The sequence below is a fragment of the Bos indicus genome, chromosome 5 (assembly GCF_029378745.1).
Source record: "Bos indicus isolate NIAB-ARS_2022 breed Sahiwal x Tharparkar chromosome 5, NIAB-ARS_B.indTharparkar_mat_pri_1.0, whole genome shotgun sequence".
NCBI classification, from domain to species: Eukaryota; Metazoa; Chordata; class Mammalia; order Artiodactyla; family Bovidae; genus Bos; species Bos indicus.
This window is the reverse complement of record NC_091764.1, coordinates 32,366,999-32,435,702: the sequence shown is the minus strand read 5'-3', so window position 1 is coordinate 32,435,702 and position 68,704 is coordinate 32,366,999. Positions and strand designations below refer to the sequence as shown.

The following is a 68,704-nucleotide window of genomic DNA, read 5'->3' as shown; positions in this document are numbered from 1 at the left end:
AATGCTAATTGATATACGTACATACATGTCTCTAAATGATAGAGAGTCTCTCAGCTTGGACTTTTAAAATTCAGTCTATCTTTTGTTCATAATTAGTAGTAACACAAAAATATTGAAAGCAAAATGTAAAAAAAATTAAGTTGGCATAGCAATATTAATGTCAGCAATACTGTTATTAATTAACAGTTATTATCAAATAGACTTTTTGTTGTTGTTTAGTCGCCAAGTCACGTCCGACTCTTTCTGACCCCAGGGACTGCAGTACATCAGGCTTCCCTATCCCTCACCATCTCCTGGAGTTTGCCAAAGTTCATGTCCATTGAATTAGTGATGCCATCCAACCATCTCATTCTCTGACTTTCAAGAAACAAACAAACAAAATACAAAATAACTGAATCTGCATCCCCTTAGCAACATAGTTTTGAAATCCATGATGCAAAATTGGCAGAATTACAAGGAAAAATTAATAAAACTACAATTAGAATGGGAGATTTCCATTTACCTGTTTCAGAAACTCAAAGCTCAAGAAGTCAAAAATTGAATAAAAACATAAGTCATAAATTGTTATAATAGAACTTATTATTAAGTCTTGATCAGAAGGTTATGTATAAAATCTTGAACCCCAAACTGGAGAATACACATTCTTTTCAAGAACACATGACAAAATATTCACAACAGTAGACCATAACCCAAATCTCAAAAAAAGACCAACTATTTTTTTTTCATGTTCTCTGACCACAATGAAGCAAAACAAAACTCCTAACAAAAAGGTCCTAATGTATCACATAGGGAACGACATTCAATATCCTGTGATAAACTATAATGGAAAAGAATATTGAAAAAGAATAGAGGCGTATAACTGAATCACTTTGCTGTACAGCAGAGATTGGCACAATATCGTAAATCAATTATATCTCAATTAAAAAAAAGAAATAAAACAAAACTTCAATTTCAAAAAGATAAACAAAATCTTTATTTGGCAAACTTAAAATGCTCTCTGAAATAATTTATAGGCTGAAGAAAAATAATTTATGGTTAGGAAAATAATAGCTAATAATTAACACATGTGAAAACTTGTGGATGCAGTGAAACCTCTCTGTTGGAAAATATATAACTTAAAATATCCTGATAATAATGTAAGACTGGACATTAGTGAGATACATATTCAATTTTAAAAATCAAGAGAACAGAGAAAGTAGAAACATAAAAATAAAAGCAAAAATTAATAGCCTAGAGGCTAACAATAATGGAAAAATTCCAAAGCTGGTTTCTAAGAAGATTACTGAACCTGAGAAACTTTAAGGAAAGGAAAAGAGCAAGATTCATTGAGGAAGAAAAAGTGGGGGAAAAGGTGGCAGAAACAGCCTTAATGGCAACTAGAGACAGTGTAGACGCAACAAAAGCCTGAAAGAACAGCACGTCTTCAGGGAAGACGGCTCTCCCTCCCCTCTCCAGCCGGCTACAGGGCTCATGTCTTATTTACCTTTGTATCTTCAAAGGCCGGCAGCCTGGTACAAAACAGATATTCAGTGGGTTTGTTATATAGAATCACGTCCTCTTCCTGAGTAGGCAGTCCGTGGCCCCAGTACTGGAGCAAACAGTCCGTGGACAGAGTTCCCAACAGCTGTGCAATGTCACTATTTGTTCTTACTGTTAAATGAAGCACCACAGTTTAGAAACTCCATACTTAAAAATAACAATAATCGGAGTAAATTCAAGCTATCCTTATAATAATATTCATCTTCCTTACTTGGATGAGATTGGCCTGAATAACAGTGAGAAGGGGCAAGGATGCTAGGGGTGGTATTCATCACTCAGAACACCTGGAGGAGATCATGTCCCATAGTGACCACAAGGCTGCCCCACACGTAACAGCAAGGCTGTTAAGGGGGGAAGCGGGTTGGAAACCCATAGCTCATCGTGACATCTGTGTCCAAGCTTCTGTGTGGCCAAGAAAGCTGGACTGGCCAGGTGTTCGTATCAGTCTCTGAAATCAAAGGAATTGGTCTCAGCTTTCACAAAGACCGTGCGGGCCGGGAGCAGGAACACTGCCAGGCTGGAATGCTTGTGGCTGAAAACGGAGCCCTGCAAGGCTGACATATGCAGGACACCAAAGTTTAGGCTCTCAGAAGTTGTAGAGAGGCCTCCTAAGCCCTTCCAAAAATGCCCTTTCTGGGCACTGAGGCCTGAACTGTTCCTTTGTGGTTCTAAGCGCATCTTGGCTTTGTCCCCTAAGGAGTGTATGTGTGTGTGCTCAGTCGCCAAGTTGTGTCCGAATTTTTTGCGACCCTATGGAGTTGTAGCCCAGCAGGCTCCTCTGTCCATGGGATTTTCCAGGCAAGAATACTGGAGTGCATTGCCATTCCCTTCTCCAAGGGATCTTCTTGAGCCAGGGACCAAACTCCGTGTCTCTTGCATTGGCAGGCGGGTTCTTTATCATGGAGCCACCAGGAAGCCCCCCTAAAGAGAGGTCACACTAAGGTTATCAGCCATTGCTAACCCTGAATTCCAGAATCAGATGCTTTCCTGACATGAAGATTACTAGGGGCGGGTTGGGTGGAGTGAGCTGAAGGCAGGAGGACACGAGGGCACTGGCTGCCTGAGGGAAAAACAGGGAGTTAAAACTGCCTAGTGCCGAGTTCTGCCCGGGCCAGCCCTGAGCACGTAGGAGCTGAGGGAGAGTTCACCAGGGGAATGGGGGTGGAGGAGGAGGAATGTGTTCCGGAAGCCCCAGCACAGCTGGAAGCCATGTGGCCTCTCTGGATCCTGGGCCAGGAGAACAAGCGGACCAGCAATCATGGGGCAGAGGGAGAAACAGAGCATCTGGCTTTGCAAATAACAGCTTCCAGGGAAACGGCTTCACGTGAGCGCACTGTGGAACTGATGTGAGGATGTAGGAATGCTCCCTACTATCACCCCATCAGTCCACCCGCCATGTCAGCTCCACTCCAAAGTCTTTGAAGGTAAAGCCAGGCAACCCCGAAACAATAATAACCATTTGTAAGACACTTTACCATGTAGAGTGATCGTTCAGATACGTTATCTCCTATGAGCCTTACAACATCCTCTGGGAGGGTGTATTTAATACTGCTTTTATTTTGCAAAAGAGGAAACTGAGGCTCAGCAAAGATAAGAAACTAGGGACAGAGCTGGGACTTCTCACTCCAGACCCTGGAGGTTTAATGCCTTTTCTTCTCAAAGTGTGGTCCGTGGACCAGCAGCATCAGCCTACTCAGGAAGCTTGTTAGAAATAAGAAATTTCAAACCCAGACTTGGTGAATCAGAATCAGCATTTGAACAAGATCCTTAAGTGATTCACATTTTAATATTCACATTAAAGTTTGAGGCATACTATGTTTACCAATGAGCTTCCTAGGTGGCATTAGCAGTAAAGAACACCCCTGCTGATGCAGGAGATGTAAGAGACGTGGGTTCCATCCCTGGGTGGGGAAGAGCCCCTAGAGGAGGAAATGGCAACCCATTCCAGTATTCTTGCCTGGAGAATCCCGTGGACAGAGGAGCCTGGTGGGCTGCAGTCCATGGGGTTGGACACGACTAAAGTGACTTAGCACACATGTCCACCATTATCAGCCCATTCTTGTAAACACCAGACAACCCGCTTGAGTACTAAGGCTCCCACTCTGGGGGAGTTTCAGTATTTTAGAGCTGGAAGGGCTTCTCTAAAGCACCTATACCTACTTCGTCGTGGTACAGATGACGCTGACACATTCTGAAAGCAAGTCTCTAACAAAACTAAGGTGAAAATGCAAAAAAAATCTCTTTTGACTCAAAAGGCTTCCATTAAACCTGCCATCTTCCTATTTCTTTCTTTCTTTCTTTTCTTAATATTAATTTGGCTGGACCAAGTCTCAGTTGTAGTATGCAGGATGTCAGTATCCTGACCAGGGATTGATTCCAGGCCCCCTGCATCGGGATTGTGGAATCTTAGCCACTGGACTACTAGGGAAGCCCCCTATTTCTTTACTTTAAATTTGTTTCCTATTTGGTGCTTATTACTCAGGGTTCTGTTAAAAGAAAAGCAGGTTTTCTTCGCCAATTTATGTGCAATTTAGGCTAATAGTAAATGTCATCCCAATGACAAGAACAGAGGCAATCATGGCTTTTTCTTTGTTTGGCATGTCCAATTTTTTCAGTGTTTTCTACCTATGGTTTAGTTGCATGCTAGGCAGCTGTAGAAAATCAGCCTGCTAAGAAAGTTTGGTTTTGGATAATCTGGGACAATCACTGAGTCGGTTACAAATATAAATTAGATGTAATAACATGTGGAGAGATGTTAATAATGATGTGTGGAGAGATATCTATGTATCTACAAGGATGCAGGCCATGCTAAAAGAGTGTGTGTCCAGCACAAGTTCAGGGCTTTGGCAATTTCCTGGTTAATTTGCTAAGTCAGGAAGGCCAAACCAGATCCTTCAGGCCAGTGGTAGATTTTTGAACCTAAATATTCTGGTTTGGCTGTCTTCATTATAAAGTTAACCTGTTACTTGCCAAATCGCTGCTTTATTCATGCTCTATTAAGGGGAAAGAAATTCTCATGTGAGTGGGAGCACACACGTTTTAACATGTGATTTACATGAAGCTCGGCTTGGGTCATTTGTTCTTTGAGATATAAACTCAAACATTCATCCCATAGGAGGCAGGAAATCCAGGGTCCCTCCCAGCATGTCTAGGAGTGGACATTGGCCTTAGGTCCCCCTACCCTGACCCCAGCCACTTCGCTCACTTCTGGCTCTAAGTTTGTGCTTCTGTGGGATTTTCTCTCTCATGTCTTGCCTCCTGTGGACATTTCCACTCTGTACTTGCATGGATTAGAGTATCAGATTCACTCCATTTTGCTTGATTTCTCCAAAACATCACTCACCAAGGTCAGTGGATGTAGCTAACTTGCCCTGTGAATGGAAAAAAAACAGAAGGGCTGTTCTTTGCCGCACAACAGAATAGCTCTTAATGCTGATCACTAGCATCTGTATCCTTAAAAGTCTTCCAGTATTCTCTTTCCCTACATTCCTGCCATGGGGAATTGTCTTCTACTTGGGCTCAAGCCTCCTATCATGTTGTGGCTCCTTCTTTATCCAACTGCCCTCTAAGCTAAACAGCCCTCACCCACAAACAAACCTATCTCTCCCTGGTGTCCAATATGCTACAAAGGTCCGATGGTCAAAGCTATGGTTTTTCTAGTAGTCGTGTATGGATGTGAGACTTGGACCATAAAGAAGGCTGAGCATTGAAGAAGTGATGCTTTTGAACTGTGATGTTGTAGAAGACTCTTGAGAGTCCCTTGGACTGCAAGGAAATCAAACCAGTCAATCCTAAAGGAAATCAACCCTGAATATTCTTTGGAAGGACCAATGCTGAAGTTGAAGTGCCAATACTTTGGCCACTTGATGCAAAGAGCCAACTCATTGGAAAAGACCCTGATGCTGGGAAAGACTGAAGACAAGAGGAGACGGGGGTGACAGAGGATGAGATGGTTGGATGGCATCACTGACTCAATGGACAAGAGTTTGAGCAAACTGGGGGAGACAGTGAAGGACAGGGAAGCCTGGTGTGCTGCAAAGAGTCAGACATGGCTGAGTGACTGAACAACAGCAATAAGCCATCTCGTGCAAGGAGTGCCTTCTAAGACTCAAACAGCACATCTTGAGGTTTGTTCAACAAAGGGCCAGAGGATGAATTCTCCTGTGGATATCAGCAACAGCGGGCCCCTTCCTGACACACACACCAATGCCTTCTGTTACAGGATAGATAGATGGATGGCATCCAGGTGCTGTGTACGTGTGTCAATGTATATGCAAGCATGGCTGAGAGAATATATATATGCAAGTGTGCATACATGTGACTATGTGTGTGTTTGCGCAGGTAGAGAGCAGCCCTAGGAATCAGATCGAATGTGACGAGGGAAATGTGTAAAGCATGTGTCTAGACTCATTCTTCAGGTGCTGGATCCGACGCTGGGAAATCCCACGTGTCAGTCCCACGAGGACTCAAGGAAGGGATTCCCCATACCCAAGCTACATCTCCTTGAAAATTATCAATTAATTGGGAAGCAACAGAGAGACACGGGGCTTCCCTGGTAGCTCAGCTGGTAAAGAATCTGCCTGCAATGCGGGAGATCTTGGGTTTGATCCCTGGGTGAGGAAGATTCCCTGTTGGAGGGCATGGCAACCCACTCCAGTATTCTTGTATGGAGAATCCCCGTGGACAGGGAAGCCTGGTGGGCTACAGTCCACAGGGCTCACAAAGAGTCAGACATGACTGAGCAACTAAAGACAGCACACACAGAGAGACACAAAGGAAATAGACAGAGCCATGGGGAATTGGAAAGACAGGAAAAGAGTTAGCTAAAACAAGATCATCTTGGTTCTCAGAGACCTGGGCTCCATATACCACAAATGCCACTGGAAGAGACAAAGCCGGGAAGACGCTTCTAATTCTTAGGCATACAAGACCCTGGGGAGGGTGAGCTGCACAGATCTCTGATGCCACAGGAGCCTAAGTGGGGGAGGGCCTGGCTCTTCTGGAGGAGGAGGAGGAGGGCAAGGATACCTTCTCAGAGCCCAACCTGACTGGGGCTGAGACCTGGGGTTTCCAAGCAAAGCAATGTGAGCCTGCCTATAGCCCCAGAGTTGGAAGGATCTGAGACCCTTGGGATGGAAGGGGATCGGGGTAGGGCTCGCATTTCACCAGCCTCTTCTCCCATACTGCTCATATTCCCCAGACCTTGGAATCCTCTGAGGGACTGAGGACAATATGTTTAATGTCACTGGGAGAGGCTGGTGAGGCCAGGACACCCCTGGACATATGCTGGTGGCTGGTTCCATCCTGTGTCCCAGCAGATCCCCTAGGCTTGGGTGTAAAGAAACTGCTGGAAGTTTGTGCTCCACCGCTTGCGGCAGGCAGCATTGTCCCAGGGAGTGCCCCCTCCTCCCGTCTCCTCCAGCCCCACAGGCTAACTTGGCTTTGCCAGCTGAGACCTAGAGGGGTAGTGTGAACAGGGCAGTGTGGAAAGCCTCTCTGAGGAGATGACACTCAGGCCAACAGACAGGATGAGAGTGGGGCTGGCTGTTGGAGAGGGAGGGGCAGGCAGGGGGAGTGGAAGTTCTAGGCCCTGAGGCAGAAAAAGAACTTCAACCTTTAGGAACTGAAAGAGCCAAGTGCCTGGTCAGTAAGGAGGGCAGAATATGAAGCTGGGGACATGGGGAAGTCCAGAATTACTCAGGACCTGCCTTACAGTCTACAGTAGCATTCTGAGCGAGTGCGCGCGTGCGCGCGCGCGCGCGCGCACACACACACACACACACACACACACACAGACACTCTGAACGGTTTGCGGGGAAACGCTACTATGGTCTGAATGATGATTCTTAATGCTCATGGGGACTGAAATGGAGGAGTCCCAAGCTGAGAGCAGGCGACTGGTCACGAGGGTAGGGTCCAGGTGAGGAGAGGAGGATAATTTGAAGACGTTGGCATGGTCATGGCAATTGAGAGAAATGGTGGGATTAGCAGTACACTTTGGAGGCAGGGTTTGCTGGACCTGATGATAATACAGATGTGGAAGGTGAGGAGGAATCAAGGACCACAGTCCTTAGCAATGAGGAAGGCGGAGGTGACATAGGCAAGCCTGGGGGAGTAGGTAGCGGGTGAGAATCCCGAGTTCTTTTCAAGACAGGTTAAGCTCAAAATGACCGGGCACCTCAGGTAGAAATGTCACGTGGGACTTGCCTCTGGAAATTGGGCCTCAAAGGGGAGGAAAGGGCCAGTCAGAAATGTGGACTTGCCATCTTGGGGTGGTGTGTACAGCCATGGAAACGTATAGAGAGGAGCCCCAGACCAAGTCCAAGGGCACTGGCTTTAGAGTCGCTTTGAAGTCACCACCGGGGCAGGAAGAAAACCAGGAGAGCGCCTGTGGGGAAGCCCGGAGAGGGAAGGGTTTCAGGGTGCGGTCAGCTAAGTTAGAGCAGCAGAGAGAGAGGAAGCCTGTGAGGTGAGAGTCTGGTGGATTTATTATGAATGGTGGCAGGCAGAAGTCAGGCTGGAGGGCATGGTGAAGAGGGGATGGCTGAGGAGGAAGTAGAGGCAAGTGTCATGTCCCCTCAACTTATGGCTCTAGGGGAGGCGGTGTGGATCTGGTGGAGGGATTTTTAAAAGACCTGTTCTGCATTCTGGGTGGAAGCCAGAGAATGAAAGTGTGAACGAGACGGGGTTAGGCCTCCCTCAGGCGCCCCTACCTCTTCCAATAGAGTTGAGGAAATCTCTACCCCCAAACAGGGCTTCTCTCGTAGCTCAGTTGATAAAGAATCTGCCTGCAATGCAGGAGGCCCCAGTTTGAGGCCTGGGTCGGGAAGATCCCCTGGAGAAGGAAATGTCAACCCACTCCAGTATTCTTGCCTATAGAATCTCATGGACAGAGGAGCCTGGCAGGCCCCAGTCAATGGGGTCGCAAGAGTCAGACACGATTTAGTGACTATCACCACCTACTCTTGAACCTGGACCTCAGCCTCTCGGGCCCCATTTTGGGCTGCATGGAGAGGAAGTGCCAGGACCCGGGTGAACGCAGCTGGGAGGGGAGGGCGTGCCTCGCTCTGGAAATAGAAAACCAATGCTGGTAACTAAGTAACTCCTGGAGATGGGGCAAAGGCCCTGGCAGAGCCTGAAGGAGCAAAAATAATCTGTGCCGCTTGGGCGGTGAGGCACATCGGATGTGGGGCCCGGAGAGACCTGGCCTGCGGTCCCTCAGCCCCCAGCAGCCCTCCCTGGCCTGCAGGGGTGGGCTCTGCTCTTCAGTCTTGCTCCGGCCCGGCCAGAAGCAATGGGTCCTGGCAGGCAGAGCCTCCTCAGTTAACGGCCATGCACCAGTGCCCAGGCCAGCAAGCTCGGTCCCCTCTGCCTCACAGCACTGCCTGTTCTGGACCCCAGATGAGAACATCACCCAGACAGACAAGCAGGCAGAGCCCCGCTGAGGCCCAGCCAGGCAGCTGTGGCCTGGGCAGCCCCAGTTGCCTGTGGTCAGGGAGGGGTGGCCTCCCACCCTACTTCAGGAGGCAGGCCTCGACCACCCCAGCCTCCCTCAGATCTCCTTGCCCAAGGTCCAAAAGGTTATGCACACACTGCCCCTAACACACGCTCGCACACACAGCAGATGACAAGGTCCTCAGAGGGAAGGCTGATCTAACAGCATCTATGACTTGCTGGGTGATGGGTGGGTTTTGGGTGCAGAACCTGCTGAATAAGGATCTGGTCCTTCTCCCTCTTTCAGCACCCCTGTCCTCGCTCACCTTAGGAACAAGGACGCCTCCATCTCTCTGCTTCACTTCCTATTGCCAGGCTCACTTCTAAGATCACAGAAAGCAAGAGACACAACTTCTCATCGAGCAGATGGTGCCGGAAGATGGAGTGAGGCCCCCAGGCCTGCCCCTCTTCCTTCATAGCACACCATCCCCAGGAAAGCAGGGCTTTGAGGAGTGGAAGGTGCTAGACTCCAGAGCACAAGGGTTGAGCCCCTCTCCCCAGGGAAGGAAAGGAAGGTGAGAATCACTGACCTGAGAAGTTTCCATGAACTCTGGCCATGCTGGAGAAGGGGGAGAGGCCCGCACAAGCGGGCAAGGCACAGGGGAAGGCAGTAACCTCTCCTCGTGGTTTCCTTACCATAAATTTCTAATTGGATCTGGATCCAGGGGTACAAACAGACACACAGGACCTGCCTGAGGAATGAGCAGGGCTGGGAGCCACATGCCACCAGGACTTTAGAGGAATTTGGGGTGCTGGTAGCAAGGGACTCAGGCCCTGGTCCCCTGGGGGATTGGTCTCAGCAAGGGAAGACAGTTTACCCAAGAAGGAACCCAAGGCCAGGCCCATCCCCTCTCCTTCTGCCTCCCAGCACAGCAGTGCCCTCTGGTTACAGACAAACTATGAGTGTGGGTGAGAGAGAGAAGGGGTCGTGGTTGATCCCCAGAAGCAGCAGGCTCTGTACCCCACTCTGCTGATTCAGCCACCGCCCCCACCCCCCTCACACACCTCCCTCCCAAGCTGATGGGAACAAAGAGGCTGCAAGTTTCCAGTTGTAAAAGTTGGGGAGGAGCGATCAAGAACAAAGATCAAGGCTTCGGATTTTCCATGACACTCGTGCAGGGGCGGGGGCACCAAGCTTGCTGAACTGTCTGGCTCAGTTCCCATCACCGTGCCCTCTGGGAAGCTGGAAGCTGCCACCTGGGCCTAGGGCAGTGCCAGGCTCACCACCAGCATGGCGCCCTCTGCTGGGGCCGTCTGGGTAGGAGGCACACTCACTGCTCTGCAGGGTGGGGCAGAGCCTCCTGACCTCTGGGTCCTCAATCCCAAGTCCTCCCAGCTCTCTAAGATCAGACCGCCTCAGAGCTCAGGAGCTCACCGCACCTAGCGGCCCCCTAAACCTGCGCCCCTGTGCAGAGGCCAATGACAGAGCATAGGAGGTGTGGACTTTGGGTGGGTGGCCTCATTGGTAGGAGGCTAAAGGGCAGTTGGGCTTCCCTGGTGGCTCAGCTGGTAAAGAATCTGCCCACACTGCGGGAGACCTGGGTTCAGTCCCTGGGTTGGGGAGATCCCCTGGAGGAGGGTATGGCAACCTACTCCAGTATTCTTGTCTGGAGAATCCCGTGGACAGAGGGGCCTGGCAGGCAACAGTCCATGGGGTTGCAGAGAGTCAGACACGGCTGAAGCGACTAAGCACACAGAGTGCAGTTGGAACTGGGCCGCCTCCCGTGGTGGGACCCGTCTCTGTGGCCCCCGCCTCCACTGATACCTGACTCTCAGCTTATGAGCAATCTGGGACTGGGAGAGGCCCACCCAGTTAAACACATGATGGTATGTCATGGAGCCCTCTTCAACTTTTTAAAAATGTCAGACAAACCCATGTATCCAGACAGGGAGCATCCTCCCTGTACCAAAGTACAGTAAGTGGGAAAACAATGAGTAGATTATGAAACCATTTTACAAAAAATAATTAGACTTCAAACCACTGTACTTGGATATCTGTATTTAAATAACTATAGTGACTCAGATGGTAAAGCATCTGCCTGCAATGCGGGAGACCCACTTTCAATCCCTAGGTCGGGAAGATCCCCTGGAGAAGGAAATGGCAACCCACTCAAGTACTCTTGCCTGGAAAATCCCATGGATGGAGGAGTCTGGCGGGCTATAATCCATGGGGTTGCAAAGAGTCGGACACAACTGAACGACTTCACTTTCATTTTGAATGTGCTTAGAAGGAAGCACAGAAAAATAAATGTCCAAACTTATGCCCGGGGTCATTTGGATTAGAATTAAAGGAAAGAATTTCTTATTTGAATTTTTATACTAAGCAAGTGCGTGCGTGCTTAGTTGCTCAGACGTGTCTGACACTTTCTGACCCCATGGACTGTAGCCTGAGAGCCTCCTCTGTCCTTGGGATTCTCCAGGCAAGAACACTGGAGTGGGTTGCCATGCCCTCCTCCAGGGGATCTTCCCAACCCAGGGATCAAACCCGGGTCTCCTGCATTGCAGGCAGACACTTAACCCACCCTAGCCACCAGGGAAGCACCCAAGCGTGTATAATTTTATAATTAAAAAAAAAGATGAGGGTTGGAGAGGTGGTTTAGAGCAGTCTAAGTATGTAGATAGAGTTGGGCACATGCATAGACATGCCAGGTGTGTGCACGCACTCACACACACACACTCCTGTGCGCATGCTCACACCAAGCACATCTAGCCCACCAAGGAGGGCACATCTGGTAAATCTGGCAAAAACCTGGGTGCACACCTGGCTCAGGCACATCCCCACAGACCTGGGCTCCCCTGGCTTGTGTCTGGCAGGGCCCGAAGCTCTCTCTAGGCACGGATCCCATCCTCTTGCTTCCCCAGCCTCCATTTACTCCGCCTCCCCTCCTCTCCCCTCCCCTCCCAAGCCCCCCAGGCCTCCAGCATTTCCTGCCAGGTATTCACACAGCAGGACCCTGCCCAGTCAAGGGAGTCAACAAATCCAGGAGAGGAGTGCATGGCCTGGTCATGAAGATGGCCTCCCCCTCCTCTGGGGCACTGGGGCACCCATCTCCAAAACCGGGGTTGTCCCAGGGTTTCCTTTGGATCCCGGTTTGATTAAGAAATCACCTGGGCCTCAGCCAGTCCAAATGTGATCCTGATTCTGCCGCTTACACGTTGCATGATCTTGGACTAAGGTTATTAAAACCATCTGAGCCTCAGTTTCCTCATCTGTAACATGGGATTAATAAAGTTATTGTGAAACTCAAAGATGATAATATCTATGAGACGAAATGCTTCGGAAGACAAACAAGGAAATGACAATCAGGTGTCAGGATCTGGCTCCCTCCAGGGCAGAGAATAGGGCTGTGATCAGGGCAGGACACAAGGACCTCTGAGGTCCTGGCAGGGTTCTAATTCTGGGCTATGGGAACAAGGATGTTTAATTTATAATTATTTATTAAACTGTTCATATACGTATATATTTAACAGATGTATGAGATGTTTCATAAAAAATGTTTTGAAAAGTTTCATATTCAGCATAAATGTAAAATAATATGAGCAAGTATAAGTTCCCATTCATACTCTCTGAGGTCAGGGTTAGCTGTGCAGCAAGGGTGACCTAACAAGTAGAGATTTCATTTATAAACCTAGACCAGTGTTGTTTTCTTTGCTAGGGGAGGCCTGGGAGGGCAGAGGTGCCTAAGAGGTGTGGGTTGCTGTAGGTCCACTCAAAACTAGCCTGTTCTTCCCCACAGCTCCTCCCCACCACAGAGGGCTGAGAGCTATGCGCACAGCTGCCCACCCAACTTCCGGGCTGGCATTATTCTCACCCCTGCAAAGTTCCCTGAACCCCAGACAGCCTCCTTTCTGCCCCCAGCTGCCACTCCGCATTCTTCAGCAGCATGGCCCCTTCCTTGGTCCCCAGGCCCACCACTTCCTGCTTCACTGGGGTCCTTCCTCATGCCTGGAATGTCTGCACCCCCCCCCACCGACTTCCCAGCCTTTCCTGGCCCTGCTCCTAGCTCTCCTAGACAGTGAGGCATTCTCTGCCACCCCACAGCACCCCAGGGCTCCAAGGCCCAGTCTGCACAACAGTGTCCCCCCTGTGCTGGCTCTGACTCCAGTGGAGGGCTCCCTTGGGAGAACTGGGCATGGAGGCAGGGCCCCCGCTGCCATCCCAGGCCAGAGACACCATGCTGGGCCACAGTGCCCCAATGGTCCTCAGGCCTGAGCCCACCCTGCCATCAGAGGCCACAGGAATTTCTGTGGGGCCTGGCCAGGCTTCTGCCTGGTGACCGTCAGCTCCCTACCCCCCATCTGACTTGCTCCCTGACTCTTCCTGACTCGGCTTCTGTTCGACTCTGTGATTTAGTCTGTCTCGCCTCCCTGATTTTCTGTGGGCCTCAGTCTCCTCCATCCTGCCCAGACAGCACAGGGGCAGCAGGAACCTTCTAACTGCATTGCAGGGTGGGGCAGCCCCTGGGCTTCTGACCCTTGCCCCCAGCCTGAGCCTTTGCCGGCTCCTCTGGGAGGTCTCCCCACCTCACCGCACCCCCCCAGATGAAAAGAGCCTGAGGGCCTCAGTGGTAGAGCCAAGCTGAAAGGGAAGAGGAAGCTGATGAAACTGGGGTGCAGGCAGATGGAACTTCTGTTGTTAGGGGAATGAAGAGCAACGGGGTGGGGGGCTGTCTGAAGTTTTGTGTAATAAGAGCTAAGAAGGAAGTTGAGTTCTGGAGGAAAACAGAGCCTTGAGTGACATAAGAGTGGGTTTCTGGGATAAATTCTGATACTACGTTCTTCTCGGGATCTAACCTCAAGCCTGCCTGCTGCAGAACTAGCTCTTCCCTATCTGTTCCTTTCTTGCACCGTCAGAACCTGTACAGGGAGTAAAGTGAAAGCAGGAACAAGAAGTGCTTGCGAAGTAGAGAGAGTCTTTCTCGTCAGCCTGTAAAGCCACCAGGATGTCCCCTCCCCACCCCCAATCACCTGAAGCTCCCCAGTCCTTGGCACAGTCCAGAGACCATGCTGGAGGCAGAGGCCACTCCAAGCCATGTAGACAATCTTCCTTTCATGACCCTATTTATTATTCTTTTCCCACCTCTCCACCCCTTCCCCACCAGCTGCTTAAAATATTTTTCAAACAGAAAAATCCAACCACAGCTGGAAACCAACCCTAAAGTTAGTCCAGAACGTGGGAGCTGCCAGGGAAAATTGCCGGAGCTCAGGCAGGGCTGTGGGAGGCAGGGCCTCAGCCACGGAGGCAGCCCGGCTCTCTGGGGGTCCCAGAGGGACAGGAGGCCAGGCAAGAGGGCCCTCGGGTCCCATCACCATTCCACACAAGGTCAGTGAAGACTCGTGGTGGCCAGGCCTTGGGCTGGGGCCCTGAAGGGACACAAATCAGTTAAGTAAAGAGACCTCTCCTCAAGGAGTGACAGGCTTCAGGAGAGGGTAAGGCACAGGCCCTCCAGTGACAACAAGAACATACACTTAGAGAGTGTTTCGAGGTCCAGGCCTAAGTACTTTTACAAATGTGGTTCAAAGCCCTATCAGGGCTTCCCTGGTGGTCCAGTGACTGAGAATCCACCTGCCAACGCAGGGAACATGGGTTCGATTCCTGGTCTTGGAAGATTCCACATGCCACTAGGCAGCAAAGCCGTGCGCCCCAGCTACTGAGCCTGCGAGCAGCAACTGCTGAACCCTGCCCACCCTAGTGCCCACGAGCCACAACTACTGAGCCCAAGTGCTACAACCACTGAAGGCCTGCTCCACAACGAGAGAACCCACCACAAGGAGAAGCCTGCTCACCGCAACTAGAGAAAACCCAAGTGTAGGTACCAAGACCCAACACAGCCAGATATTTAAATAAAATTTTAAAATCCTATCAGCCCTGTACAGAAAGTACTGCTGTTCTTCTCATCTTGTAGAGGAGAAAACGGAGGCACACAGAAGTTAGGAAACTTTCACCCCACCATACAACTGTAAAGGCTAGAGGCAGAATCTTGGCCCAGGGAGCCCAGAATCCATGCTCTTAGTGCTGTACTCTGCTACCTCTGTACGTGCAAAGGCAAGGCAAGAACCCCATGAGACAGTATAAGCAAGTTCACATGAAAGTTCAGAGATGGTGCCTGGCAGAGGGTCAGAATCAAGGAGGGCTTCGTGGAGGAAGCAGCACAAGCACCACTTCTGGAAGGAGAGTGGGGACTTTGGGCCTATCTCAGTGGCAGGGGCAGAAGGTATAGAGCAGAGAAAGCTGAGGCAGGGGCAGACAAAACCAGGACCCAGGGGACCCAACTCCCAGCATGTGACCCCCACCACTCAAGAGGCCACCCCCACCCCTGCCCAGTGCTCAGAGAGAAAGAATGCATAGCTGAACCCAGGCCTGGCCACAGCGACCACGGTCCAGATTCACCCTCCATCTCTCCAGCATCCCAGGCTGCTTTCTCACCTCCCTCTGACACCTCCCATCCAATCCTCTCACCCTTCCTGTTTGTACTGGTCCCCTTGCACACCTGTTCACAGGGGTGGGTTAGAGGCCAAAACTAAAAATTCTCTATAATACAAATGTTTGGTGGCATTTAACTTAGACCAAAGTCACCAAGCTGTCTTGTGCCCATGCAACCATGTGGCCTAAAGACCCCAAGAGATAGGGTGGCAGGTCCCTGGGCTGGACACTTCTCTCTGTCTTGCGTCCACTTGTCTCTGAGGCCTCTTCCAGTCACGGGGTCTGAGCCTCAGTTTTCTCTCTGGATCTGTTTGGTGTGTTCCGTTTCAGGTCTGAAGGCCTCGTGAGCACAGAGTATTCATTTTTCTTCTCCATCCCTAAGGCTTGCCATGGAAAGACCAGCTGGGTGGATGCTCAAGGCTAATTCAAAGCTGGTGGCATTGGCCAGTCTCCTGTGGGCCTTCCATGCAAGCTTCTAAGAGCTTGTTGATACTGAATCACCATCACCATAATATCTGATAATAGCTGCCGTTTATTGAATGCTTATTGCCTGATGGGCAGTATTCTAGAAATTTCTCATGAATTAGCTCATTTCATCATTTTAACAATGCTACATATGGTTGGATGGCATCACTGACTCAGTGGACATGAGTCTGAGCAAACTCCAGGGGTGGTGAAGGACAGGGAAGCCTGGCGTGCTGCAGTTAGACACGACGTAGTGACTGAACAACAATATATGAGGAAGCTGAGGCCCAGAAAGGGTTAAAGGTGGTGCCCAAGGTCACACTCAGGTGCACAGCTTCCACAGGGAGGGAGGGAGCACCCGGAGGGCAATGACTGTGTTTTGTTCGTCATTGTCTCTCTGCCCCAAGTCCCTGCAAGGCTGGCCTTTACTAGCACAGGAGAAGTGGGAAGACAAAGCTGTGAATTCGAAACAACTGCCTCCTGTCCAGGAAATCTGTGAAAACCACCTGCCCCAGGCCCATGAGGTGGAGGGCTCTGAGTTCTTTCTCAGCTCTGGGCCAGCTTGACTCCAGTTGCAAGGACCTACCTGTCCCAAGGTGGGCCTCGCCTGGGTGCATGGAGGTCCCAGGACAGGTAGCTGGCTGCTTCTGGTCCCACCAGGCAGGACAGGCCAGGTCAGTGCCAGGTCTGCTGCTGTGGTACCTCAGCTTTGGGTGGGTTCCTTTCCTGGGATCCTGGCTCCTCCTGAATCCTTCTGTGGAAGCTGCTGCTGCTGCTGCTGCTAAGTCGCTTCAGTAGTGTCCGACTCTGTGTGACCCCGTAGACGGCAGCCCACCAGGCTCCGGCGCCCCTGGGATTCTCCAGGCAAGAACGCTGGAGTGGGTTGCCATTTCCTTCTCCAATGCATGAAAGTGAAAAGTGAAAGTGAAGTCGCTCAGGCGTGTCCGACTCCTAGCGACCCCATGGACTGCAGCCTACCAGGCTCCTCCGTCCATGGGATTTTCCAGGCAAGAGTACTGGAGTGGGGTGCCATTGCCTTCTCCTTCTTCTGGAGTGGGTTGCCATTGCCTTCTTCTTCTGTGGAAGCAAACAACCCCAAACCTCTGCCGGTGTTAAGGCTGAGCCTCAAGAACTGAGGGCCAGGCTGCTGGGCCTTTTGCGCCCCCTGGTGGAAGGAACAAAGTAGTGCATATGCTGCAACTGCTTTGTGAATCCAACTTTCCCTTTTCTCTGCCCCCTCCATCCTCTCTCCTCTTCTCACCTTCATTCACTCACACTTGACTGCACGTCCACCAGGGGCTGGGCACCTGCCATGAGATGGGGATGCAGACCGTGTCCTGTGACTGTGACACTGTCCTTGTCCTGAGGTGCTCATCTTGTACTCACTTAACTCATTCCCTCATCCTACACACAGCTGTGGAGCTCCTACTCTCTGCCAGGCTATCCTCTAGGCTCCAGAGACACCATCTCTGCCCACACGGAATGGACAGTCTAACAGGACATTCAGCCTGGTTAACAGAGGATTATAATGGAGAAAGCACAGGCGCTAGAGAAGAGACAGATAGATGTGAAGACAGCAGGGCTGATGCCAGGCAGCGTGTGCGCAGGGGCGGCAGGAGAAGATTCCAGAGTGACATCTGGGCTGGGCTTGGGTGGCTGTGTAGGATCTCTCTGGGAGTAGGACAAAGGGTGTGGATTGGGTGGGGCAGGGAGGAAAGAATATCCCACACAAAAAGGGCAGAACTAGCGAGCACATAGAGTCCCAGCATGTTTAGGGAGCTACAAATAGTCTGCTGTGGTCAGAGCGTGTGGTTAGAGGGAAGAGGGCAGCAGGAGACTGGAAGGTCCTTGCAAGCTGTGGAAGGGGTTTGGGTCTTTTCCTGCAGCCTGTGAGGAGCCACCCAAGGTTTTAAGAGACAAGATGATACCACCACGTTTGCATTTTATGTATTGTAATTAATTAATTAGGCTGTGCCAGGTCTTGGTTGCGGCAAGGTAGGATCTTTGATCTTAGTTGCACCATGTGGGATTTTTAGTTGCAGCATGCAAATTCTTAGTTGCTACATGTGGAATCTAGTTCCCTGGCTAGGGATTGAACCCACGCCCCTTGCATTGGGAGTACAGTCTTAGTCACTGGACCACCAGAGAAGTCCCTGCATTTTATTTAGGAAAGGACCAGTAGACCAATGGAATGTGGGCTATAAGAGCAAGCAGCAGGGGCTCGTGGAGCCCTTGTACTCCTCTGGGTGACATGGATTCACTTCTCCAAGCTGCAGACTCCTCATCCATTAAAGGCGGTAACGATGCCTCATGGGCAGAGTTGTTGAGCAGACCAGGTAGTGCCTACCCCAGTGCCTGGCACATAATAGACACTCAGTAAATGATCATTTTTTTTGAAGTCAGAAAGCCTACTAGGCAGGCTATTACAATTGCTTAGGCAACAGATGTGGAGGACTGCATCCAACCACTGACTATAGAGGGATGAGGAGTGAGAAATGGAGCGCTTCCTGCTGTATCAGTAAACAAGGATGTCACAGCCATCAGCAGTCGCAGCCCTCCAATGTGACTGGCGAGCCCTAAGGGCACTCAGGAAAGAGGAGAATACCTGTGATCCAGCAGCCATCAGGACTGCAGACACTCCCTATGGTGAGCCCCAAGGGAGCTCAGGATGGGGGGAAAAAACTGAGGATACTGGCCCAGGATAGCTGGGATGCATATGAAATGAATTTCAGTGAGCCCAGACGCCTGCATCTTCCCATACGTAGAAAAGCACTAATTTCCTTAACTTGGGATATCTGATTTTCTTCAATTAACAATAATCTTTTGAAGTCCAAACTACCTGTCCTTAGCAAAACTTCTATATGATCTGTCTCCTCCCCTTGCCTCCTTGGAGCAGTTCTCTCAGGGTTACTTGAGATGCTGTCTCCTGGGTTTGAAGTCCTAAAAATCCCCACCAAATAAAGCATATAATAAAGTCATAACTTTTAGGCTGTGACTATTTTTTAAGTCGACAGGAGGGAAGACACCCAGAGCTTCTTCAGACAGTTGGCTTTCAGGATGGGGTTGGATGTAGATTTTGTTTTTCTAAGAACCTCTTGGAGTCCATCACTGTCTCCTGCCCTCAGGCTCTCTCTGGGGCTCCCTTACTCCTCTCACCTTCTTAGGGGGGTGGCATTGCTTAGGGGTGTCAATTCCCAGAGGGGAGGGAGGGCCGTGGAGTTTACATTACGTGTGGCCAGCTCACACATCAATGTGACTTAGAGTGTGCTCATCTCAGATCATCATCAGTGGAGGGACTTTGGCAGTTATAAGGATCAAGGCCCCCAGAGCCATTACATAGACCCTGGGGACAGTTGTTAATAGGCTTCAGGGGCAGGCATTTATCTCCTTCATCTGCAAGTCCCCCTACCAGAGAATCTAGTTTGGTGTGCCTTTTAAGATGTCAGTTTGTGTTTTGCTTTTCCCTGTATTTCTGTCCCCTGTTCCATTTAGATATCAGCCCTTTGGGGCTCTTTGATTTCTGTGGGGTAGAGGCTTTCTTAAAAGGCTGCTTTAAGGCTATTCCTTAATCAGTCTTTCATCAATGGCTCAGCTATTGAGCTGAGAGAGAGAATACTAGGTGTCCCTGAGGTGCTGTTGAAGAGAGAAAGGAAAAACAAGGGGAGGGCAGGGAGAGCTGGAGCCTGCATCAAGTGGGGAGAGTGATGGGGCAGAATGAAGAGACAAAAGAAGTAATTAGTTAACCCCACTGCCTGGCTGCGTGTGTGCTCAGTCGTCTCTGACTCTGCCACCCCATGGACTGTAGCTCACCGGGCTCCTTTATCCGTGGGATTTCCCAGGCAAGAATACTGGAGTGGGTTGCCGTTTCCTTCTCCAGGGGATTGTCCCGACTCAGGGATCAAACTCGCGCCTCCTGCGTCTCCTGCACTGGCAGGAGGATTTTTTTTTTTTTAACCACTGTGCCACCTGGGAAGTCCGTTAATCCCATTAGGGGATTGTAAGTAGAAAAATATGGGAGACACTGGTAAGTTAATGATTACTCAAAAAAGCAGGTTTGCTTAACCACAAAACCAAGCAGCTTGCTTAGCAACAAAACCATACAACAGAAGCATGGGACGTGCCCCCAAACAATAAACCAAAGGTGGCGAGAGAGCCACATCCTGCCCACTGAGCTCAATAAGTTAATGATCCCTAGGACAGGTTCTGTGCACACAAAAAGCAATCATTTATGGAAAGGTGACTTTTCAAAATAAAAAACCCTCATTGTACTGAAACCTGAAAATATTTTTCCAAAGTGCTATATGATAGTCCTGGCCTGACCATACAGGGACAAGTAAACTTCCCTGCCCAACCTGGGGGAGGAACTGATGATGGAAACGTGACATCTACTCAAGAAAGACAAGGAAGGCCCTTCTCCACCCTGCCACCCACCACCACTTTTCCTTTGATTATAAAACTGTAGCCCAGTGAGTGTTCTTGGGACACAGCATTTCTCACCTGCCTGCTTGTAAGCCTGACAAACACCCTATTCTAATAAATCACTTCTTGCCTACCACACTGCTCTAGCCGAATTCTTTCCTGCACCGAGGCATAAAGGACTACGGTACCAGAGCTCTTCAGGGCCCCCGAAGTGACAGCAATAGGTTTTGAAAGGACCACCTGCAGGCAAGCCCATTGGCAAGGCTGTGAGGCTCTGAGACCCCTGCCCTGGGTCTGCCCTGTGCACTGGGCATGCTGAACCCTGGGCATCAGCCGTGCCAGCCAGAGCAAAGATTCCCAGACCCCGAGAAAGCACTAACAGCCCCCAAATCAGAGGCCTGTGGAGTGCTGGATGAGGAGGAGAGAGCATGACATGGTGGGCCGAGTGTGAGAGGCCCTTCCTGCCCTTGCTTCCTGACTCTCAGAAGCAAGTCTGTGGGGCTCTTGAGACATCTTGGGGAAGAGAAGAAGCCTTGATGACCAAGGAGATTAAATTCCGCACCAGTCTGGGACTCTGAGTTAGATTTAGGTTGGTTCCCCCCACCCTTTTTTTAAATAGTGATCTTGGAGAAGCAGCAGCAGTGAGCAGTAGCTTGAAGTGAGATCTTAGTTCCCTACCCAGGAATTGAACCTGGGCAGCCTGGATGAAAACTAGGAATCCTAGCCACTAGTACAGCAGGGGATAGAGACTAGACGCAAAATTCCCCTGGCCCTTGCCTTCATTGAAAAGTGCATTCCTCAAGGAGGCAAAAACTGTAAAAATGATAAAGAGTGTATTATTAGAGACACAGCACAACAAATGGTAGAGTACACAGAGAAACAGCTTGTTTAGTTAAGACAGAAGCAACACAGAGATACACTCCCAGAGAGGCTGGGTGTCCCCTCTTTGAGAAGGAGCCCAGTGAAGAGGTGGTTAAGTCATTTATGTGGGGAGTCTTTGCTTATCTTTGGCCAATTACCTGGTTTCTTTTTCCTGACCTGCCCTAGGACCCTCCCCAACATGCATGCACAACTTTTTTCCAAGGTGGATTTCAGCACAGAGCCCTATAGAGGGACCTTGGCATCACTTGTTCTGAGATGATACCCCTCCTTCTCGACCACCAAGGGGCCTCTCCACACATGTGCAGTGTCTCCACTGCCCCAAGGATGAGAAATATGTGACCTCTTGATCTTCTGCTCAGGTAGGGCTTAGCTCCTCTCCATCCCTGCCATAGCTGTTTTCTTCAGGTGTCCTCAGGAGACAAAGCCTGGCTATTTGGCCTGTTTTTGGTGCTTATTTCTAAGTGCAAACAGGAGGCTGATTGTAAATATCTAGCCCTGAGCCCACTTGCTCCTTCCTCAGGAAATGTAAACAGGAAACTAGTTGTAAATGCCTACCCTGGGCCCATTTATCTCCTGCTTCAATAGGATATCTTTTGTCCACCTGAGTTCCTGGAGGAAGGCTCATACCTCCCATGCAGACAGCACTCAGAACACTATTGGCTGTCCCAGGGTGCACCCCTGAGTCAGGTGAGTGTGGGCCCCACAGTCAGCCCCCTCTGTGCCCTTGGGGATGGAGCTGAGAAGTCCCTGGCCTCACTGACCTTCAGTGGTGTGTAGTAGATTATCAGTTCCTTGAACGCACAAGCCCCTGGATCCCCACTGTCTTTCCATCAAGGTGGGAAGAGCTCTCTAGGTAGAGCTCCCTGCCTCCAGCTGCTGCGGGCTCAGCACACAGGGAAGCCCCCCCACCCAGATCCCTTTTGCATACAAGCACCCTCTGGGTCACTTCTCTTCCTGGAACAGGCCTGTAGACCTACTTCCTGTGACCATTCTTCATAGGGTATAGCATAGTAAAGTAAAAAGAGGTGGGGCTTGAGAGCAGAACACTCTTGATCCAGTTCTGACCTTACCACTATGGCTAGGGCAGTCAGCCTCCCAGACTCAGCCTAAAATGGAAATAACAGCTGCTTCCCACCTAGGGAAGTGCCAGGTAAGTGGTAAACTGCTCCACTCTAGAAGAGGTTCTTAAAGGCAAGGGACCACCTTCTACCCCTTCTCCCTCTAGACCTTCCTAGCGTTACCGAGAGGAATTTGTGTGGTGGGTCCGGCTGCTCGTCGCTCAAGAGCCAATAAACAGGCCAGGTTGGTGCAAAGGACAGTTTGCTTTATTTCAGATGCTGGCAACTGGGGGTTGGGCAAGGGGAAGGTTGTAGACGTCTGTCCAAAGGCCGACTGCCCCCCTGCCACTGCCCCCAACAAGCAGGGGGTGAGAGCTTTTATAGACAGGGTGGGGTGGGGGGCTGTGTGCAGAAAAAGCACAGTCATCTCTAAGAGTCATCTTTAAATTGGTCATCAGTGGTCTGCAGACCAGCATCATCTTGATTGTTTTAGGTACAGTTAATCTTCAGTTCCGGGGTCAGTTTGTTCCCATGTCTTTGCGGTCAGTTCTTAGAATTATGGCAGCTCATAACCTGGGTACAGTCTGGTCATCATGGAGTTACCTTCTACACCTGGGGTTTTGGTATATATAAGACAGCTCACAGGATGTGGCTCAGAATATTATCTATAGCCCTTGAGAAAGAACTAAAGGTCCTTGACTATGCTTAAGGACTACATTATTATTATTTAGGTTCCTTTGATTGTTTTCCTTTGTTTCAGCATTTCTCACTTCTCTGATTAAACTTATTTTTTGACTCAAGTTTTCCGCAGGCAAAAGGCTGGCAGAGGACATGGGGGACAGGGCAAAGACCATACAGTCCTGCTCCGTTTCACTAGAACTGGATCTGGAATCTTGGAGGGCAGGGCCTATTATTCCTCTTTATCTGAACAACACACGCACCAGTGCTCTGCACACTGAAATCTCTGAGCTAGAATAAACACAGAATCCTTAAATTAAACGGGTTGTGTGCCCCTTAAATCTGCCCGTGGCCATTGTCTGCAGCACCCTCTCTCTACACTCTAGTGAGTCCCCAAATCTCTTTGGAAAGTATATGGAACAAGGCAATGGCATATCTGGTTCCGGTCTGTATTTTTAACATCAAGCAAATTTTTTCTGGACTTTCTTAGTGGTTCAGCAGTAAAGAACCCACCTGCAATGCAGGAGATGTGTGTTCCATCCCTGGGTCCGGAAGATCCCCTGGAGAAGGAAATGGCAATCCGCTCCAGTATTCTTGCCTGGAAAATCCCATAGACAGGGAAGCCTGGTGGGCTACAGTCTATGGGGTCACAGAGTCAAACAGGACTTAGTGACTAAACAACAACAGTAAGTTGTCTCCACTGTGTGAATTAACAAAGGGCACAGGATGAAGAAAGACCATGAAGAACTCTGCCAACTTTAAGAGCTCACTTTTCTCATGTGCAAGGCTTTTCAGGACCACAGCCACTCGATGCATGACTCCTCTCAGCCTGTGGGGCCAGGGGTACGTGATGCACATGGAGAAACTGAGGAGCTGGGAGGGCAGGGATCTCTGGTTGGTCCCACTCCGCTCCCCACCCCACCCCCCTACCACCAAGAGCCCCAGTGAGCTCATGTCTGCAGTAACCTCACTGCTCGTAACCAGATACTCTGATAACCTTGGAAGCCAGGCACAGGTGAGAAGTGATGGGTGGCTCTTCAGGAATGTGCTGCCCAATTAAAACAGCCACCCGGATGGCCATGGCAGATGCTGAGACTACTCCCCCAGGCGGTGCAGGCCAGGCTCCAGGTGAGGTCATTCCGCAGGCATTTATTGAGGGCCTACCACACACTGGGCTTCGAGCTGGGTGCTGGGGAGACAAGGAGGAATAGGAGGGTACAGTCTGTCCCAGACAACTGTGGGAAAGCCTCAGGGGTTCTGCTGGTTAAACCCCCAGACCCCCTTTCTATTCCCCAGCAACCTGAGCACCTGTTTTCCTCACATGGGCCCAAGCCCTTAAGCCTGTCTCCCTTCCTTTACGAAGCATCCACAGCCCTCAGTCTTCCCCTGGCCTTCTCTTCTGCTACCTTCCTCACCCTCCCTGCTCCTGGGACAGCCTGGACTCCCTCTGCAGTGTCCGTCCATAGTGCGGACATTAGGCTCACTGCCCCTTGCCCTTGGCAGGCTTCCAGCGAAGCCACGAAGTGAGGCCCCGTGTAACTGAAGGATGGACGCATTCCCCAGATGCCCCAGGTGAATTCCCTGTGAAAAGGGGTCTTCAGATAGGAAAACTGAACTTGGAAGATGGGCTTCAGACAGGCAAGGGGGCTCCCTCTCTCTAAAGGCGTGTGACCTGAGGGCAGATGTTACAAGACGATAGAAGCCTAAGGGTGGCCTACGTGGTGTTTGGGTAAAGCAGTCAGACTGCCTTGCGAAAATCGAGGCTTTCCTCTCAACTAACTCCATGTCTGTATCTATTTAGACTGAACCCCACTATGAGAAAGACACACACACACACACACACACCACAATTTGTAGATGTGGGGGTGGTTATTTTTCTCACGTAATGAAAAGTCAGAAGGAAGGTAGTCCAAATGTCATCAGCCACCTGAGCTCTTTTAATCCCTCTACGCAGCCTTCCTTAGCACACACTTCTTCCCTCATGGGCAGAAGATGGCTGCCCCATCTCCAACATCAAGTCCTAACTCCAAACAGGAAGAATAAGGTCAAAGGACCAGTTGAATCTTCATCCCTTATAAGGCGTTTTCTGGAAGTCCCACGCATCTCATTGACTCAAACTGTGTCACATGGCAAGTAAGGTGGGGAAATGTATTTTTCACTGAACATACTGCTACCTCCAACGAAATCAGAATTGTGTAAACAAGGAATGTAAACTGGTATAGAGCTTGGAAGGAGAGAAGTGAAGAACAATTTCATGAAGGAAAGGTATGGGCCAGAAATGGAAAAAGAGCAATGGCTCCTTGTTGCTTCTGACAAATAATCTTTGCTTGACCAAACTTTAGTCAGGTTCCTGAATCTTTTCCAGGTCCATCTGTGCACTTATTATAAAATCCAGTTTTAACATGAACCCTGATAAATCAGGGCTTCCTTCATAGCTCAGTCAGTTAAGAATCTGCCTGAAATGCAGAAGACATGGGTTCAATTCCCGGGTTAGGAAGATCCTCTGAAGAAGGAAATGGCAACCCACTCCAGTACTCTTGCCTGGAGAATCCCATGGACAGAGGAGCCTAGCAGGCTACAGTCCATGGGGTTGCAAGAGTCAGACACGACTTAGCGACTAAACCACCACCATCTGATAAATCACCTTAGCAGGAATCCCAGGCCCTCAAAATCGGATCATCTTCGGATGATCATCGGAATCTGATTGGATTCCTTGTCCTCCTCCAACCCCCAGGTGATGTCTAATCACCATGGCCTGTCTTTAGCAAGAATCCTGTTTGGTCTGTTTGTCCAGGATTCCCCTTACCCATGATGCTGTCTCTTAGTAATTTTCCATCCACTGACCCTCACCTGCTTCTTGGCTCTAGGTTCCCACTTGCCCTGCTGTATTGAGACTTGAGCCCAATCTCTCTGCCCCACGGCAAGACCCCATTGGTAGCAGCAGTCCTACACCTATCACTGCATCCCCCCTTGAATAAAGTCTGCCTGTCTTCAGTGTGTCCCTCAGTTTTCTTCTTTAACATTTCTCACTCTAAGTGTTCTGTGGGCTGACTGTGACCAGCAGTTGGCAGGTGGCTAGAGAGCAGCAGGGACATCAGCCTTCCTCACAAGAGGAGGCTAGAGGGGTGGAGGTGGCACGGGGCTCACAGGTCGCTATTTTCACTCCCCATTGCAGGGCACGCCCCCAGTTCAGAAGCTCTCCTCTCCCCAGCATCATCTTTATAATTTCATGTGGTTAACGTCTGCTTCAGAGAAGGAAATGGCAACCCACTCCAGTATTCTTGCCTGGAGAATCCCAGGGACAGAGGAGCGTGGTGGGCTGCTGTCTACGGGGTCGCACAGAGTCGGACACGACTGAAGCGGCTTAGCAGCAGCAGCAGCAGTGTCTGCTTCTGTGGCAGGTGAAGCTCAATCAGGCAGTCTGTACAGAGAAACTCGCCCTTTAAAAAGTGTCCTCTAACCCCTCATGCGCATGGTGTGTGTGTGTGTGTGTGTGTGTGTGTGTGTGTGTGTGTGTGTGTGTGTGTGTGTGTGTGTGTGTGTGTGTGTGTCTGTCTGTCTGTCTGTCTGTCTGTCTGTCTTTAGGGCTGGGGACGCCCTGAAGCAGGTTGAGGGCAGGTTCTGTGATGCATCTTTCTACTCTCAGCATCTTCACAACTCCTGTACTCAAAGACTAGCTGAGAATGGTTTTGGCTGCCAGCGCTTTCCGCCTCCCTCCTCATCGGGAACCTTCACTGGAACCTTTCCCCGTGTTTCTGGGGGACCGCGGAGCCCCTCCACTGGTCCGCCAGCTTCAAGCCCCGAGAGGCGCTGCTCCCCGCCCCGCCCCCCTCTCCTCTCTCTGCTGCCCCCTATCGGCGCCGCCAGCTGGGCTGCGAAGGGCGCACGCGCGCTCACCCCGGCGTCCCCGAGCCGGCTTGCGCACCGAGTGCATGCGCACCGAGTGCGTGCAGTTCTAAACACTCGAGAGGCAGGTAAACCCGCAGTATCCGGCGGGTGGCAGGGGGTTCCGGCCCGGAGAGGAGCTGCCGGGAGTTCGTGTCCTGCAGGTCTGGGGTCTTCGGTGTTCGCTCCCGCCTGGGCGACTCTGGTGGGCTCGGAGCGCGCTTTTTGACAAGGGGCGTGAACTGAGCCCGCCTCCTGGAGCTGGGGGCGGAAGAGAGTGGGGACTGTCTGAGGCCTGTTGTTAATTTGGGGCTTGTTGTTTGTCCGGGAAGGTTTTTTTTCTAAAGAGACACAGAGTTTGCAAGTAGCAGACAGGAGGGGTGAGCCTGGACCTCGTGGGAGCTGGGGTGCCCCGATTCCCAGGACGATGAGGAGCTGGGCAGACTGGCGAATGCGGTCCCTGTTTCCTCAGGCCGTGTGTCGAGAGTCGGTGGTGGGTTAGGGAGCTGTGGTAGAAAATGAGGGGCCTGGTAGAAATTGTGCAGGTGTTCGGGATCACACTCGGGAGGGGAATTTGGTCATTTTTGTGTGCACTCACTTGCCTCTTTGCATCCTAGGACATGACACAAGGCGCACATCCTGGCCATGGGGTCCCGTCATTCCACCTATGCTCACCGGCCTTTCAGCAAGAGAAGGAAAGCAGATGACACTGAGGATTCTCTGGCCGAACGGGAGCAGCAGGAGGCTATTGCTCAGTTCCCGTATGTGGAATTCACCGGGCGAGATAGCATTACCTGTCTCACGTGTCAGGGGACAGGCTACATTCCAGGTGAGTCTTTGGTGATCATGGTAAAAGATGATTCCCCAAGGAGAATGCCAGGATACCCACAAAACTTCTCCTTTCTCCCAGACTGAACTTTTTTCCTTGCAGCAGTACCATGGTCACAGACCATGCCCTGAGCAGGAGCCAGCTCAGCTGGATTGATAAACTTGGGCAGGTTCCCCAGCTTCTCTGGGTTTCCTGATATTTGATAGCCTTACTTTTCTTCACTTTCACTCTTCTATTTGTTGTTTTCTTGGGTTGGAACACGTGATTTGCTCTACATTCTGCAGTTTGACGTACATTTCTTCATTGCTGACACTCAGGGCCTGGCATGGCTTTGTGAGGGAGGAGGAGCAGACACCATCTTGGAAGCTTCTATTCAAGGAAGCAGATAGTGAATCATTAACAACCTAAGGTCTAAAAAAAAAAAAAAAAAAAAAATCAAGTCGGGGGAGAAAAACATGCCCAGGACTGGAGCCTGGATTGGGTACAGAATTATCTATCACTAAGTTGGCTCTCAAAAAGTCTTAGCAGTTTAGATGGAGGGTCACAGAGGTTTAAAGCTGATAAAAACCTTAGAAATCATTCAATCCAAAGCCTTCATATTATAGATGAGGACACAGTGGCCTAGAGAGGTAATGACTTACCTAAGGCCAGGCAGCGGTTCGTAACCATGCCTCAGCTCAAGGCCATGCAGTAAAGCCCGAACAAGGTCTGAGATTTCTTCTTCTTCTTAGTATTTATTTGTTTGGTTGCTCTGGGTCTCAGTTGCGGCCTGCAGCATCTTTAATTGTGGCATGTGGAATCTCGTTCCCTGACCAGGGACAGAACCCGGGCCCCCTGCATTGGGAGCACCCAGTCTAAGTCACTGAGCCATCAGGGAAGTCCCCAGATCCTAGATTTCTCAGCTTCCATGTCAGAGCTCTGGCAGCACTGATAGACGTAATTTGTAGCGCTCTCTACAGATTTATTTGTTTCTTGTTCATGAGACCCAAACTGGTATCTTGGAAACAAATAATCCCGGACAAGTATATGTTGTGGCAGGCTCCTGTGTATGTGAAGGAAAGTACTGTCACACGTGGGATTTATTTTACCAAGATTGTCAATTGTTTCTTTTCTAGAGCAAGTTAATGAGTTGGTGGCTTTGATCCCTCACAGCGATCAGCGGTTGCGTCCTCAGAGAACGTGAGTCATCTGAGTCTCGCCTGTTAATGCCTACAGCCGTCCCTAGTCCTTTTTTCTGTGTATGAATGCCAGTTCACTTTTTGAAACGGTTATCTGTTCTTGTAAAATTCCCCACTTCCTTTAATACTTTTTGCTTAAGCAAGATGTGTCTGCCCTCCTCGCAATCTGGGGAAGGAAACGTGAAGCTAGAAACACTCTGAGGGCCGAGGCTCAAGCGAAGGAGCTGAATTGGGAGGAATTGCAGAAGAGGGTGTCCTGGCAGGGGAAGAGATGTTTGTGTCCACACAGCTCCTCTCATCAGCTTCTTTTCCCAGATTGCAGACAGCATTCAGAGGGCTTTGAAAGGCTTCTCCCGCTCTACACCTTCTTGCTTGGTTTGCGATTCCTGGCCCTGTGCACTTGCTTGTTTCTCCCTTCCTCATTCCTGGTTTTGCGTTTTATCTCGATTTACTGGACCTTGGTATCTGACTCCTGGGCTTGGTTGTATGCTTTGTCATTTGCAGGAAGCAGTATGTCCTCCTCTCTATCCTGCTCTGCCTCCTGGCGTCTGGTTTGGTGGTTTTCTTCCTGTTTCCACATTCAGTCCTCGTGGATGACGATGGCATCAAAGTGGTGAAAGTCACATTTGATGAGCAGAGGTCCCTTGTCATCCTCGCCATCACGGTAAGATGAGGGCCGCCCTTCCTGGGTCGTGCACCTGCAAGTCTTGTACCCAGGACACTTATCGTGTTTCCTCACTTGCACTGACGCAGGCCACCCTGAAAATTAGAAATTCCAACTTCTACTCCGTGGCAGTGACCAGCCTGTCCAGCGAGGTTCAGTACATGAACACCGTGGTTGGGTCGTACACGACGACTAACATCTCCCTCATTCCGCCTCGGAGCGAGCACTTGGTATGCCTGCCTTTAGGAGCCTGGCCCCACTGGGCTGTGAAACGCCGTGGCCTCGCTCCTTTCCTCTCCCTCTCCTCATTTCTACTGGTAGGAACTAGCCGATGAGGAAGAGCTGACAAGCTCTGTAATTATGAAATATTAGGGGAAAAAATCAGCTAAGAATTAAGTGTTACGGAAGCAAGAATTTGTAGGAGAAAACAGTTCACCAACAATCAAGAAGAGGCCTTAGGATAATCTGGGGCCCATTGACCTCTCAAAAGGGAGGAGGTGGGAAGTTTTGTTAGAGGCTCATGGTCTTAGGATTAGTGACAACATGGGGGAAATATTTTATATGTGATAGAAGAATGCTCTCAGGTTCTTGGGTTGCTAGTAATAGAACTGTTCTGTGTCAAGCTTGCCTGGCCACAGACTGACTCTGGTGTCTTGTTTTCAGGTGAATTTTACCGCGAAGGCCGAGATGGGAGGACCATATTCCTATGTGTAGTAAGGACAGTGTTCTCTATATGTGTGCATTTTATGGGATGAAAGGGGTTCAGAGTTGAGCTCAATTGAGGGGAGCTGGTCCTGCCTAAAGTTCCAGCCTTTTAGCCTGTGGGTTTGCTATCTTGAGATTTTTTGGAAGGATATGGTATTTGATATGTGACTCAAGTGCTCAGATTTCTGAAAAGAGAACATTAGGCCACTAGAAACATTTCCAAACTCGAGCATTTTGTGATGGGCATTAAACACAAAACAAAACAAAAACCAAGAAGATAGTGATGTGGGAGGATGGAAAGACACTGTGGGGACCTGGAACCAGTGAACCGGGACAGTGCTTGGGCCAGGAGGGCGGGTGTCGGGTAGGGGAAGCACCCAGATGGGGCTGAGTGCTCCTCAGTTTGACAGGGCAACTCAGCATTCCTGCTGACTCACCTGAACTGACCATCCCTCTGTTGTTTGGCAGCTTCTTCTGCACGCTACCCTATATTGGAGTGCACAACGTAGTGGTCTTCGTTCGGTATGTTGCTCATTTCCTTGTGCCCAGGGCCTAGACTGGCAGGCCACGTGAGCTGGCCAGCCTTGCTCGCGAGAGCCTGTGGGACCCACAAGGCAAAGAGGTTATGCTGGATGCACTGTAGGCACAGTCACGGCAGAGCCTTGCTGTCCTTGAGATGCGGTGTCCAAGTCCTGGTCACCAGGCACCAGACTCAAAGGAAGCAGTTAGATAAAGAATTTTCTCCATAAAACGGGGTCCAGTTGTGTGATCGCTTTGGAATCCTCATGGGACTAGTAAAGACGGGAAAAGCTTTCTCAAGGCCTAAGCCCAGGGCATCCAGCCAGACTTACTTTCTAACCACACAAATTACCACATGTCATGGACCTGTAGGGTTATTTTTAGAACCATGACAATTAAATTTGCAAGTGACAAGAGTCTGCTGCAGACATTTGAAATATGAGGGTTTAGAGCAGGGTTTTTTAGCCTTGGCACTGTTGACATTTTGGGCCAGACAGTTCTTTGTTGTGAGGGGCCTTTCTGTGCATTGTAGGATGCTTGACAGCATCCCCGGCCCTTACCTGCGAGGGGCTTATCTCCTCCCCCGCTCAGCTGTAACAACCCCAGATGTCTAGACACTGCCAGAAGTTCCCTGTGGGGTAAAAATGTCCCCAGCTGAGAACCACTTATTTAGAAGGTCATCTCAGGGCACAGTGTCTCTGGGGATATGAAAAGATCCTCTGACTTCCTGGTTGTGTAACCATGAAGACATGCGTCTGAGACCTGTGTGTTATCGCCTGAGCTTGCAAGAATTTATTTGGGCAATCTCTCTTACTTAATTTATCTCAGAAACAGAATTAATTCTCCTCAGTTTTCTTTTCCCTAGAACTTCGGTGAAGATTTCCTACATTGGCCACGTGACCCAGAGCTCCTTGGAGACACATCACTATGTGGATTGTGGAGTAAATTCCACAGCAGTTTAGAAACTGCTCTCGGTTCTTCCATGGCAGCACCTGTCAGAAGAGACACAGCTTCTCTTCCCAGGACCTGAGCCCTGTACCTGCCCCAAGTGGTAGAACCAGAGGAGAAATTGGTTCTCTCAATCCCCAGCCACTTGGGAGGAAAAGCCCTTCCCTACCACCAGTGACCTTTCTCAGAACCAGCAGGATCACTGCCTAGCACCTAGCCGACGCCAAGCAAATAGTAGGCACTCGAAGAAGGTTTGATGAGTTTGACTGAGATCTTTTCAGCTGTTTGGGGGCAGGGGTGGTGTGATACATTGAAATCCTACCAGGGTTCTAGGTTATCAGATGATACAATGTTACAGAATTAGGGCTGTCAGTGTAGCTGCAGAAGGGCCTCCTCACAGAAGCAGCAGCAGGGAGGGAGCATTTGAATACATTGAAGAAAGCACACAACATTCAACATGTGAAAGTTTTTCATGTTTCCAAATGCCTAGGAACTTTATTTAAAAAAAGAAAAACAACTCTTTTTTTTTTTTTCCTGTAGAAAGTTAAAATTGTTTTTACTAAGAGTCTATGTGGGGTGTAATTTACCCTCCATCCATTGGCTGGAACATGGATTGGGGAATTTGGTAAAAAAAAAAAAATAAACCCTGCTTTTGATTGATCTGTGTCTCCTCTGATTTCCTGGATGTCTCAAGTGGGCACCTCTAGGGGACCGTAGAACAGTTGCCTGCGCAGTGGATCAGCACAGGATGGGAAGGGAAGAGAAGCCCTGATGGGAAGGAAAAGCAGCCTCCTGCCAGGGAAGCCTCACTCTTGTCGGTCAGCCTCTGGTGATGACAGGCTGTGTTAGTGCTGTTTTAGTGCCCCCTGCAGGTTTGGAGAGGTAGCGCAGTGGCACCTGGGAAATGAGAAGCTGCTGCTCTGAGGAGGAATAGCAGTAGCAGTGTTAGTCGCTCAGTCGTGTCCCACTCTTTGCGACCCCATGGACCATCCCCCACCAGGCTCCTCTGTCCATGGGATTCTCCAGGCAAGAATACTGGAGTGGTTGCCATTTCCTTCTCCAGAGGATCTTCCAACCCAGGGATCGAACCTGGGTCTCCTGCTCTGCAGGCAGATTCTTTACCGTGTGAGGAGGAGTAGCTTGCTGATTAAGAGGTCGTGGTGTGAAGTTGCAAGTGTCTTGAACGTCTCCACGCTCTTGGCCACTGCAGAGCAGGCTCCAGCCCCAGGATGGCAGGGCATCTGGGGGAAGCTTGAGTAGTTCATTTCAGAGCTCCACTAAGATAGGCTCCGGCTCCTTCACGTGCTCTGGTGCTTCAGGAAATACCTAACAGCAGTAGGTGGTGGCTGGGGGTCTGTTTTTTTTGCCCCCATTCCCGTAGCTTGATTTTCAGTATTACTGAGTCTTCAGACTGAGGCTAAATTTCCTGGCTGGCTGGCTGATTCTGACCATGACTGTGTAACCCAAAAGCTGAGTTTCCCTGTTAACCTGAATCCTTTAACGGTCTGTATGTACATGATGGTGATGACTGTTCTCTGTGTAAATGATGAAACATGATTTGTATGGAGGCACAAGTGCACCAGTTTTGAGAACATGCCCTAAATACTTGAAGATGTTCATATTGCTTCATTTTTTCTTTTTCCATTTTCCAAACAGCCTCCAGCATATTTTTCATGTGATTCTCAAAAAGCTACTATTGGTACTTCAGTTTTGAGTAACATTTTGTGACTGTGTGCCTCAGTAGCATTTCTTGCACCTCAACATTGTCTTTAAATGCAGGTATAATATTCAAATGAGAGCAGTTACATTTTTAAACATAAAGGAATAAGTCTGATATGCAGATAACACCACCCTTATGGCAGAAAGTGAAGAGGAACTAAAAAGCCTCTTGATGAAAGTGAAAGAGGAGAGTGAAAAAGTTGGCCTAAAGCTCAGCATTCAGAAAACAAAGATCATAGCATCTGGTCCCATCACTTCATGGGAAATAGATGGGGAAACAGTGGAAACTGTCAGACTTTATCTTTTTGGGCTCCAAAATCACTGCAGATGGTGACCGCAGCCATGAAATTAAAAGACACTTACTCCTTGGAAGAAAAGGTACAGCATATTGAAAAGCAGAGACATTACTTTGCCAACAAAGGTCCGTCTAGTCAAGGCTATGGTTTTTCCAGTGGTCATGTATGGATGCTAGAGTTGGACTGTGAAGAAAGCTGAGCGCCGAAGAATTGATGCTTTTGAGCTGTGGTGTTGGAGAAGACTCTTGAGAGTCCCTTGGACTGCAAGGAGATCCAACCAGTCCATTCTAAAGGAGATCAGTCCTGGGTGTTCACTGGAAGGACTGATGCTAAAGCTGAAACTCCAGTACTTTGGCCACCTGATGCAAAGAGTTAACTCATTGGAAAAGACTCTGATGCTGGGAGGGATTGGGGGCAGGAGGAAAAGGGAACGACAGAGGATGAGATGGCTAGATGGCATCACCGACTCGATGGATATGAGTTTGGGTGAACTCTGGGAGTTGGTGATGGACAGGGAGGCCTGGCATGCTGTGATTCATGGGGTCGCAAAGAGTTGGACACGACTGAGCGACTGAACTGAACTGAACTGAATGACGCTATAAACTGTCATGTCTGTTTACATCCTCAGTATCCCATCCTGCACTGTAGGATGCTCTGAGTAGTTGGGTCATGCTCTCTGTTAATACTTAAACAAATGCATGTAGAATTTGCTCTCAGTAACGCCAAAATAGAGGAAGTGGTTGGCTCAGCTGTCATTGCCATCACCTTTATACTGGATTGAGACTTGGGAGGAATGCATTTCTTTTTAAAATTTTGTTAAAATATAGTTGATTTACTATTTGTGTTAATTTCTGCTGTGCAGCAAAGTGATTCAGTTATACATATATATATATATATATATTCTTTTTCATATTCTTTCCCATTATGTTTTACCACAGGATATTGACTTTAGTTCCCTGTGCTATGCCATAGAACCTTATTGTTTATCCATCCTGTATATAATTGTTTGCACCTAATCCAATTGTTCCTTCCCCCTCCTTCCCTCCTCCTTGTCAGCAGCAAGTCTGTTTTCTACGACTGTGAGTCTTTTCTTCTGTTTTGTAAGTATGTTCTTTTGTGTTGTACGTTAGACTCCACATATAAGTGATATATGGTATTTGTCTTTCTGACTGACTTCATTTAATTTCTGGGTCCCTCCGTGTTGCTGCAAATGGCATGATTTTGTTCTTTTTTATGGCTGAGTAATATCACCATGTATTCCGTGTGAGCTATACACACACACACACACACACACACACGTACACACGCACACTTTCTTTATCCATTGGTCTGTTGGTGCGCATGTAGGTCGTTTCCATGTCCTGGCTGCTGTGAATAATGCTGCTGTGAACACAGGGGTGCGTGTGTCTTTTGGAGTTACAGTTTCGTCTGGCCGTTTGCCCAGGAGTGGGATTGCTGGATCACATGGCTACTCTATTTCCATGTTTTTTGAAGAACTTGCATAATGTCTTCCATAGTGGCTATACCAATTTACATTCCCACCAACAGTGTAGGAGGGTTCCCTTTGCTCCACACCCTCTTCCACATTGATTATTTGTAGACTTGTTGATTAACGGTGGCCATTCTGACCACTGTGAGGTGGTACCTCTTTGTAGTTTTGATTTATATTTCTCTAATATGATGTTTAGTATCTTTTCATGTGTTTATTGGCCACACGTATGTCTTCTTTGGAGAAGTGTCTATTTAGGTCTTTTGCCTATTTTTCCAGTTGGGTTGTTTTTTGTTGTTATTTAATTGTATGAGCTGTTTGTGTATTTTGGAACTTAAGCCCTTGTCAGTTTCATCATTTGCAAGTATTTTCTCTCAGTCCATAAGTTGTCTTTTTGTTTTGTTTATGGTTTCCTTTGCTATGCAAACGCTTATAGGTTTGATTAGGTCCCAAACCACAAGAACACTATTTACAATTATATGCCAACAATACCAGGTCCCTTACAGGCTACAGTATACCTCCACTATCTGTTCTGCAACACTCGTTACCCCAAAGTAGGATCCCTGAGACCTCTAAGTCAACTGTCCTGCTAGGGTTTCTAGCCCCAGATGTGAAACAAATTGTTGAAAGAATCAGTCTGTTTGTAAAAGTTCTACATGAATCTAGGGGTCCTAAATATTTCTCTGGGCAAAAATAATCCTCATTCTTTGCCTTTTAAAGTAAGACCCTTCACCACCTCAAGTTTCATTCTGTTTCTTCTCTTCTTTAGAAGAGGAAACTATTTTAGAAGTTTGTCTGTGACGTACCCTGGCTCTTGAGTAAGTCTTCACTGGAGTCAGTCTCCTGGGTTCCACGCAGTGCCAAAAACTAAAGCCCTTTGAAGCTGGACACTTTGTTAGAGATGAGGAAGCTCCAGAAAGGGACAGTAACCTGACTGAGGACTACAGCTAGTCAGCCAGGTCTGTCCACCCAGTCCTGCTGGGGTCAAAATGTTATCAGAGGTTATTGTGCCTGGAGAGACCTGCCTTTCCTGGGGGCATCAGGGGTCATGGGAATCGGTGGCAAGCCTCTGGCCCCGTTTAAGACAAGGCAGTGGTTATACTGCATTGCAGCACTGCCACCCAGGGTGGCTTTGATCTGACCACAGATGCAGGGCTTTCTGTCCTGCTGCTTCTCTTCCCTTCTGGGCCATTCATCAGTTACCTATGCAGCAGTTGCCGTTTTATCTAGGTTTTAACTGGGTCCCCGGGAAATGGGTGGGCTGCGAGAGATCAGCTTGATATCCTGGTGCACATGGGACTCCTCTTACCAGGGTCTGAGCTGATGGTCGGATCTACTGAGCCATTGTAGAGTAAGTAGCCACTCCACCATGGCCAGTGAAGTGAGCCAAGGGGCAGGATGGGCTTTGAGTGTGGCTGACAGGTTGGAACCAAACTCAACTATCAGCTCCACCTGTGGTCTGAGGAAGTTTTTGTAAGCACCTGTGCACCTCTCCACACTGCCCCCATTAGCTCTTTTGGTATTTAGAAGTGTTATTTAAATTATGAGAGAGCTCTTCTAATTCTGTTTGTATTGTACTCTTTTAGTTTGTCATCCACCAGCCCCCTCTAGTGGAAAAGGTGTCCACTTCCTCATTTTTTGCCCCACATACACAAATCTGAAAAGCAAGAAGTAGAAGGCTGTCCATTCATAAGCCCACAGTTAAGACATCTGTGGAAGCTTCAAGTGCCAGCCCAGGAAGTGAAGAATAGGGGCCAGGAAAAAGGAATAAGGGGTGAGAGTTTAGCCCTAACACTTCTCTTTGAACTGAAGTCTTAGGGAAAGACAGATAAGTAGGTCAGCAAGATTGTCTGATTATGTGCACTTATCATGGGCCTCTGTGGATTTACTCCTCTCCCCACATCGTGCACCCCCTCCTGCATCTCTGATCTCTCCCCAGTAGCAGGATGCAGCCCGTCCCCCACAATCCCCATCTGAGCTCAGAGCGCATCTCTCCTCTTGCACTAATCCGCCCTGGAGGTGTGCCCGGGTTTATGCTCAAGAACAAGCCCCCCCACCTCTGCCTCGGGCCTCCCTTCCCAAACCTTGAGTCTCTGTTTCTTGTTCACCCCTGGGCTCCACTCGGTGCCAGGGGCTACAAAAAGGCAAGTTTGTGTGAGGTGGCTAGACCAGGCAGTGTGGCTTCAGTCAAGAGAAGGCCTGAGGACAGCCGTTTTGTCCTGCCCACAGAATCCAGGACTCGTGGAAAATAAAGAATAAAGCACAAAGCACAAGCCAGTATGTACTTTCCAATAATTTTTTTGTTTTTAATATCAATTGACGTTTTAAAAAATACAGAGGTGTTTGACACAGAATAGCACCATTGTGTAGGACACACACAGTCCCTGCGCCCGGCACCTGCAGGGGCCTCTTGCCTGGGCTGGGGGGTAGTCACTCAGGGGGCGTTTGACTCACTCCAGTTAGTTTCCTGTCTCTGCCTTGACCCAAAGGTCTTACAGGAAGACAATAAATAAATAGAACACCGAGATTTGATTTTGCAGTCTGCCCAGTTCAGGTCTCTTAGAGAGGGGAGCAAAGTCCGAACTGTGAGAGGGTGGGATGAATGGGCGTCAGGTCAGGTCAGCCATTCAGTGCAGAGTCCTAGAGTGACTGGGATTGGAAAGTACTTGGGTCCTTTGGGTTTGCAATGGATTGTGTTGGTTCTGGGTTCGGGTTTTTACAAGAAGCAGACAGGCCCTATGTCCACACCGAATTCCTGCTCGGGCCCTCCTATGTCCATGGGTGCAATGTCAATGATGGGCAGACGGGAGGTCTTCTGTGACCGGTACTCGATCATAGTCTTGCCCCACTTACCGGTGTGTTTCTAGGGGAGAGCAAGAGGAGAGTCAGTGGATGCCTTGTGATCAGGAAAGCCAAGCATCACAGAACACCAAGCGCAGAACACCCTGGGGGGCTCTAATTCTCTTTTGGATTGACCTCCACCTCGACTCCAGACTCTAGTTCTCAGCAGCAGGGCCTCCCCCGCCCCCCACCCTTCTCCTTCCCATCCCCTACATGAGCACCCCACCTGCAAGGGCAGAGGCCCCCACACTATGCATGACTGTTCCTATAAGTCACTGGACACACTGAGCCGAGGGAGGGGAGGAGACAGAACCGACAAGCTCCCCTCCCCCAGCTGTCGCTGGTGTGTCGTCCCTGCACAGCTCCTTACACGTGTGCCCCTTTAGGACCATGACCCCGCTGTGGGCCAGCCCTCAGCCTGCTCCAGCCTGAGCCCTGGGCCCCAGGAAGGTCTCTCTCTCTCTCTTTGGTGGCCCAGCCTGCCGAACTCACCGTGCAGCCATCCTTCAGAACGGTATATGTGAACCTGCTGTTGCCCTCAGCCCGGATCTCCACGTCGTTGGAGCCCTGGATGAGCAGAGCCTTCTTGAGGTTGCCAGCAGCTTCGTCCAGGTAGGCAATGCTGTTCTTGCAGTGGTAGGTGATGTTCTGAGAGCCCTCGGTGGACAGCAGGCGCAGGAAGGTCATCTGGACGTTGGCGGTGTTGGGAGCCAGGTTGTCATCTCCATAGCTGAACTGTGAGGATGCAGAGCAGCAGCATGAGGCCTGGGGATGGGGGCTGCCAGTGGACGGGGGAGGAGCAGCTGATGGTGGTTGGGGAGGGGTCACTGGGAAGACATTTTTGCTTCCAGGAAGTGGATGGAGCAGGCCTCCGAGGACCTCTTCCTCCACCTCCACCTCTAAATGAGGGGGAAAAAATCCTATCTCTCCTCCTTCCTTCCTCTTAAGCCCCCTCCCTCACCCAGAACTGGTGGGAATGTGAGCAAGGTGCTGAAAACTCCCCAGAAGAAAGCAGAGGGAGGTTCTGAGGCGCCGCCCATGGCCTAGAGCAAGCGGGGGACTCACGTGGAAGCCACCGTTGATGGTTTCTCCAAACCAGATGTGTTTCTTGTCCTTGCTCTTGCTGCTCCACCAGTTCTTCTTGGGGACGCTGGCCGGGTTGGGGTAGACGCAGGTCTCGCCAGTCTCCATGTTGCAGAAAACCTTCATGGCATCCAGGGTGCAGCCCTGGTTGGGGTCGATCCAGTAGTCTCCTGCAGCGGGGAGGCAACACCCCATCGGGGCTCAGACAGGCACAGACCCACGCCCCCGAGAGGGCCAGGCCTGCCTGGAGTGACTGACAGGCCTATAGGGACACCCAGCGGGAGAGGAGCAGGGTGTGAGGGCCACATGCAGCCAAAGGGAGGGGAGAAGGAGGGAGCGGGCGAGGGGAACATCCAGGCTAAACAGGGGTGCGAGCAGAAGAGCAGGCTTAGGGCCAGCCTGTGGATGGAACTTGACCCTGACGTCACTTCCGCCGTGTGGTCACGGCAGGACAGGGCCAAGGCTGCAGTTTCTCTGCTGTGAGATGTGGGGTGCAGGGGGACACCCATGCTAGACCCTTCCAGGTCGGACTCTGCTCCTGTGTTCTGAGCGGGGCTGGGCCCAGGGGGCTGACTGCCTGCTCTCTGTGGTGGGGGTCCTCACCGCTCTTCCACTCAGGGTGGCAGAGTTTCAGGTCTCGGCAGGTGCGAGCTGGGTTCTTGCGGGAGCCCTCGGGGCTGCGGAGGCTCTCGATCTGGTTGTTGAGGGACTTGAGTGTGGCGTCCACCTCGGCATCATGCTGTCTCAGGTTGCCGGCTGCCTCGTCGGCCCGCATGTACTGCAGAGGATCGGGGCCTTTCTCTCTCTGGCCAAGGCCAGCAAAGGCGGACATGTCGATGCCAGGGCCGGGGGGGCCAGGAGGGCCAGGGGGTCCAGGGTTTCCAGGAGGACCCTGCAGCAGGAAACAGAGAAATCAGCCAGGAATGACAGGGATGCCGCCCTTCCTGTGTCCATCCGCACCTTCTAGAATGTACCATCAATAGAATGTCTTTTTCCCAGTCCCATGAGGTTGGGAATGTGGGTGTACGTGCAATGGGACAGGACCAAGAAAACCACAGAATGCGCCTTATTCTTTCATTAGCTCCTCTCTTCGGTTTCCCGTGGACCCTCTGAACCTCTGGGGGCTCCCAGATAAAGGGTGCTGTCACATTAGCTGCAGGCGGACACCCCGAAAGAAGCCCCTAGCGTCAGAAAGCTCCAGCCTCCCGGTGCTGGAAAGGCCCCACGCAGCGGGCCGGGGTCTGCACACTCACAGCAGGGCCAGTCTCGCCGGAACGTCCACGGGGCCCAGGAGGTCCAATGGGGCCAGGGATTCCGTTAGCACCATCTTTGCCAGAGGGACCGACGGGACCAGGAGGACCCTGCAGGCCAGGAGAGAGGCAGGCGGTGAGGAAAGAGCCTCAGCAAAGGGAAGGCTGGGGAGGAGCTGGTGTTGGGGAGGGGCCCTCCTAGCACTAGCCATGCTGTTTCCGATTTTCCTCACTTCTCAGTCACGGAACCCCACGCTGGCCCGTGTGTGGCCAAGAACCAGCAGGGTGGCCTCACAGCTTTCCTACCCTTCTACAAGCCTCTCTGTAAACCCTTGTTCCCAGGGGGGCCATTTGACAGCCGAGAGCCACTCGTATATTCATCCTGGGGTCTCAGGTTCTTCTCTGGCCACATTCTCACCAAGCTGGTCCCACCTCCACTGCCCAGTGAGGCCCCCTGAGGCCAAGGCTTCCCCGGGAGCAGCCACACTCCCCTCCTCCTCAGACACCTGCCCAGAGCCCCGGCCCCACCCCTAGGGAGGGCTCACTCCCTCTCACTCACTCTGGGGCCGGAAGGACCTGCAGGACCGGAAGCACCCTGGTCTCCAGAAGGACCCTGTGCGGAAGGAAGAGGCCAAGGTCAGAGGTCAGCACAGACAGGCCCCAGGCTGGGAGGCCTTCGAGAATAGGTATATACATTGGGAGCTGGCTGGGACATGTATCTGCTCCCCGACCCCCAGCCCCATGGCCCTTCCACGTGCTCCTCCCTCCAACCTGGAGGCGGTCCAGGCCTGGACATTTCTTGGGATCATCCCAAGTCGCTTCAGCAGCCTGGGAAACTCAAGGGGTCCCTGCAGAGAGGGAGGCCCTGGGGAGCCAAGCACAGATAGCAGCACTCACAGGGGGGCCGGGCAGACCCTGCAGACCAGTGAAGCCACGGTGTCCCTTCAGTCCCCTCTCGCCAGCCTCTCCAGTTTCTCCTTTGTCACCTCGGGGGCCTTGAGGGCCCTGGGAACGAGACACACAGACACAGGTTGGGTCAGCTCAGCCCAGAGCAAGAGCCCTCTGCCGGCTTCACCTGAGCCAAGGAGCCCCAGGTCCCTGCGGACACCCCCCCCAACCCCCGAGCCTGCCCGTCAGGACCCAGCACAGGGCACTCAGATACTCACTGGCATTCCCCGGGCTCCAGCAGGTCCTGCAGGTCCCATGGGACCTTGTGCGCCCTGTGGGGTAAGTGGCGGGCAGCGTCAGAGAGCAGTCGAGGCAGGGATGGCCCACTGCTGCGTCTGCCCACGGGCTGGGCACCGAGGCAGCTGCTTCACAACCCAGACCCAGGGTTGTTCCCAGGGCCTGGGGCAGGGGAGGGCGGGAGGTGGAGAGGAGCTCCCTGCCCACCCGGCCACCCTCCTGCACCATGGCTTTTACTGAATCAAGGTACTCACAGCTTCTCCTCGGTCTCCCTGCTTGCCAATTGGGCCAGCGGGGCCAGGAGAGCCAGGGGGCCCAGGGGCTCCAGGAGCACCCACGGCACCGGTCTCTCCACGGTCACCCTGTCAGGAGAGAGGTCCCAGGCTCAGAGAGGAATTTCCAGAGGAGGCAAGGAGGGATGTGGCTCTGACCCTGACCCTGCCAGGCCGATGAAGTGTCCTTCCCACCCCACCGCACGAGACACTCACTTTGACTCCAGCTGCGCCATCTCTGCCAGGGGGGCCGTCAGCACCGGGGCTTCCCTGTGCAAAGGGGAGCAGACGCCATCAGAGCTGCCCCCACCCCTGTCCAGCCAAGGCTTTCCCAGCTAGCTTCTTCCTGCCGCCCTTCCGTGCACCCAGCTCTTAGTCTCCCTGGCCTTCTCTCTCCCATCACGACCCTCCCATCGCATCTGGGCACTTGGGCTTGGCCTGCCCTGTCACCCGCCTCCTCCAGGGCTCCCCTGTCCCCACAGTGAGACCCACTGCTCACCTCACGTCCAGGCTCACCAGCAGGACCAGTCAGGCCAGGAGGACCCACAGGGCCAGGGGGACCTCGGTCTCCAGATGCTCCAGGGGCTCCCTGCTTGCCAGGCTCACCCTGGGGGCAGCGACAAGGAGGGTGAGTGTGCGCTCCAAGGTCCCTCTCAGCCCTTCCGGGAAGACGGCTGACCGTGGGTCAGTTCCAAGGGTGCGGAGCAGGTGGCTGGGCCACCGAGGACAGCCAGTGAAGACCCTCCACCTGAGCCAGGCTGGGCCGGCTAGCCAGGAGGAAGGGGCGTCCCCACTTACCGAGGGGCCGGGGAGGCCGGGGAATCCTCGCTCACCACGCTGTCCAGGCAGACCAACGATGCCCCTCTGACCAGCCAGACCCTGAGGACCTGGAGGACCATCGGGACCCTGAGCGGGGAGAGGAAGGAGGTGAGAACTTGAGAAGTGACACGCAGCCGCCGCCCGTCTGTGCTGCGGCCAGCTGCCCACTGTGGGGGTCAGGTCAGTGCTTCTCCTGCCCTGCAGGGCACCTTCTGCAGCACCCCTGCTCCCGGCAGCCCCACAGCCCTGTTCCCCCCAACTCTAGGCTCTGGGAGCCCATGCCCTTTGCACCCCTTCCTCAGGGACCTTGGCCCTGGGGTGGGACTTACAGAAGGACCATCATCTCCAGGCTCTCCCTTCTCGCCAGGGGGTCCAGCAGGACCTTGGAGGCCAGGGTCACCAGCTCGGCCAGGGGGCCCACTGTCGCCTCGAGCACCTTTAGGACCATCTTTTCCAGAAGGACCAGGAGGACCAGGGGGTCCAGGGTTGCCCTAGGAGAAGCAAAACACAGGAAGTGAGAATTTCTCTCACCCTTCCCCGTCCCTCCAGGCTGCCACAACCCTCTGGGGGCTTCCTCCACAGTAAGGGCAGCTTGGCCCCCTTGGTCCGCCTCTTTCATCTTCGCTCCGCGTGAGCTCTGGACAGCCAGCCTGGCTTCCCCAGCCGCTGCACATTCTCCCTGTTCCGACTCTCCTGCGTCCTTCCCTGTGGCCTCTCTCCCGCCACCCATCCTCAAGGAACTGCTCCAATCTCGATCCCCCCAGCCCTAAGCCTCTGTGCCCACCGCCCTGCACTTGACAGCGTTGGTGAGCCCGCTGACTTATCGTCTCTCCTCCCTCTGCTGTGAGCTCCCCAAGGGCAAGATGCAGACCATCTCATAAAGCACAGTGTGTTCAAGAAATGCGTGTCCACGGTGAAGCAGAGCCAGAAGCCCATGGCCAGCAAAAGGGCACAGCCCCTGCTTCCAGCTGTCCACGCGGAGAACAGGTCTCCACGGTCAGTTAACTGCTCCTCCCAGGTGTGGGCCTGGGCACAAGATGTGCATGGGGTTGGGCCAGACTCTGTGACCCCTGCCTGTGCCTCCTGCTAGGGGTAAGGTAGAAACCAGCCGGGGTGGCACTCACATTGGAGCCTGGGGGTCCGACGCGGCCAGCTGCTCCGGGGAATCCGGTGGCTCCCTATGTGAGGAGAGGGGAGACTCAGCACTTTGGACCCTCAGGAGGCCCCAGAATCAAAGGTGGGGGGGTGGTCTCACAGGCTGGAGTGGAAAAGGGCAAGGGGCTGCAGAGCAGCCAGGGGCGTTAGAGAGGGAGACAGGGCCCCTGGGGTGTGGCCACTGCCTCTTGCTGCCTCTGCAGGGGAGGATTGGACTGGGGCATTCAGACTTTAGGGGCGTCCTCTCTCCCACATGGCTATGGGATGGGTGGGGGCAAAGGTGGGTGAGAAGGAAGGAGGTGGGGTGCAGCCTCTGTGAGGCCAGGATGGGTGTGAGAGAAGCTACCACGCTCCTCCTGCCTCACTCACCGGGGGCCCTTGAGCACCTCGGGCTCCTTTAGGACCGGTCACACCAGTAGGACCCTGAGGAGGAAGAGGGAGACAGTGAGGCCCAGTCGTCCTGACCACAGACTCCTGAGAGCCGGGACCACAAAGATGGAGCTTTGTCAGCATGAACATCCCAGCCTGGGAAGCTATCACAGGCGGGCCTGCTACCCCGACCAATAGAAGACTCATGTTCCAGTAGACCTTGGGAGGAGAAGCCCATTAGGCGTCCTCAGAGCCCAACCAGGGTCTCCCAGGAGGCTGGCTGCTCTGTCCTGAGCCACAAGCGGTACCTGCGTTCCCTCCCCCAGCCCCCACCACGCACCCACACCCGTGACAACAAAAGCCAGGGTAGCGTAGCTCCTTGAACCTTCATCCCTGAGTACAAACTCCTCCTTCCTGCAGCCTCCCCAGGCCGCCCCGCCGCCCTTGGCCTGCCCAGGCCCCTCCCCCTGCGCCCAGCCTCCCTGTCCTGTGGGGTCAGCTCCCAGGGGAGCTCAGTTTTACCCACCTGAGGCCCAGGAGCTCCAGAGGGGCCCTGAGGACCGGGGGCACCAGCGTCACCTTTCTGGCCGGCTTCTCCTTGTTCACCTTTGGCACCAGGCTGGCCATCAGCACCCTGGCTCGGGAAGGAGGAAGCCAGTGAGTGGGGGGAACAGCTCCTCCCAAAGGGCCGGAGACTGTGTGTGTGTGTGTCCACCCCGGGTCTGAGCGCCTGCTCTGAGGTTGGGACTGTCACACTGGTGTGGAGGGAAAGGAGACATTCCCCTCCTCTTTAAGCCCTGTCCCTCCCTCCTCTCCTCCCTCCCCCGCAAGCTGACCAGAGTAGAAGGTGTGGCAGGGAGGTGGACAGAGATACTCACAGGGGGACCGGCGAATCCAGCAGGTCCAGGGGGGCCTGTCTCTCCACGTTCACCCTGTGAGGAAAGGGGCGCGGAGGCTCAGCTGCCTGCCCGTTCAGCTCCTCCTGGGGGCCCAGAGCCCACCCTGGCCCAGCCTACTGCACAGTAACCCCCGAGAAAAGGGGTCAGGGAGCTCCATCCTAAACAAACCAAGCCAGGCCAGAAGGCCTCCTGTGGCCAGAGGGTCTGGGGACCTGAAGGCCCTCCACCATGATCACATCATGGACAGGGGTGCGTCCCTTCTCCCTTTCATTTCTCATCTCTCCTCCCATCCCCAGGCCCGAACTGCAGGGAGGGAGCCACACCCCTGCAGGGCCAGGCTCCGGGCAGATACTCACCGGGGCACCTCGAGCACCAGCAGTTCCAGCAGGACCAGGGGGTCCAACTTCTCCCTAAGGTTGGGGAGGGGGGTGGGGACAAAAGCCAGAGATGAGGGGTGTGGGTTCAGAGGGGGCCCCTCCAGAGCAAAGTGCACCCAGGAAGCAGCCCTGACGGCAGGTGGGGGCTCCGGTCTCCCCAGCGACCCAAAGCCTGTTTTCTCATTGCTTCAGCCACACCTGCATCCTCCTCAGGGCATCGAGAAAGACACCCGTGCCCCACCCCTCTGCTTCCCTCAATGGCGCGCACCGCCAGGACTCTGCTGCTAAGAAGGCCCCCACCCTCACTCCTTACAGCAGTTGGAGAGGAGGAGGGTGACAGCTGTTGATGGAGGGGAGGAGAGAGAGCAGTCTTTGGTAGGAGGTGAGAAGGAGATCTGATGGGGGCAGAGTGAAGAAAGGGGTCCATGACTCACCTTCTCACCGTTGGCTCCGGCTGGGCCAGGGGGGCCAATGGGGCCAGTCAGACCCTGGGAAGAGAAGGCCGAGTGAGGGGCCGGGAGAGGCAGCCAGGGACGCGGTGCCCAGCAGGGAGCCTGGGGCGCCCACATCCAGGGGCCCTTGGTGTATCCTTCCATGGCCCCCAGAACGCCCTCTCACCCCAGGGTCCCAGTGTTGACAGGGAAGTCCCTGCAGATGCCCAACCCACACAACTGAACATGGGGCCAGGGACCACGCTCACACACGGCCCCTCTGTCCCTGAGTGCATGGGATCCCTGCATCCGTCCCCATCCCAACCCCAGGGAGCCTGCCACCAGCATCCACTTACTCGTCCACCGTCCTTCCCGGGGGCGCCCTCGGGGCCTTTCTCACCAACATCACCCTGTGGAATACAGAAAACGGGCCACCTCAGGGAGGCACTCCAAGATCCGCTTTGCCAGCACAGTGTCCTCCCTGAATGGGCTCCAGGCGGGGCTCAGAGCCTGGCCAAGAGGGGTTTGCTGTGGTCTCAGGGTGGGTGACGAGCAGTAAGAGAAGTGAGATGGAGGGATGTGTCAGCGGATGATGTCACTAAAGGTCAAACAGAGAGCCATAGAGGAGCCTCCAAGTTCTTCAAGGGGGTGACTGGGTACTGTGGGGAGCAGGAGGGAGTTGCGGGGAGGCCTGCTCAGCCCGGTACTCACCCTGTCTCCCTTGGGTCCGGCGATACCAGCTGCTCCCCTCTCACCGGGCATGCCCTGCAGACCTGGAGGGCCCTGAGCCCCAGGGGGGCCAGCTGGGCCAGCTGCGCCCTGTTGGGGAGAGGCCTCTGTGATGGGCAGCTCCTCCTCTGGGCGCCCCAAGCCCCCTTTCCTCCCCTTCTTCCTCTGCCTAGACCCCTTTGGGTCTCACCCTCCATCCCTCCCGCCTTCCACCTTCATCCCCCAAGCCCTGTCCCCTTCCACCCAGAGGACCACACCCATCTCACTTACTTTGGGACCATCAGTGCCAGGAGTGCCGGGGAGACCGCGGGCCCCCTGGAGGCCCTGGGAACCGGGGGAGCCACGTTCTCCTGGGAAACCTCGTTCACCCTGGAGTGGAGACACCACGGAACAGTCAGGCAGAGGCCGGAAGAGGACAGAGAGCCAGGGAGAAGCAGGGAGATAGGAGCGGAGCTGGCTTGGGGGGCACGGTGGTGGGGCAGGACCTGGGGCTGCGGTTCTGCTGGGACAGGCAGGCAGAACCGCTCAGAGAAGCCACTTGGGAATGGCCAACAGGACACTCACCCTGGGACCCACGAGGCCGGGAGCTCCAGCTTCACCAGGAACACCCTGAAGATCAAAGAAGAATGTAAGAGAGCAAGGTTTTTCTGCCCTGGAGCGGAGCTCAGACTGTGGCGAGCTGGGCTGCGGGACCCAGACACTCTCTGCCTCACTGAGCTCCTTGTTCCCCCTCCCGCCCTTGCCTCCTGGGCATCAGAATAGACCTTCCCACCTAAACACGCTGCAGATTCACAGGACCCCATACTCACCTGGTCACCTGGTTTTCCACCTTCACCTGGGGGGCCGGGAGGGCCAGGAAGTCCCTAGAAGCCAAGGTGACTTAGTTAGGAAAGGAGTTAGGTTGCTGCCCTACCATCTGGGGAGGCCAGCACAGGGCAAAAGCTGGGGTGCAGGAAGACCCATCCCCTGGCCCCCACTGAGGGGGCGCTGCTGCCACCCCAGAGCCCTGGACAGAGAATAAATAGGAAGCTGGTCCAGCCGCCTACCTGGAACCCAGATGGCCCAGGAGCACCCTGCTCGCCTCGTTCACCAGCTGGTCCCTGCAGAGGAAGACAATGGTGAGCTGAGCCAGCTTCTGGAGAGCCTGGGTGCCACATCCAGGGTTAGAGGGGCCAGGGGGCACCCACGGCAGGCAACACCACCCTCACTGCCCACTGTTCTCCCACCAGTGAGTGACCCGCACCCCAGACCACCAGGCGGGGTCCACACTGCCTCTGCTCAGGCTGGGTCAGGGTGCTGGATCAGCCCAGATCCACATCTGTCAGCTCCATCACCCCCCACCCACCTCCGCCGCCCCAAGCCCCTGCCCACAGGCTACCTGGAGAGGCTGGGCGGGTACTTACAGCGGGTCCAGGGGGGCCTGCAGCACCTGTCTCACCATCTTTGCCAGGAAGACCCTAGTGGGGAGAGAGAGGGGCGCTATCATGATACACTCCTCCAGTTCTGCAGACCCCAGCACCGGGCGGGTGCACTACGTGGCCCAGAGTTTCCAGCCAATCCTCTGCCTGAACTCCATTTCTCCACCCTCCCTTCCCACCCCCCTCTTTTCCCTCAGTCCTCAGCATAAGAGCCTTCTCCACCTCCCTGGATGCTGTCAGCCACCAAAGTCTCCTGGGGTGGACTCCCACAGGGCCCAGAGCAGCACAGGCTCAGCCATGGGCATCATGCTGCAACCAGGGGTCCCAGGAGCATGCCACAGGGATGCTCCCTCCCCACAGGGAGCAACAAACACCCAGGGGTGGGCAGTGGGGAGGCACTTACTCTCAGACCAGGAGCACCAGGCAGTCCTTTCTCACCAGCTTTGCCAGGCTCACCCTGGAAGAAAGAGGGCAGGGCCATGAGGTGGAGGGCTTTGGTGGGAGTAGGGGTATGGCCGGGGGGGAGATCGGGGCGTGGGGCCACTGCCTGATGGACAGCAAAGGCTAAAGTCGAGGATCAGCGCCTCTCTTATGCTCAGAGGTGTGAGCTGATAGCGCTGACCCGGGGATCGGTGTCATGGCTGAGATGTTCTGAGGGCTCTAAAGAGCCCTGGGATTCCCCTGATCACAGGCACTCCTTGGGGTGTGGAGGTCCAAGCCACCCAGAACACCATGGATCTCGCTCATCACAGCCCTTGGGTTAACTCTGGGAACCAGCCCTTTCCCCAGGGGCAGGGAGGTAGCGGCACCATGTGGAAGGAAACGGAAGGACAGGTGATTACTTACATTGGCACCTTTGGGGCCAGGGAAACCCATGACACCAGGCTGCCCACGAGCCCCCTGAGGACCTGGGGGTCCAGGGCGACCGTCTTCACCAGGGGCTCCCTGAAAGAGAGAACACCATTCTCAGCACATGAACACGAGACCACATTTGTCCATCTACTGAGCGCAGGCTCAGGGCAGGTCACCGGCCAGACAAAGAGCATGTAGGATTGACCAAGGTCGCAACCGGCAGCCCACATCACACACGGGACTCATCAGTGACAAGGCACTGCTTAGCTTAGAAGTTTTGTTCCTGAAAGCGCACATCAGGCTTTGTCTTCCCCAAAAGAAGGCCCGAATGCACAAGAGGTGGCATTTTTAGAACTTGCAGCCACTGCATAGGCCACACCTGGCCACAGGCCTACCATCCCATCCATTCCCCTCCCCAATTCTCAAAATTCACAGGCTGCCCCCACCCTGTCTCTCTTCCTACCTGCCTCCCCAGGAGTACCCGCCAACCTCTCCCAGTGACCCCAGAAGATGGACTTACGGAAGGACCAACTTTGCCTTGAGGACCAGCATCACCAGGGCGACCAGTGAGACCCTTTGTTTAGGAGAGAGAAGGGGATGGGTGTCAGCACAGGGTTGGAGGGACCAGGTCGGGTAGGGCGTGAGGAGTCTTCTCAGAGTTGGAAGCTAAAAACAGAAGCATCCCTGCTACCTACCCGGGCTCCAGGAAGGCCAGGCTCTCCGGGACGGCCAGGGTCACCGTTGGCGCCTTTGGGACCAGCGAGGCCACTGGGTCCTCGCTCTCCAGGGGCTCCCTATACAAGAGGAGGCAGCGGGTCAGCAGAAAGCCATTTGACTGGTGATGGGTGGGCCCAGTCCCTGTTCCCCTGCTCACCTTGGGACCTGCCAGACCATCCTGACCTGGGAAACCACGGTTTCCAGGAGCGCCCTAGGAAGAAGTAGAGGGGAGAGGCAATGAGTTAAAGAGGCCCTTGACCCAATTGTGGCTGCAGAGAGCCTAGTCAGGATCCAGGTGTCCATCCCACCAACCCTCCTACCGCAGTCTCTGCAGAGCAGAAGCTATGTGCATGCATGCCTACTAAGTCACTTCAGTCGTGTCTGACTCTGCAACCCTATGGACTGTAGCCTGCCAGGCTTCTCTGTCCGTGGCGATTCTCCAGGCAAGAATACTGGAGTGGGTTGCCATGCCCTCCTGCAGGGGATCTTCCTGACCCAGGGATCGAACCCATGTCTTTACCACTCGCGCCACCTGGGAAGCTCCAGGCGCAAGATTCTGAGAGATTAACTTCTTGGGCCTGCCCCCACCTTTTGGAAAGAACTCCCACTGCTTCATGTCACCCAGGGGTGAGGGAACTAAGGAGTGTGGAGGTGGGTGGAGAAAAGGTACATGAGGTCCACAGACTTGGCAAAGACCCAGAGCCACAGGAACTCAACTTGTATCTCCAGGGCACACCCAATGAGCGTGGGGAAAGACTCCTGGCCCACTTACTCTTTCTCCAGGGGGACCGGCGGGCCCAGCACCACCAGGTTCTCCCCGGGCACCTCTTTTCCCTTCTTCACCAGCAGGACCAGGGGCTCCTTGGGGACCAGCAGGGCCCTGAGAACCAGCATAGCAGAGAAACAGGGTGAGTCTTTGCCTGCCCCTGGGGCAAGCACAGGCCTGACATGAGGAGGAGGTGGCTATGACTGCTGTTTCAGGGCTGGGGGACCTGGGGAAGTGAGGTCACAAAGGATCAGCTGGGTGAGGAGAAGTGGCAGTCAAGCTGGTCAAGCCGAAGATGACAGCTGAGACTGCATCAGCTTCTCTGTCACATCTCATCTCTGGGTACACCCTCAGAGGGCCCAGGGTAGGGGACACGCCTGCTGCGGAGGTGGGCAGTGGGCCAGGGGTGGCAGCCAGGTACTCACCGGTTCTCCCTTGGGGCCTTGTTCGCCTTTGAAGCCAGCAATACCAGGCTCACCCTTAACAAAGGAGAAAAGCAGGTTCTTACACTCCGTTCTCCCCACGGCCCTAGAAGTCCTCCGCCACCCCACCTTAAAGGCAGCCCACTAGAGGACTCTGTGGGCACAGGAGGTAGGGGTGGCAGGTTTGACTCTGGGGCTGTGGGTGGGACTCGGGGTTCACTGGATCTTACCGTTTGACCTTTTGGGCCCAGAGGACCAGTTGCACCTTGAGGGCCGGGTGGACCACGGGGTCCAGGGAAGCCGGGAGCACCAGCAATGCCAGGGGCACCCTGTCAGCATGAGCAGAGAGAAGGGCATTAGGAGGGGGGCGCGAGGAGGGACTGACCCCACCTGGAGGAGCTGAGTCCGAGGGCGGCACTCACAGCAGATCCCTTGGCTCCAGGGATTCCATCAGTTCCAGGGTTGCCCTGAAAAAGGAGACAGTGTCGTTATAAGATAAGCAGTGAAGAATACATCTCCACCCCACATCGTGCTCCTAGGCCCCTGGTCCGTTCCAGGTGGGACCCTGCGAGACACTTCAAGGGAGGATGGGTGATGGAGGGAGATGTGTCTCTAGAGACTGGTGGGGGGTGGCAGGCATTGAGCCAGAAGGAAGGTGTGATGATTGAGGCGCCAGGGGCCTCAGCAGAGAGTCAAGTGTGCCAAGGCCTCAGACCCCAGACCCTTCAGGCAAAAGACACTCACAGCAGCACCAGCTGGCCCAGGGGACCCAGGAGTACCCGGTTCACCGCGAGGACCCTGGGCGCCTTCGGGACCTCGAGCACCGGTGGGGCCAGCTTCACCCTGGAAAGAGGCAGGGAAGGATGCGGTGAGGACAGGTCAGTGGGACACAGACCCCGTGGGCAACAGTTCAGGACAAGCTGTGCACATTCCAAAAAGGGTTCCCATGCAGGCTACCTGGCTGGGCCCGCTGACCTGATGACTTTCTACCTGCCCTACTCTACTCTCCATCTCCCCTCTCCTTGGTGGCCACCACGAGCAGGCACACAGGTTCATGTTACAGGCTGGGCTTTGTGCTGGTTCCCTAAGCACTCATCAGAAAAGCCTGAGCTGGGCAGCCTGCCAGTCCAGCTTTGTGGGATGATGGACAGATGGCTGAGATGGGTAGGCACCTTTACCTCCCCTTCCCCACCTATTTTGTCTTTTATTGAGGCTCTTGAACATCTCAGCTTGGGGCGCCACTGGGCTTGTATCTGGCTAATGTGAACCAGGCTCTGAGTCAAGCCTGTTTGAAGGAAGCCAGCAAGCCAGGGCAAAAGGCAAGCTGGAGGACCAGCACCCCAACACTACTTTTCCCAAATGGCCTTTGCTTTTACTTTCATTTTTTCCTGAAAGATACAGCTGGCTGTGAGCTGGGCTCTCTGGACGGCGGAGTCCCTGGGGAGGACTGCTGACCTGGAGGGAGGGCACGGCCTCCTCAGGTTTCTTCTCAGAACATTCTTGTTTTACTTTTGTAATTATTATTTTCTAAAGGTCAGGCCCCCTCACCTTCCTCTGTCCCTCTTCACAATGGGTCTCCTTCACCCAGCTCCTGCGGCCTCAGACACTGTCTGGTTGCCATGGAAACCCCCCGAAGGGGAAAAGCAACCTGATGCCAGTGACCACATGGAGGCTCCTTATTCATCTCCTGGCCGCACCAGGAGAGAATTCCCAGGGACGCACGTGTGTTGGAATCCCTCCTGGGCCACAGGGGCCTTTGCCTGAACTGGCTGGCCTCCCACTGGCCTCTATTAATCCTTGGAAGAACTCTATTAACACGGTTTGGGAGAGACAAGCTCTGCCCCCCCAAGATGAAGCAGGGATGAGAGGGAAGGATGGAACCATCTCTGCTCTCACTTCCCTCCAACTCTCTTCCGGATCTAAGTCAGCTGAGCTTTGCCTTTTTTCTTCAGTTTCCTGATCTTCGGTCCCCTCCCAGGTCTCAGGGGTCCCCCCATCTTTTTCTGCCTTGTCCCACTCTGAAGCTGTAACTGTATCTCCAGCTTTTTATCATTCTGTCTTACTTTCCCTTCCAGCTGGTGACTCTGCAAAATGCCTGGCTATTTCCTTGCTTCCACGGAGAGCAGCAGTGGGGCAAGGGGTGGGGCAAGGGGTGGGGGACACTCCTCCAAAGGGAAGGTGGATCATCTGGTGGGGGCAGTCAGCAAGGGTTATGGGGAAAGGGGGGGTCCTGACTCGACAAGCAGGACACGCACCTTGGCACCAGGAGCACCAGGAAAGCCAGGACCGCCAGCAGGACCCACAGGACCCTGGAGGAAGCAAGCAGATGCAGAGGTGAAGGCCCAGTCTGGGCAGACTATCTCTAGCCTCCAAAGCAAGCCACCCCCTCACCTCCCCTGCCTTCCCACCTTTGTACTGATATTGCTCTATACCCACTGTGGCCAAAAGTCCCTGGATGAAAATTGTCCCCACTGCCAGTGTCCCCAAGCCTGGCTTGGGGAAACTGCATTTCTGATGCAGTATATAGTTTCTGACTATATACATGGTGAGAAGCAAGTCGTTCTTTCACCTCCCTCTCTACCCATCCCCAGAAAAACTACCAAAAGTGTAGCTGAGAAAAATGAACCACTGCTTCAAAGCTTGTTACCAACATACCCCCTTAGTAATGAAAAGTTGTTCCTCTTTTTCTGGGAGAATCCAGAACGTGGCCTGGATACTGAGTAAACACTGCCACTTCGCTGGGTGGCTGACTGGGACTCAGGTAGACCTGCTTGGGGTGAAGTGCACTTACCGGAGGCCCTGCAGGGCCTGGCTGACCGTCATTGCCTCGAGCACCCTGTGAGCGAGAAGGAAGCAGCCGTTATGGGAGCCACCCACATGTCCAGTCCCTCTCACGGTGCCCCAGGGCTGAGCAGGAGGCTGGCAGGCGTGCGCTGCAGGGGGAAGCAGCCCCAGGACCCTCCGTGGTGGCTTTGAGAACTGGGCCTGCAGTGGGCTTGCTCTCAACCTCAGAGAACTTGGGTAATTTTCCAGCTACTCCATCATTTCTTAAATTTCCACTTAGACCCCAAATATCCCCAAATTCAAGGCCATGTTATCATTGAAAGACTCAGTGAAAATGAAACAGCCAAGCATCGATTCTGACTCAGTTCTTCCTGCCTGTTGCAGCAGAAAGCTCTTTCAGGACTCGGTTAATCTCCTTGGTCAACTCTTGGATCTGTGTCCCCATCCCCAACCCACAGAACAGCCTGCTTCCATGGAACACAGAGAAGCTGCAGTGCATCTGCTACCAGCCCAGGAAGAAGCTTGGCGATGGGGACAGGGCGCCGGGCACAGCCTGAGGACCGAATTTGTCCTGAGACTTCTTTCACAGACAGCAAGGCTGCCGGCTCTTCCTCTATAGGCCATGCACTTTGAGGGTGAGCACCTCCAGGGTCTCTTTCTCGAGGCCCCTCCGGGTCCCGGGAATCATTAGGCCGGGTGGAGCTGGGCCGGGCACCGGGTCCTGGAAGACCTCAGCTGAGCCCCGCCTGCCTGCCTCTGCCTCTCCTGGGAAGCTGAAGAAGGATGCTTTAGGGGGAGCTCCTGTTTTAAATAAGACTCAAGTCTTTCTCCTGGCTGTGGTCCATTTCTCATGACTGAGACTCTCCCGGTTGGCATTAACCAGGGAAGCAGGAGAAGATTTAACAGAAGAAAATGTCACAGGGAACATAAACCCTCAGCACTGGCCAGAGCCCCTTCTGGGCTGGCTGCTTCGCAAAGCACCCTCCCTCCAAGGGTCAGCCAGAGGAGAGGCCTGGGCTGCTTGTGAGCAAGGGGAGTGTGGTGCTGCCCAAGAGGCCAAAGTTGGACAGGCATCAAGGGCTCCCCCTGCCTGCAGGAAACTGGGGAGTGGGCACCATCTGGCCCACGGTGGGAGGCACGTGACCACAGCCCAGCCCAGCCCCTGGTCAGGCCTGGACACCAGGCCTGCACCGGGAGCTGTGTGACGCTGTCACTCCTCCATGCCAAATCCTATGCACACCCTGCCGGTCTGACTACCGCAGGGACAGGAGTCAGCAAGGAGAAGTAAGAAACGGGGCCGAGGGAGGAGGAAGGAGAACAGGGGTGCAGGGCATCTGTGCCCCTCATGGAGTGTGGCCCCCATGACTCCAAGCCTGGCCAAAAAGGCACAAGCCAGGTCTGGACAATCTGTAGCAATCACGGTGCTTCTTGGCAGGCCCGGGGCTCTCTAATCCCCTCACACAAAGTGACCTGGGGACAAGCCACTTCAACTGCTTTGGCCGACAAATGGGGGTTGAGACTGCATGCTATTTCACTGATCTGCTTCTGAGGGAAATTGCTGCCAAAACAGATACATTATCTGGACAGCAGCACAACGGAGGGAAGCTGATTTACTTTGGCCGGTCCTGCAAGGACCCACGAGGAGGGGCCTCAGAGCCTGGGTGGCTGGGGTGTGAAATCAACAGAGAGCATAATCTTTCTTAAACACAGCTTTCATCGCATCACTCGCCTGAGCAGGCGTCCACAAGGGCTCTCTATTGCTAAGGGATCAGAGCTAAACACCTACACCCTCCACTGCTACAAATCCCCACGCTCTTAACTCCCCCATTAACGCGAGGCCACCAGAGTCCGAGGCTGCAGATCACGGCTTGTCTTAGGCTAGTTAGCCATTCAGTGCCTCAGTTTCTTCTCCTCTAAAAGGGGGAGGACAACAGAATCCGCCTGGCAGGATTCGAGGGAAGGCTGGATAAGACAATGCGTCTGGGTATCAAACAGAGGACGTGCCCGTGAAGCGGTGGCCACTGGTGTATCACAGTGTCACCAACAGTGCAGTAATGTAAAGTATGTGAGTTGACCCTAGACTGATACACTTTTCTAGAGCAGCATCTAAGCGAGCAGAAAGAACTAAAAGGAACACAGTACTATAGCCAACTAAAGTCTGTCCATAAATTCAAACAGGATTGACTGGGGAGTGGGTGAGACTGTCGAGGGATTACCTGAATAATCGAGACTGGTTAAAGAGACTCTTGTCCTCACACGCCAGCTCTCCCATGGCCTCCCCCCACCCCCCAGTCCTCCGACTGTGCAGACCCAGCCTGAGGATCTGTGACGGGCACACTCAGAGTGAATCCTCACAGGAGGATGATACTGTCTACACATCGTGGGGTTGCTTTGAGGGTCAGGTGAAATAACCCTGAATACAAGTGCCTCGTGAACTCCAAAGAGGTGGGCAAATGGTAGCTCTGGGTCTTGTCAGTTACTCACTGCAGCGCCGGCAGGGCCAGTCCGTCCTCTCTCACCAGGCAAGCCGCGGGGACCCTGGAACACACACCAAGAGGCACAAGCATGAGTTGGTTTAAGGACCGCTCGGCCCCATCACTTAACCTGCAGGCCCTTCATGGACACTGGAAGGGAGGGAGCCAGTAGCCCCCAGGAGGCAAAGGTGTGGACGCCCCTGGTCCCGCCTTCCTGATTCAGGACCCTCCTATCACACCAAAGGTTTCTCTGCCGTGGCAGGATACACAGGTGCTCCCATTGTTACCTATTAGGAGCCCTGTTATAGGCACATCTTGTTCCTTGCAATAGACGAACTCCCCCAAATGTTGAAAATAAACAGAATTTGTAAAAATTGAAGCACACCTTCAGTGTGTTACCAGGGTTATTTCAAAGAAATGCTGGTGAGCCCTTGCACAAACCATCCAGTTGACACACTTTACTTTTTGCTCATAATCGAATCAATCTACAAAACTGAGTATCTACTTTGCCCAAAGGGAGCGGTGGCATCTACAGTGGCGCCATCTGCTGGGCTTTAGAAGGTGTCTCAAGAGTGTCTGGAGGCCCTCCAGGGGGTGGTGCTCATACTCACCATTGGGCCTGGAGAACCGTTCTCACCTGGGGAACCACTCTCACCCTGGAAAAAAGATGCGGAGGGTCAGCGAGCAGGGCCCCCTCTGCCAGCCCGCAAGACAATTCCCATGGAGGAAGCCGGACGCTCTGGTCATCTCAGCTAGCGCCGACACCTCCAAGCTTTAGTTCCATGAGGGACAATTCCCGGAGCTCTCCAGACCTGCTGCTCATTCATTAAGTTGTAGTGCTGGGTGTTCCTAACCCAAGCTGTTCAGACGTCCTAACTCCACTGAGCTCAGCAGCATCTCCTCATCGTCCGTCCCCCATGCCCACGTGCTGCTTGGTCCTTACCTTCACACCTGGAGCACCAGCTTCTCCCTTAGCACCATCTAGACCTGGGTAACCCTACGGAACAAGAGAAGACTTTCAATCACACTTCTGGGGAAGCCGAAGAGGACGATTCATGTCCGCCCCACCAAGAGTTTTTTCTCCCTTGGTCAATCTTTTTTCTTCCAGCACTCTCCCCCTATGATACTTACTCTGTGACCTTTGACACCAGGAAGGCCTGGGGTTCCTGGGAAACCACGAGCACCCTGCAATCCAAAGCAGAGATGTTCAGAGCACTGAGCAGAACCAGGTAAAGGCGGCCTTGGGCTGATGGGAGAGGCCTTGGAGCCAGGTCCCTGGGTGGCCAGGAAGCAGGGGAAGCCCGGCACCAGGAACATCTTTCTGTCACTCCCAGAATCCCCCTCTCTGTGCCTCACCCCGGCTTAGGCAAAGTGGGTGTGAACATTTGCCAGCCCCCTCGGATGCCCCTAGCCTGTGCTAGGATCAGAGACATGGTCGTCAGCATGAAAGCGTGATGTATGTGGGGACCGCTGGAACTTCAGGAGCGAGCTATCAGAGCTGGATGAGCTGGGTGGGAGGCCACTGCGTTTGTTTCAAGGACAGAGACGCTGGGAACGAGACTAGCGACTGGGAAAGGTGGGTTTTACCTGAGGGCCAGGAGGGCCTCTCTCGCCAGATTTTCCAGGCTTTCCAGCTTCACCCTGAAGGGAGAGAGATGTACCTCAGCTTCCTCAGAAGACACGTTAGCATCACTGGGGCACTCCAGCATGTCATCACTCCTCCCAGCCTGCTGTGCCTTTGCCCACTGGCTTCCTCATCTCCCCCCACCCCTGTAGGTCCCAGACTTCCCTGAATGTCTTCCCTGCCTGTGCCCTGGGCAAGCTCCTCTGCCCCCCACAGCCTCCAGCCTCCCCTGGTGGGCTCACTGTCTCCTCTCACAGGCGCTGCTGACCAGCCTGTGTTCCCTAACCTCAGAGATGTTCACTGCCTAATGGGATTCTCACGAGCAGCTTCAGCGCCAGTTCTCCTCTCTCCCCTTCGTTTACATCCCTTGCAGACATCCTGACTCAGCCTGAGCTTTCCCCAACTCATTTACAATTAAGATAATCTTGGGCTGTTGAGTGTTTCTCTTTTGTTTTCCCTTCTCTGCATCTTTCCCCTTGTGTTTTCCCTCTCCCTTCTCTCACTTCTCAATTTCCCTTCCTGGAGCTAATGATGTTTTAATTATTTCCCTTCCCAGTGGGTCCAAAGTTGTCCCCAAAGGCACTTGCAAGCTAAGTTGCCAGTGGAAATGTAGACAGTGCAGTGTCTGAGTCTCTGCCTGACGAGCCCCGCCCCCTGGGCCCAGCCGAGGGTGCATCCGCCCATCACCGCCCAGCACCCCCTCTCTCCAGGCCCTTTCAAGTGAGGCAGCCACTTGATTGACTCAGGTGTACTCACATCATCACCAGGTTTCCCAGGGGGGCCAGGAGGACCACGGGGGCCCATGGGACCCTACAAACAAAATAAGCGAGCTTAAGAGATGGTTGGAGGGAGGAAGACACCAAATCAGTGGGCGAAACCCAGGGATTATAGCTTTTGGAAGCTAGTTCATCTAAAAGGAAAAAAAGATGGAGGAACCCAGTTTGTGCCGAGACAGAGCATAAGCGTAGAGCAGATCATAGCGGGAGGCAGTGGACAGCACAGGCCAGCAGGGGTGACCCAGGAAAAGGACTGACATGACAGAATCCTGGGTGGTTCCTGCCTCATCTGGCTCCCTGTCAGTTCCCCCAGAGCTAAGACGGGACATCTGAGCTTCCTTTGAGCCCTCCACTGTAGAAAGCACTGGGCAGAGCCCGGAAGGCGACAGGACTAGGGTGTGAATGGCACATCGCGGGAAGGTCCCCCCAAGAGGGCAGGGCCAGCACCAGCACTCACAGAAACACCGGGTTCACCAGGTTCACCAGGGTTGCCTTGAAATCCTTGAGGTCCCTAAAAAGTAAAGCGAGGACACCAGGTTGGCCCCCCAGAACGGACATCAGAGAGCTTGAAAGCATCTGTGTCCCCACTTTCCAAAAGGAAAAACCCAATACTTACGGGAGCACCAGCAGGGCCTGGGGGTCCCCGAGGTCCCATGGGGCCCTGCATTGGAACAGAAAATGAGGAGCTTTACTGGAAAGGCTTCACCCTCGGCCTCCACGGTGCTGCCGCCTCCCAGCCAACAGTCCAGACAAAGGACAAGGAGTTACTCTGTGAGCAGGGGGCCGGCAGGGGCTGCTCCCTCTCATTTCCCTCTCCCCTTGCAACATTCTATTTTTATTTATAGGTACCATTTGGACAGAGAAGCTGGCCTTGCTTTCCCCTGGACAGCAGCCATGTTTACTAAAGTCTGAGTTTCATTTAGCATGTGCCAAGTGGGAGCTGCGGGGCTGAGATTTCCTGCTGGAAGTCTTGTGGATGCTGGAGAACAGTGGCTGCTGTCTGCATTCTTCAGTTCTCATTCCAAGAGCAATAGCAACTGGCCTTCTGACAGATCAGCCTATATGCCTCTCTCCATCCTCATTCTTCTTAGTCACTCCAGCGCATCATTAAAACTGGCATCCATCGCCATTAAAAACCAAATGCTCTGGGCTAGCTAAATGGGAGGTTATATAACTGATGGGGAAGGGCCGCTCCAAGTAATTATCTCTAAAGTGAGGTTGTCAGAGTCCCTGGCTCTGCTGAGGGCCACCTCTTGCCATTTTGGCTGCAAAGAACTGGTGCCTTTTCTTACCATTGGTCCCTGCATTACTCCCATCTGGGCGCCACCAGCCTTCTCATCAAATCCACCAGCCATCTGGGCAGCAAAGTTCTGCAAATAAACCCAACAACATTAAAAGCTTGAGAGGCTACATGCTTTTCCTACATGGCTAGGTAAGCTATATCTGGATAGAAAAAAACTCTGTTGAAGACTAATCTAGCATTGATCAGAAACACTAATGATTCCTAAAAAAAAGTTTTGGAAATGGCTTATTAGATGACAGTGGCATAACCATTTCCCTGGGAGATGAAGTGTTACTTGGAAGAGTATCCATTACTTGCAGTTCATTTTGTAAGTTTTAATTCTAAAATATCAAATATGTTATTTCACATAAATTGAAAACTATAACTAAAATATCACTTTTAAAGGTTCTTTTTTTTTTTCTTTTCTAAGACCTTAATGCCCAGAAAAACACTAAAATCAACAGTCTTGAAATATTTTAGCAGAAAATATAGTAGGCATCTATGAGCCATTCAAGTTTAAAAATTTAAATCATAGCAAACATCAAAATGGCAAACTTGCAAAAACCGGGCAATAATATAATTTGTTGACTGGTCTGATTCCAAAAACAACTTTAGCCACACACCTTTACTCAGTGGGGCTCTTTCATGAGAATAAATAGTTGCTTGGAATGTACTTGGCAAAGACGAAGCTTCAATGTCTTCCAAGGACAGTGGTCACTCTTCTTCCAGGGAACCGCAAGTGCCCAGTCATCCTCTCCTCCAACCCCTACACCCACTCCCAAGGACCAGCCACACAGTAGAGATGCCAGGAAGCCAGGTAACTGAAGACTTTCTTTACAGAAAGCCAGTGAGTGAACAAAGTCAGTCCTTAGCGCCACAGTCTCATGCCCACTGTGTGATTCCACTAAATTACAGGCCTGAGGGAGAAGTCCATGTTCAAGACAGGCTGTGGACACACTTCTGGCAGCCCTGGGAGCCAGCCAGGTGAGCGTGACTAGCAATTTATAAGCCACATTTCTGGAGGGACAGCCTGGAGGAAGGGGACATAAGGATACTTACTCCACCAAGGCCAGGGGGGCCGGGGGGGCCGGGAGGACCAGGGGGGCCAGGGTTTCCAGGGGTCCCAGGCTCTCCATCTCTGCCACGAGGTCCAGGAGCACCCTTGGCAGAAAGAGAAAGAGGCCCCAGTGTGAAGCAGCATGTATACAAGACCCATCTGTCTATGCGGTGCCCTTGAGGCATTTGGGGGGTCCTTAGAGAACCTGGGGAGTCCACAAGGGTCACACAGCATTGTTTCTCTACTCACTTTTTCACCTTTGTCACCACGATCACCTCTGGGTCCTTGTTCACCTGCGGGTCCCTGAAAATGAAGAAAATATTGAGACAACAGCAAGACCGGGAGAGTCTGCTGATCAATAACTCAAGAAAAGCACGGAAAACGGGGTTTCTCTCTTTCTTACCTGAGGTCCAGGAGGTCCCTTGGGTCCTACGATCTGTGAGAGAGACACCCACAAAACGGCAAGTTAGAAGAGACCTCAAGGAAATGACCCAGTTAGAAAAGTCGATGCAACATGGGAGTAGAAAGTGTACTCACGTCCTTGATATCTCCAGGTTCTCCTTTCTGTCCCTGAAACATGAAACATTGTCAGGATTGAGTCAAGCAAGCTCACCAAGCCTCCAGTACAAAACAGTAGCCCCTGCATCAAGGTGCCCACTGAAACAGATCTTTTGTTGATGCCTAAAAACCATATGCTGAATGAGCACAGCATTGCTTTTAATGAAGAAAATATAAAGTGGGAAAAAAAAAAAGGCAAACAACAACAACAAAAATCCTCACCTTTGGTCCTGGTTGCCCTGCAAATGGAAGAAATAGAGAAGGAAAATGTAAGAGTCATGAAATGGATAAGTACAACTTCTTGTCATTCAAACTTTCGTGAAGGGATCATAGAAAGGGACACAACCAGGCAAGGAGGTAGCTTCCTGTTACTCCACTGAAGCCTTCTGTTGGGGTGTTAGGTTTCACTGGGGTCTGGAGTTGCTGAGGTCCCAAGAGGAACAGAGATGACCCAGAATTTGTTATTGAAAGCCAATCAGCGTGCAGGGGCCAAAAAGAATACAAAGAACTCAAGGTCTATCAGCCACCGGGAGAGAAAGCACCCAAAACTGAGAAACGGAGAAGTTCAGTTTCTTTTCTTCCCCAGAGGGTAAGGAGACCCTCCCATAGCCCAAGCACCCCGCAACACATCCCCCACCCCAGAGGAAGAGTTAGGTATTTAGAAAGGTCTTACATTCAAGCTGGGTCTCCATGAAGCAAGCATAAAAAAACAGCAGAGCACAGAAGTTACAGAGGGCATTGGAGCCAGTGCCCCCCGAATCAATAACCCCTCCCCCATTTGTAGCAGCGAAATAGTAAAGGTGATCAACGCTTCACTCACATAGGCCCCCTCAGAAATGATCTGGGGCAGTGGGCTATCAAAGCGGCTTCCCCAAGCAGCTTTCCATGGTGGGTGAAGTGTTAAGGAAAGGCAACTGCTCGCTTCCTTTTCAACTGTCTTCTCTGCTTGATCAGGAAGAAAATGCTGAGGGCCACCCAAAAGGCCTAGATGTGTGTCCCCATCCCCCTTCAGGGGGATAGGGCATGGGTTCCAGAGCTGGGGAGGGGTCACCTGCACACCCACACATTCACCAGCCCCAGCTCCAGAGTGTAGGCACCTGGGGCTCTGTCCCGGGCCCAGCTCCGCTCTTCACCACTAGAACTCCCAGACCCCAGCTCTTCCTTCTGCTAGGAACTTGCTTCTTAATTGGCAGTCAATACCAACAGAGGCAAAACCAAAAGGAAACTGCCACCAATGCTCCGTATTTTTCAAAAGTGGTCCTGCCCTTTCTGTCGCCCCATTGGCCAGCAGAGCTTGCTCCACATTGAAGACCATATGTTTGGAGGCCTTCTACAAAGAAGCCAAGGTGTGGGCAATAGAGGGAGAATGAATCCATGTTTTGGCCAGAAGGAGCACTGGATCTCCACTGTGGCTCAAGGACTTTGCAGAGGTGCTCACAGTGAGGACGCTTGTGTGGAGTCCCCTCTGTCCTCCAGGTCTTAGGAGCATATTTTCTGGAGGTTTCAGGTGAGGAAGGACCCCTCTGGTGTGTCAGGCTCACTCAGTGCCATCCTGCAAGCGAGAAGTCGCCTTTCCCTTCAGCTGCTGGGGTGCCATGGATAACCAGTCCCTCTGCTTCACAGAGATGACTGGCATCCATGGCAGGGCATTTGCTGCCCCTGCAAGTAATTTATTTATGTGGAACAGGAAATAAATAAATTACGACCACTGGCAGTGGGGAGGTCAGCTGAGCAGATGGGGCAGCACTCTCCGAAGGGGGTCTCGGGGCTGAGGCAGTCTTTCATGTCTTCACAGATTATGTCGTCGCAGAGGACAGTCCCAGTGTCACAGACACAGATCCGGCAGGGCTCGGGCTTCCACACATCCTTATCATTATACCTCTGCCCGTCCTGCACACAGCTGCCAGCCTTCTCTGCACCGAGGGTGGGGTGGGGGAAGCAGAGAGCCAAGGGAAGGAGGGGATGAGGAGCCAGAAGAGAAAAAGAGAGAGGTTGCAGGTCAACTTGACATCATTCGAATGCTGAAGCGTGTGGACTCCTGCCACCCAACATAGAGAACTTGTTACTTTTTCTAAGACATCATTCATTCTTCCAAGTAGTTAACAAATATTATTGTCCACTTTGCACTCTGCTCTCTATTCACCAATGAAAATCCTGACCCAGCAGGGAAGGTGGGGGGGCACTGAGGATGAAGTACTGTCTTCATGCATCTCATATTGGGGAGACATGATGATGTGGGGGTCATGGGCAAGTCAGAGTAGGAGCAGGAGGATGAGCCTCTGAACTGGGGTACTCAGGACTGTAAAGACAGAGGGGAGGGGAAAATGCAGAGACGCCCACACCCCACCCCACCCCCAACACAGGGACAGAGGCCTTCTTTCTTCTGCCTGCCTCTAGGAATTATGGGATCTGCTGAATACAACTGACAGCTAAAATCCAGAAGGCGTGGAGAAAATTCTACCCACAAAAATTAGACTGTATCAGCAGCCAGGCTCCAGAAGTGGATATATGGGGGTGGAGGTGTGTGAAAGGAGGAGCTATTAGAGGTAGCATCTTGTCCCATTCTTTAAATAGTATTAGTCTTAGGACCAATTTGGGGAGGGGGTTTGGACCAGTCAAACAATACACCTGGATAGAACGCACGAGGGCTGATAAAATGCCCTGGGAGGCAAGCAGGGCCAAAGACCCCTCTGCGGGTGCTGACCTCCAGCTGGAGCCCCCTCTGGAGAGACCCTGCTTCCATCTGAAGACAACGGCTCAACGTGACGGAGGGGATATGGAAGGAGGCTTTGAATGCCTGGTCCCGGCCAAGAGTAGCCAGTCTAGGCCCGGCCCCCTCCAAGAATGCAGACAAAGAAAGGCACGGAGTAGTCCCCCTCCATAAGCGCCCTGCCGTCTGGAATTCACCCTGCAAACGAAGCCTGTGCTGACAAGAGCTCTCAGAAGAGGGCCAAGCGTGGCAGAGCCCGCACCACGTGCTAGGGAGCGCCCAGCGCTGTTTTTCTCATTAGAATCGTCAAAGCACTGGCAGCAAGGGATGAATAATAGGAAAGGGCCACAAACCAGGTGGACGGAGAAAGAAACGGGCCTGCCCCCTGGTCTTTAAGGAGACTCTGAAAGATAACCCCCCCCCCTTTTTTTTTCCACTAGAAAAAAAAAAAATCCACTCAGCCTTTAGGCAAGATAATCACGGGGGGTGGGGTGGGTGGCGGGTGGGGGGGCGGGAAATCCTAGCATTAAGTATCAAAATTGCTGGGCCACACCCACTGCTAAAATAGGTGGAGCTGCAGAAAGCGAGGGGTGGGGTCCGGACTAAAGAAGAACCCACTCTCAGCCAGGGGGGCCGTAGGGGGAAAAGAGTAAAATGCTGGACGAAGGGGTTCACCCAGGAGGCAGATCAGATTTCCCTCGGAAGGGCGGTCCGGGGATGCGCGGGCGCAGGGGCGGGGCCGGCAGCGCTGGGTGTGAGAGCCCTACGGTGACTCTTTGTGGCTGCGGCTCTGGACGCAGCTCGCCCACGGACACTGGGAGGGTGACAAGTGCGATTAAATGACTGCCCCAGAAAGAAGCCAGCTCCGTAACCAGATCCCTTAGGTGTGGACGGAGGAGCCCAGCACCTCCATAATTGCTGTTCGAAACGGCTGCCGATAGCATCCCGGCGCGCCTGATCGTGTTCCCCTCATTACCGCAGGGCCGTATAAGCGACTCTTTGTAGCAGGCCAATTAAAAAGTTACCTCTTTTGGGGAACTGTTTTGCTTCGCGGCCGCTCCGCGCAGGGCTGGAGCCTGAGAGGTGGCGGCGGGCGGGCACAGGGGGGCATTGTGGGAGAGGGGGTCGGGGAGTACGGAAGAACCCACCGGACCTTGCCTCTCATGAATGGGGCTTTTCTCGAGCACACACAGAGTCCGATTCACAGGTCTCCGCAAGGAATCAGTTTAAATAAATACGGGCAGCGTTTCAGCCCCATCTGGAAGCCATCGCTGCCAATCTCCTAACGCAAACAAGCCTCACAAAGACGGATTGAGGTCTCTCCCACGAGCCGAGGGGCACTTTTCAGAGACGAGGGCTGTGAAATGCAGATGTGGGTCAAAAACACAGCAGCCAATAAGCTTCTCAAACTTGTGGAAAGATGGGGAGGAGGGGCGTGCCCGAGCCCTAGGTTACTGACATTCCTGACGTCCACGCAGACTGCGTCCTTCCCCACGTCACGTCTTTGGGTCCAATGACCCAGGGGAGTGGGTTACCCGGCCAGGGTGCGCTAGGGCGCAAAGCCAGCGGCTCCAGTGCTCTGCCCTTGGGGAGGGGGGTGGGGGGAGGAGCGACTAGGAGATCTGGGCCCAAAGAGCTGTGGAATTCATTCCCTCCTAGGAAAGTTGCGGCGCTGAGAACGCTCTGCCGCTTAAGTGAGCGCCTCTAATACCAGATGGAGAGTTTGGGGATTTTGAGAGTCACCTAGCTAATTCCATTGCGCACTATGGCAGAGATCAGTCAAGAAGACAGCTTTTGTGAGTGTGTACGTGCAAATTTAGGACAAATATATAGTCAATCCGACCTGGGGCCCCTCAGAGACACCGTATTCCAACAAGTGCCGTGAGCGCGCCTCCAGCTTAGTGCACCTCCCGACCCCCTGGCCAAAATCTTCAGCCTGAGGCTCCTTGCAGCTGCGCCCGGGCTCCAGTTCTGCCCCTGTCGACCACCCTAACAAACGGAAAGTCCTTCTGGCCCCGCAGCCTTCTAAACTGTCTCCAGAGAGAGCCTGGTGGCAGGCGAGACTGCACAGAATCGTCGGCAGACGGACTTTTGATTTCCATACCTTCCCCCCAAATTTCCCCTGCGATTGATTTACAATCTGTAACATACAAAGACAGGGCTGGAATCCCAGCCGTCGGAAACGTGCCCAAACACGTGGAAAAAAAATCTTCTCTACTTAATACACTTTCCAGGCTTCATTTGTCCTAAATATAATCCCAGACAGTGGGACTTTACCAAAGGAGATGATGGAAAGGTGCGGTTCGAACTGTCTTTGGACCAGATTGTAAAACTGCCATCTCTAACTATATACGGTTGAAATTGTTATAGCAATCGACCAACCGTGTCCCACTCCTCTGCTACACACACACACACACACTCGCTCACTCACTCCTGGCAGAGCCTCGGCTAGTTCCAGAAACTTTTATAAAAGTAACTCATTGTAGTACCTGGCTGGGGGAGGGGGGGGGGGTGGGGAGGCGGGAAGGGGCGGATGGGGGGAAGACAGCGGGGAGGGGGCGCTATTTCCCCGGACGTTTCAAAAGCAAGGTCTGGTTGGAATGTTATCGCCTTTCAGATGGCCTCTCCTGCGGGAAGTTTCTGTATCTTATAGAGGCAAGGGGAAAGCCGAGATGCCAAGCGGGCTGCACCTTGCTCCTGGGCCAGCCATGAGGGGCAGAAAACCCACGAGGGGCGCTAAGATCTCAGGGTGTCTTTCTGAAGCCCTTCATCGCGGCCTCGGGTTTCAGCCTACTAGTTTCAGAGCATCTCCTTTGTCTAACCAACTTCCCTTTGAACCCCAGATACCGACCCCTGGACACGACTGGGAATTCAACCCCTTGGCGCTTGCTCGCTTCTTCGCTCGTGCTGTTTCTGTCCTACTTTTCCTAAGATCTATGGGCCACAACCTGTTTTGCTGAACCCTGAGTGCTTGGGTGAGGCAAGCAGTGTGCTTGTGCGCTTAATTATCAAAGCTGGTGAAAGAGCGCGCTTGAATCTAAGCTCAAACTTCCGACCTGACGCTTTGCTTCTTTAATATTCCTGCGCAACGCAAGGACCGGCAAATGCCTCCAACCACCACCCGCAGGGAGGACGCTAGGACAGAGCCCCTGACTTGCAGAATTCCACTCGATAAGCTTCTGTGCATCCTGCACCCGTCTCCGCGCGCCTTGACCCCGGAGCCGCTCTAACCCAGACCCGCGGGCTCCAGAGCGCGAGAGGGCCAGGGAAGAGGATACTGAGGGTCGACACAGAAGAGTGGCAGGCGGGGGCTGTGGACGACTTACGGACATCCTGGCCGTGACACCGAAGGACAGCGGCGACGAGCAGCGTCAGCAGCACCAGCGTCTGGGGAGCCCCGAGGCGGATCATAGCTCACCGCGGGGCCTGGCGGAGCCGGGCCCGGGCGGAGCGCAGCGAGGCGGCAGGAGCACGGCGTGGGTCCGGGTCTCTACCGCGCCCTCATGCAGGAGGCCTTCGGAGCAGGAGGAGGAGGCAGGAGACCCGGCAGCCCAGCAGCGCTCTGCGTCTTCTCCCCGCCGAGGCGCCCGTTATATGCGCCCGGCCCTCTCGAGGCTGGCGAACTCGCCCAAACCGCGGGCCGCCCCCGGCCCCCCGCGGGGTTGTAACCTGAGACCCCGCCCCCGGAGCCCGCCTGGGCCCAGCCAGAGCCCGCACCTGCCCGGACCGGAGCCCCCCTCTCCGCTAGCCCTGCTTCCCGCCCCCCACCCTAAGTGTGCAGAGTGGCCTGATCGGGCGGGGCGCAGAGACGGCCCCTGTCTACCTCCCCCCCACCCATCCCGGGCTGCGGCGCTGCCCTCTCCGACCACAGGCGGGAAGGGGGGCCTCCGGCCCCTCCCCTCGGAGTTCTGCCCGGATTGGAGGGGTTGGGGTGTTTGCAGAGGCTCAGGCCGCGAGCGCTAGACCGTGGACGGAAAAGACTCGGGAGGGAGGAGGGGAAGCGGTAGAAAGAAGCAGAGGGGGAGGGAGAGAGGGGCATCGCATTGGGTCCTTGGGTTGCGGGCGAGGGGAAGGGCGCAAGGGGAGCCCACGAAGTATCAGGAGTCCTAAATCTTGGAGACTGGCAAGCAGGGCCAAGCTTGGTGGGGGGGAGGGGGGGAGAGGGTCGTCCCGATCTATTTTTTAGCCCCTTCTTGGAGCACCTGGCCCCTGGATTCCCACCTGGAGGTTCAGAACAACAGAGCCCCCCGCCCCCGCCCAACTCCTCCCCTATCCAACTATGCGGTGAATGAGCTTCCTCTGGAAGCTCAGCAGACGTTGACCCGAGCCGAGCGCCGGGAATGAGGCCGGTGTTACAGCACAGACCGAGACCTGTGTGAAGGTGTGGAGGACCGGCGCAGACCCTGGGGAGAAGGCGCGAGGAGACACAGAAGACGGGTGGCGGGTGGGGTGAGGCGAGACTACAGCGTGCGCGCTGCGGAGGTCGGGGGCTGTCTAGTTCCAGGCTCAGCCTAGGTGTCTGCTGTCCCTGGCCCGGGTCCGGTAGTCCCTGGGGGGAGTGGGCGCTGCCGGCGGGGGTTGAGCAGCTCTGGCCAGGGACGGTCGGCCACTGCCGCAGCCCTGGCCCGGGAGGAAGCACGCCGCTCCAGCTGGACCGAGTTCT

At 53.2% G+C, this 68,704-nt stretch overlaps 2 protein-coding genes across 6 annotated transcripts; one reads left to right on the top strand and one right to left on the bottom strand.

Moving 5' to 3' along the window:
• Positions 1 to 26,842: 26,842 nt before the first annotated feature.
• On the top strand, positions 26,843 to 32,347 carry TMEM106C (transmembrane protein 106C). Of its 4 annotated transcripts, none has more exons than XM_019960705.2 (8): positions 26,843 to 26,929; positions 27,462 to 27,673; positions 28,789 to 28,852; positions 29,356 to 29,515; positions 29,605 to 29,745; positions 30,179 to 30,228; positions 30,689 to 30,742; positions 31,605 to 32,347. In XM_019960705.2, exons 2-8 carry the CDS (start codon positions 27,490 to 27,492, stop codon positions 31,699 to 31,701), a joined length of 750 nt encoding a protein of 249 aa, XP_019816264.1. In that variant the 5' UTR covers positions 26,843 to 26,929; positions 27,462 to 27,489; the 3' UTR covers positions 31,702 to 32,347. The 4 variants fall into 4 exon arrangements, with proteins under 4 accessions (XP_019816264.1, XP_019816263.1, XP_019816266.1 ...); XM_019960704.2 differs by having other exon boundaries at positions 26,853 to 27,008; XM_019960707.2 differs by having other exon boundaries at positions 26,913 to 26,933.
• A 5,126-nt stretch (positions 32,348 to 37,473) lies between these two features.
• COL2A1 (collagen type II alpha 1 chain) lies at positions 37,474 to 67,680 on the bottom strand. 2 transcript variants are annotated; one of them, XM_019960703.2, is made up of 54 exons: positions 67,368 to 67,680; positions 63,038 to 63,244; positions 61,554 to 61,570; positions 61,311 to 61,343; positions 61,177 to 61,209; positions 61,023 to 61,076; positions 60,776 to 60,877; positions 59,727 to 59,804; positions 59,051 to 59,095; positions 58,892 to 58,945; positions 58,415 to 58,468; positions 57,622 to 57,675; positions 57,166 to 57,219; positions 56,978 to 57,031; positions 56,646 to 56,690; positions 56,045 to 56,098; positions 53,568 to 53,612; positions 53,032 to 53,085; positions 51,521 to 51,619; positions 51,199 to 51,243; positions 51,007 to 51,105; positions 50,780 to 50,833; positions 50,361 to 50,468; positions 49,746 to 49,799; positions 49,567 to 49,665; positions 49,392 to 49,445; positions 48,866 to 48,964; positions 48,423 to 48,476; positions 48,005 to 48,058; positions 47,648 to 47,701; positions 47,411 to 47,464; positions 47,166 to 47,210; positions 46,872 to 46,970; positions 46,584 to 46,691; positions 46,229 to 46,282; positions 45,876 to 45,929; positions 45,421 to 45,474; positions 45,044 to 45,097; positions 44,692 to 44,799; positions 44,166 to 44,219; positions 43,766 to 43,819; positions 42,971 to 43,132; positions 42,621 to 42,728; positions 42,322 to 42,429; positions 42,039 to 42,092; positions 41,805 to 41,912; positions 41,532 to 41,585; positions 41,263 to 41,370; positions 40,925 to 40,978; positions 40,369 to 40,476; positions 39,719 to 40,007; positions 39,098 to 39,285; positions 38,525 to 38,767; positions 37,474 to 38,054 (listed from the first exon to the last, which is right to left on the bottom strand). In XM_019960703.2, the coding sequence occupies exons 1-54, from the start codon at positions 67,450 to 67,452 to the stop codon at positions 37,908 to 37,910; spliced, it is 4,464 nt and encodes a 1,487-aa protein (XP_019816262.2). In that variant the 5' UTR covers positions 67,453 to 67,680; the 3' UTR covers positions 37,474 to 37,907. The 2 variants fall into 2 exon arrangements, with proteins under 2 accessions (XP_019816262.2, XP_070645308.1); XM_070789207.1 differs by lacking the exon at positions 63,038 to 63,244.
• Between the last annotated feature and the right edge of the window lie 1,024 nt (positions 67,681 to 68,704).

Excerpts from the sequence above, each read along its gene's own strand:
- TMEM106C (XM_019960705.2), top strand. The coding sequence starts at position 27,490 with ATGGGGTCCCGTCATTCCACCTATGCTCACCGGCCTTTCAGCAAGAGA. Across the intron at positions 28,853-29,355 it reads CGGTTGCGTCCTCAGAGAAC|GAAGCAGTATGTCCTCCTCT; the intron begins GTGAGTCATCTG and ends TGTCATTTGCAG. Across the intron at positions 30,743-31,604 it reads AACGTAGTGGTCTTCGTTCG|AACTTCGGTGAAGATTTCCT; the intron begins GTATGTTGCTCA and ends TCTTTTCCCTAG.
- COL2A1 (XM_019960703.2), bottom strand. The coding sequence starts at position 67,452 with ATGATCCGCCTCGGGGCTCCCCAGACGCTGGTGCTGCTGACGCTGCTC. Across the intron at positions 56,691-56,977 it reads CTGGTGCTCCAGGTGTGAAG|GGTGAGAGTGGTTCCCCAGG; the intron begins GTAAGGACCAAG and ends TCTTTTTTCCAG. Across the intron at positions 47,465-47,647 it reads CTGGGCCATCTGGGTTCCAG|GGACTTCCTGGCCCTCCCGG; the intron begins GTAGGCGGCTGG and ends CTTGGCTTCTAG.